A 72,089-nucleotide genomic window follows, 5' to 3' on the forward strand; every position below is an offset into this window, starting at 1 on the left:
TTATATTTGTGGACTAAAGTTTGTTAAACACGCATTCTTCGTGCATTAGGTAGTGCACCTTCTGTCTAAGACTGAATGTCCCAGTTTTTTGTTTCACTGTTGAACAGGTGGTAGGGTGGAACCACCACAGAGGGTGCACACCAGCATTGAGAAATTTGGGTTGTAGTGAATATTGTGTTTAAAATTTGAATTTGAGTGCATCACAGCTGTTTTGAAGTTGATATTTAGCCCTTTCTAAAAGTGGCATTTTCAGAACTTTGACTTAAAATCTGACAGTACTATTAAAGAGGGTTTTAAATTTTTTAGAGACCACATGCAAAATTCCTACCTACTTCCAATCAAACGTTATCACTTATTAACAGTAATAAGGTAACCCAATGTTATCCTATGGAAGAAGTAGGCCTTGCAGTAGTGAAAAACTCGTTTTTCAATACCAGGGCATGAAAAACTTAAAAGTACATGTCCAACTCTTCAAATACATTGCACCCTACCCTATGAGATGTTTAGGGCCTATAACACAGAAACACTCTGGTCTGTAAAGTATTAGAAAAACCAACCTGAACTGAAATGTTCCTTTTTCAGGACAAATTCCCTCACCCACCAGAGGTGGCATGCTTCATCAATTTTTTGCAGCCTTTTTAGGGTTATTTGTCAATGAGATTCTCCTTGCATCATGACAGCAGATCACACTGTGGACCACAACCCCTTCTCTGAGAAGGAGGAACTCTTTGGATGTTTTAAAAGATTTTGTAGAAGCGCTTTGGTGACCTAAAGGGTGGTGATGTTTGCAGAGCGTGCAATAGAGAACAAAAAAAGGGTATGATTAAAACTGACTCCAGCACAGGCGTAGAACTTTATTCTTGCATGCCTGGGTCAGGGTTAAAAAGATAGAAGGGATACTGCAGTATTCAACTGACCTTGCTGACATGTGTTGCTATTTATATATGTTCCTTGCCCAAACATTCCCAGGAACTATGGGATCTTATTTATATAGCCACACCAGACATATGTTTCCTTACGGAGACCTGGTTAAAACCCCATACAGTGCCGGCCATTATGCTGGGGATCCCGGCTGGATACAAGATTCTCAATTTAGATCGCCCGACAAAAATAGGTGGAGGTATTGCAGTGATATATAAATAAGGCCTGAAAGTCTCTCTGCTTGACCAAAGATGCTGTGCTCAAATGGAGATTATGATTTTTAAGATCTGCTCCTCGTCTAAAACACATTGGAAGGGAGCATTGGTCTACCGACCACCTGGAACCTGTTCAGGTTTCTCGCTCACACTTATGGAGCTTTTAGCACCTTATTTTAAAGCCAAGGAGGATTTTATCCTCCTTGGAGATTTTAACATTCACGCTGACCTACCTAAACTCCCTGACACAATCTCTCTGCTCTCCGATCTCTCATTATTGGGACTGAAAATCCAGAATAGTGGCCCAACGCATTTGGGTGGACATACTCTAGACCTCATTCTAACAAACTGTCCTAAAATAAAATGTCACCCGCCAACCCCTGTTACCTGGTCTGACCACTATGTGGTAGAATTCACCATATTAGGCCTTCACTTACCACATCGAAAGCCACTCCCTGCCATATGGCGTAGGAAATGGCGTAATATAACTTTTGAAGGACTTCAGAAGGCTTGGATAGAACCATCTATTTCTGAGAACGACAATGTCGAAATTGGCCTTACAAAGGTCAATAAAGCTCTCTTAGAAGCAGTAGATTCGCTTGCTCCTCTGAAACTGTACAAACAGTATCCTAAAGACAAGCAGGAAACATGGTATTCAGAAGAATTGAGGGAAGAGAAACAGAGATGTAGAAAGTTGGAGAAAGTCTGGAGAAAGACGCATACACCCAGTAGTAAAAAGTTGTATGTGGAGGCCCTAGCTAAATATCACAAAAATATAAAACTGGCTAGGAAAAATAGTCTTGCCTTACAACTTACAGAGGCAGGGAACTCATCCAGAGAGCTTTACAAAATTCTCCAATCATTTGTAAAACCTGTGGCCTACAAAAGCCCTGATGAGTTCACACAAACTTTATGCGATGACATCTCCGCATTCTTCGAAAATAAAATTGAATCTATCTACCAGAAAATAATACAAACCTCAAATTGTATAAACAATGTTGACCCCTCCTCTCCTAGGAAACCAGAGCGTGAAAGCAGTGGATTCACAATCATTCCGGAAGTCAGCTTGACTGAGATCACTGCTCAGTATAGTAATATCAAATCAGGATCTCCAAATGATCTCCTGCCCGCGAAGATGATAGTTTCTCTAGGGAGCCTGCTTTCTCAAAGCTTTTGTACATTAATCAACTCTCCCTTAAGGAAGGACAAGTGCCCAGTGTCTGGAAAAAGGCAATTGTGAACCCTATTCGTAAAAACGCTGCGCTGCCATGGTCAGATCTGAACAACCTCCGCCCGATCTCCCTCTTACCCCATCTGAGTAAGATGACTGAGAAACATGTTAATACCCACCTGTCTAAATACATCGAAGCAGCAGACGGTCTGTACCCTTCTCAATCTGGGTTCAGACCAAATCACAGCACCTAATCAGCTCTCCTCTCAGTGACCGATGCCATCCGGATGACACAGGATAGAGGAGGATCCATGATTCTGGTGCTGTTGGATTTGTCTGCTGCCTTTGACACGGTGTCTCATGCTATTCTTATCAGTCGTCTGAAGAGGGTAGGGATAGGCGGAACTGTGCTAGCATGGCTAGAAAGTTTCATCACTGGCCGCTCACAAAGTGTTCGTTTGGGCTCCCATCTTTCCATCTCTAGGGAGCTCACCAAGGGGGTTCCACAGGGCTCATGCCTAAGCCCCACATTGTTCACTATGTATGTGGCCCCTTTGGGTGAAATTGTGAGAGAATATGGGTTCACACCAATATCATACGCAGATGACACTCAGCTGCTGTTTCCCTTTCAGACACTGATGCCAGCAGTTAAAAACTCTTTTGCTGCTGGGATGAGAGCTGTATCCCATTGGATGACCTCTAATTGCCTGCAATGTAACGTAGGTAAGACGGAGGTCATGCTCTTTGGAGAGGCCTCGCTCCTATGGTCACCTGAGTGGTGACCTCCCGAACTAGGCTCTATCCCCACTCCCTAAGAGGTAGTAAAAAACCTGGGGGTTAGACTTGATCAGTCCCTGGCACTTAAAGATCAGGTCAATCAGGTGACTGGATCCTGCTTTAGGGTCATTGGACTTTTGAGAAGGGTTTTCCCTTATCTAGCGGACTGCCATAGGAAAACTTTAGTCCAGGCATTGGTAATCAGTAGACTGGACTACTGTAATGGGCTGCTTACCTCTACCAATGAGGAACAACTAGGCAGACTACAGGAAGCCCAAAATACAGCGGCCAGACTGACCTTGAATGTTCCATCCAGATCCCCCTCACGCCCTCTATTGAACAAACTACACTGGCTGCCTATTCGCCAGAGGGTGAAGTTCAAGATATGCTGTATACCTCATAAATGCCTGTCCGGTGCTGGTCCCAAGTATCTATCAGAAATTTTCAGACCCTATGAGCCTGGTCGCTCTCTGCGCTCTCAGACCCAATCTTTGCTCCAAGTACCACGGATCAAAAAGGAAAGACAGGGAGGCCGAGCCCTCTCCTACCGAGGCCCCACCCTCTGGAACTCCCTGCCCCTTACCCTTAGGCAAAATCCTAATTTGGCCGCCTTTAGGAAATGTTTAAAGACCCACCTGTTTCTGACCATGTAGATACCTTTCACTGCCTGATGATCCTTCTCTCTGAATATAGCTTTGGTAAGAACACAAGCGCGGAGATACCCCTTCGGGGGTCGAATTCCTGCGCTATACAAGCAAATAAATAAATAAATAAATAAATTGGTCAACATGTTTCTGCCAACTAGACCCTCAAAAGAGCTGTGTTGGCATTCATCAGGACCACTAAATATTGCTTCTACTCAAATAATGTGCTCATTAATGAAAACATACAAAAGCAATACGTTGTCCACAGTGAGTTTCAATACTGGATCCACTGTCTTAGAGCCAGCAATCATCGGGTGTTGTGCCTCAACTCAAGGGCGCCTGGCATAGGGCTCAGGGTGTTCTCTGTCCTGTGGCTCCGGCCCTCCTGTCGCTTGACTCCTCTCCTAGTCTACTGTTGTGCTGCTGGGTAGCCCCTAGCCTCTAGTGCTTCTCCTGCCAGCGTTTGCCTCAGGAGGATTAAGCCTGACAAAAGGTTTATTTTGCCAGGTTGCTATGTCAGTTTAAAACTGCACACACAGGCTACAATGGCAGGCATGAGACATTGTAAAAAGACTACTTAAGTGGGCTGCACAGTAGGTGCCGCAGGCACCAGGTACATGTAATGCCACTTTACTAGTAAATTAAATATGCCAAGTGGGTGCAAGCCAGTTTCACCGTGTTTAAAGGAGAGAGCACACACACTTTATCACTGGTTACCAGTGGTGAAGTGCACAGAATCGAAATAAACAACAAAAAGGGGTTCAGAAAAAAAACAGGGGGGGTGAAGGCAAAATTTTGGCGGTGACCCTGTAGAGAGGGCCTGATCCAACACCATTCAATAAATGTTCGCAAAGCATGCGAAATACGATTTCCCTCTTGAAATTTCTAATACAGTTTTTCTTTCTTATTTCCTAAACAAGACAAAGATTTGGTTGATTTAGAAGTGCATGATGAGAGAAATGTCTCTGCAAAGCTGTGGTATTCCATAACCTATGTCATCTGACTTATGTCATCTGGAATCCTCCCAGGTCACTCAGTAGAGTGTTAGGACTTTAGAATGTTTTCCCTTGACTGTGGTCAGTTACAGCTTCACTGAGGATGAAGACATCTCTTGCTACCTGTGGTTGTATAAGCTGTTCTCCTTTTGAATAAACCCACTTGAACCTACTCTCTGTGTAGTGGCTTTACTACACAATTATTGGCGACGTCGGGAGCAGTGGAGTTTGGGAGACAGCGTTCACTTGCCTATCTGCAGTCCTGTTTTGTGCAAAATTGGACTTTGTCTACTGGAAAGGATCTTCGATCTATTTGTGTGCCGTGGGAACGAACTTTTAATGCAGCTCGTCTTAATCGAGTCCGTGAGTCTCTTCACTTTTTTTTTTTTTATCCTTTGTGCATTCGTTTGTGTTCAACTTTCCACTGCATCCATCGAGCAGTTTCCCTGGCTCGCGCGCATCCATCGAGCAGTTTGCCTAGCTCGCGCGCATTCACCAAGCAGTTACCCTTGTCGACCGCATTCATCGAGCGGTTTTCTACGAGCGTGTTTGGTGCATTTTGTCTACTTTGATGTGCCATTTCTACAAAACTTTGAAAGAAAACAATTCAAGGACTCACCTCGAGATTCCTCTCGAGCTTCAACGAGTCCGTTTCTAATCCCGCATTGCATCCTGGGATAACAACTTCGCGCACGTCATCGCGCACTGCATTCTGGGATGACAACATTGTGCACGTCATCGCGCACCTCTTCACGTTCAAGGCGGCCATCTTAATGTAGTACGAAGCATTTTCTTCGTATTTCTTTCACAATCAAACATCGGTTTGAGTCAAACATCGGTTTGAAGCAATCAAACGCCGTTTGGAAGAAAAGAAAAGGCAAATTAATCCTATTTTACTATTTCCAAATATCAAACGCTTTGCTGCAATTTTATCTTGTGTACATTTACTAAGTTTTTTTTTTATTAGTTGCAAATTTTACCACGGTGATTTGCACACCTTCTTCAAAGAAAAGGAAAACAAAAACTTTACATAGAGATATTCATTTATTTAGTAATTTACACTGTTCTAATTTATGTGTTAATATCAAGCTTTATTTACAGGATGTCAAACATTGCGGCACCACCTCACTTTCTTCAGGTGGCTGGCGATCCTCCAATAGAATGGGATCTTTGGTTTCCCATGTTTATTGCTTACGTGGATGTCTTGGAAAAAGAGGATTGTTCAGCAAAAAGAAAGCTTGCTCTTCTAAGACATTGTCTTGGCGGCGCAGGTATAAAAGAATTTGATAATTTACCACCTTTAGAAGATGCAGGTGATATAGACGTGTTCAACAAAGCTTCTAAACAAATGAAAATTCGTTTTGGTAGAAGGATTAATACTGTGATGGAAAGGTTCAAATTTTACTCTCGTGAACAGAAACCTGATGAAACAATTGAGGATTACGTTGCAGCACTACGTTCTCTTGCTTGTACTTGTTCCTTTGAAACTATATCTTATGAGCAAGTCCTCAGAGACCAAATCATGATGAAAACTAAAAGCAAAAAGATCCAAGAAAGGCTTTGGTTGAGCACTGAAACCACTCTTGCCGCAGTGGTGAACATAGCTAAGGGTATAGAGCATTCTGAAAAATTTGTATCTGAAATAAGGGGGCAAAGTCTGAAAGCTAATGTTCCCGAAGTTGAAGTAGCCGTTGTTAAAACTCATTCTAGTAATTCCACTTCAAACACTTTCAGTTCTAGACCTACCTTTAAGAAAGAATATGTAAGAAACACTAGTGATAATAGGAATTTTACCAAAAGAAGTACTATTGTTTGCTACAGATGTGGTAGTACTAACCACGTTGGGAATTACAAAGGTTGTCCCGCTTGGGATAAGATTTGCATCAAGTGCAAGAAGAAAGGTCATTTTGGGAATGTGTGCAGATCTGGTCAAAGAATTAATTATATCTCTCCTGAAGAAGAGGAAGTTTTAAATAGCCTAAATTGCATACTATCTATTGATGAATGTATTCAAAATAACTTCCCCTCTTGCACTATTTTTATGGACAACAAACCTATTGACATTTTTGTTGACTCGTGTGCTTGGTATAGTATTATTGGTAAAGATATTTTTGAACGTCTTTGGCACAAAAGAGAACTCTTAAGTCCTGACATATATCCTGGTGGGTATACAGGACGGAAAATTGCATTAGAGGGTTTCTTTTGGACCAAATTGTTTTTTAAAAACTGGGATGTCAGAGCAAAAGTTTATGTTGCCACCAAAGGTGTCTCCATTCTGAGTTGGCCTCATCAACGCATTCTAGGGATCAAATTAGATCCAAATGCTGTTCCACCAGTGTATGTTGAAGAGCCCCGAGTTGAAAGGCACATTACTGACTCTCTAATTAACTTAACTTTGAATACATCTAGTGATTCGGACTTCACTAAAGGCATACTCAAGAATTTTCCTGAAATTTTTAATGATAAGCTGGGAAAATATATTAATTTCAAGCACAAAATAGTTCTAATTGATAATGCTGTCCCCGTCAGGCATAAAGTGAGAAATGTTCCTCTAGCTTACAGATCCAAATTAAAAGATATTCTAGACGATTTAGTAAAAAGGAATATAATAGAGCCAATTGAATCTTCCCCTTGGGTTTCGCCCATTGTTATTTCAGTTAAAAGTTCAGGCGAACTTCGTTTATGTGCAGATTTGCGCAGTCTCAATAAGGAAATATGGATAGACAAACATCCTTTGCCTAATATACACGAGTTGATTTCCGCTTTGGCAGGTGCTACTGTATTTTCCTCAATTGATTTGGCTAGTGCCTACCACCAGGTGGAGTTAGATGAAGACTCAAGGAAACTTACTGCTTTTGTCACTCCAGAGGGCATGTTTCAGTACTTACGCATGCCCTTCGGCTTGGCAAGTGCGGCCTCCGTCTTCCAGCGTCTTATGAAGGAATTATTGACAGATTGCAAGGGGGCTATAGCTTTCCAAGACGACATTTTGATTTTTGGAAAAGACTATACTGAACATGATGAGAATTTAGCTTTGGTTTTGGAAAGAGTTCGGTCTAAGGGTCTTACCTTGAAATTTAACAAATGCAAATTCAGGCAAGACAGAGTGGAGTACCTTGGCCATGAAATATCAAGTTACGGAATCAAACCCAAAGTTAATCATGTTCAAAATATTGTCAATGCACCTTCTCCCAACTCAAAAGAACAGTTACTTTCTTTTTTAGGATTGACTGAATTCTATGGCAAATTTGTTAAAAACTATTCTGATATTGTGCATCCTTTGAGGGTTCTGTTAAAAAAAAATGCAAAATTTATTTGGGGCAAAGAGCAAGAAAATTCTTTTGGAATTTTGAAACAAAAAATTGTTGAGGCCCCATTTTTGAAACCTTACTCTGTGGGCAAAGAATGTATTGTTTGTGTTGATGCAAGCAACATTGGGTTAGGGGCTGTTTTAATGCAAAAGGATAATTCTGGTGAGTTTGTTGTCTCGTATGCTTCTCGAGCTCTACGTGACGCTGAGAAAAACTACTCTACTATTGAGCGAGAGTTACTTGCCTGTACGTGGGCTGCTCAGCACTTCAGACAATTTTTGTGGGGGACAAAATTTCTTTTGAAAACTGATCATAAGCCTCTGATCACTATGTTAGCTGCTGGTGGTGGAAGAGTTCTTACTGCTAGGTTAGCGAGACTAGCAGCTAAATTACAGGAATACCGTTGCGAGGTGGTGTACATTCCTGGACGTATGAATGTCCATGCGGATTGTATGTCGCGTTTTCCAGCTAGGGTAGATGTTGGTGACAGTGTTGATTGTGATGTTGCTTATTCTCTTGCGGATGTCAACATTATTTCAGATCAAGAAAGTTCTTTAGTTCTCTCAGAGAAGGACTGGGCAGAAGCTATGGAGAATGACCCTGTCTTGACTCAGGTTAGACAATTCTTGATTAGAGGTTGGCCTGAAGAAAGGAAACTTTCTGGAGAGTTGGGGTCGTTTTATAAAGTTAAGGATGATCTTATGTTATGTCGTGACATTATAGTCAGATCAGACAAAATCATACCTCCTTCTAGTTTGAGAGAAAGTATTTGCACATTGGCACATATAGGGCACATGGGGATGTCTACCACTAAAAGAAGGATCAGGGAACACTACTGGTGGCCTGGTATTGACGCCATGGTAGATAGTTGGGTCAGGAATTGTTCTCCGTGCTCCTTGAGTGACAAATCTGTAAAGAGTATGTCTGTTGATGTCACTCCCATTGAGTACGCCAATGGTCCTTGGCGAAGGTTAGCTATTGATATCATTGGACCTTTCAGTTATCAGTCTGGTAAGGAAATGTTTGCTTTAGTTTTAATTGACTACTTCTCTAAGTGGCCTGAGTTAAAAATTGTCGAGAAAACCTCTTCTGAACATGTAATTGATTTTCTTGATGAGATATTTGCTAGGGAAGGTTTACCGGAGGAACTTATATCAGACAATGGTCCACAATTTATTAGTAATGAGTTTGAGCGTTTTCTCAGAAACTGTGGTATTGTTCACAAAAGAACCTCTAATTATTTCCCGCAAGCCAACGGCCAAGTTGAAAGGTTCAACAGAGTCATCAAAGAATCTTGTCAATTAGCTATTAAAAGTGGCTTGAAATGGAAGAAAGCTCTTCAAGCAACCTTATTGACTTATCGATTATCCCCCAATTCAGTCACTGGTCTGTCTCCTTTCGAATTATTGCGCGGAAGGAAACCAGGCTCTCGGCTTTTTCCTTGGTGGCTAAAAGGTGATTCTCCCTACGAGGTAGACTTTAAGGTCTTGAGGGAGAAAATTGGGAAATACCAGGAAGGTATGGTTCAGCATTCTGCTAAAAAGAAGTACAATAACTGCAGCATAAAAGTTGGTGATCGAGTTCGTGTAAAGATGGGTGGTTTGTTCCACAAAAATGTATCTAGGTGGTCTGATCCTATCAAAGTTATCGAAATCTTTAGCAAGGCTGTCAGAGTCGAAGGGGGGAAAATATGGAATTTAAGAAGGATTTCTCTATGTAAACCCTTAGTTACTCCTCCTCAGAAATCCACTCTTCCAGAGAGGTTTGTTCCTAACAGACTTGTTCCAGACAGGGTTGTCTCAGACAAACCTGTATCAAACTATAATTCCGATGGTTTCTCCGGTATGCATGAAGTTTATGACAACTTAGGAAAGGTGATTGTAAATAATTCTGATGTTGTATTTAACCCTGATGTGCAACCTGTTCCTTGTGTCACTATAGACAACCAATCAAATGTAGAGTGTGAAGACATTCCATTAAGACGTAGTGAGCGAGTGAAATGCGTTCCTTCAAAACTTAAAGATTATATTAGAACTTGATTCCTTTTTGTATTATCTTGTTTCTATTGGGGTTTTATTTTTATTTTTTTTATTTTTTTTATTTTTCTTTTTTTCCTGTTTTTTTTTAAAGGGGGGGAGGTGTGTGGTATTCCATAACCTATGTCATCTGACTTATGTCATCTGGAATCCTCCCAGGTCACTCAGTAGAGTGTTAGGACTTTAGAATGCTTTCCCTTGACTGTGGTCAGTTACAGCTTCACTGAGGATGAAGACATCTCTTGCTACCTGTGGTTGTATAAGCTGTTCTCCTTTTGAATAAACCCACTTGAACCTACTCTCTGTGTAGTGGCTTTACTACAAAAGCCATTGAATTAAGTGCCACAGTTGGAGAGTTGAACTAATTGAAGAACTCAGGAAGTGATATTTTACCACCATAGAGATTGATAAATATGTGCTTCTTACTAGTGTTTTTTTGGGTAGAACTGGAGCAGCATTTCTTGACATATCTAAAGTAATAAGTGATAACAGGACAAAACACAATAACGACCAATAACACAAAGTAATATAACAACACAACAAAGACATAACAGGGCACAGCACAAAAAGATACAACACAACAACCACTGTATGACACAAAAATAACATAAAGCAATAATGCAGCACAACAACACAGCAGCAGAAAAAACACAACACATCATCACCAGAACAAATTGCAACACAACAAATATGCATAAAAATTCTTATCACACATTACCACACCCAGAACCTTTTTATATAATATAGAGGAAAGGGGTATTTGCACCAAGCTCAGCCTTGTTTACCATCAAGGACGTGTAACTTTGTCAGTCAAAAATGTTCTGTGGTCTGACCTGTGAAGTGCTGAGCAGGTGGATCTTATAGACAATTGTGAGATATTCTATTGTTTGAAGTATGTTTTACAAGGAGTGTTCATGAAATGTACAATTTTGTGATTTTAGATGCAAGTGTTTTGCTGCTATTGAGTAATAAAGAAGTTAGAAATGCATAATACTAACCTCAATGTCTTTAGCAGAGTCTAGAACAACATTATTGTGAAAAACTCTAGTGATGTTACTGAGGTGTCACCGCTGGCGTGAACCGCCAGTCTAAAATGTATTTCAGCATTCCTGGGCCCCGTCTGCCCCTAGGAACAAATTTGTGCTTATTCCCATTCGGTGTCTGATCAATGCCAGTTAATACTCAAGAATGAGGGGCAGATTTACAAGCCCCTTGCACTACCTGTGCGTCATTTTTTTGTACACATCGGTGGCGCATTTCACTGCCCCATATTTAAAAGGACATGAAAAGCCACCCTGCATGACTTTTCCAGTCCTTGTAAATACGACCCCTCTACATGCAACACTTTGCGTGAAAGCGACGTTCCATGGGTGTTGCTCTGGATGTTCCCACGCAACACCCATGGAACCAGACACATTTCCAGATTTACGAGGAATTGTAAACCTGGAATTGCGTCGGAATTCTATGCCACCCTAGGGGTGGCGCAGCAAGGCACAACAAGGAGTCGTTGTTTTCCTCTTTCAATGTGTGCTGCATTCTACAGCACGCATTGAAAGAGAAAATAGCCTATAGTGAGTGTTTTTGTGCACAAAGGTGCCCCTTCCTGCACCAAAACAATCTCCCCATGACGCAGGCACCTATGCACCATGGTGCAAGGGTGCCTGCGCCAGTGCATGGAAGCTGTTTGTGCACCAGCGCAGGGGAGAGCTCAGGAATGCACCATATTATTGTAAATATATAGCATTCCTGTGCTTTTAAAGTGCCGCAGCGTGGCACAGCCAAAGGGCTTGCATTGCCGCACTGCGGCACTCTCATGTAAATCTGCCCCTAAATGTTTTTGCACACACAACTTCAACTAAGGCATCACTAACAACCTCATGACAGGAGTTCTGCACATATTAGATTAGCGAGCAATGTGGACATTTCTGCAATGGGAATGAGTGGATGGAAGAAAAATCACACCTTTGCAATTTTCCTCAGAAGAATTTCTGCATGCCAAACCAATTTACAGTGGAAAATGCCAGGTAAATACTGGTACTTGCGGATTCTGGTGCAGAAAGCATTTTTAAAAAAGGCATTGTGGTAAGTAATATTTAATACACCTGGCAATTTCCGAAACCTGGGATATCAACGTTAACCAAATGCAGTAACTTTCATAGCTCTTGAGGGGCATTTGTAATTGGGCCCAAAGGTGCTCAAATATCTTGGGAAATGGGACTCTCGGAGTGTTTGATCCAGTCGGATCACACATATCCATACCTTCCGCATTGTAAGTGCACTAGGAAATGAAGGTGCAAGTGACAAAAAATTGTAGCACAACTTAGCTTTGAAAGTGGATGTCTTACGCCAATCATCAAGTTTCCTGACTTTTAAAGCGAGTCAGTTGCATCACAGGAACAAACAACGAGCAGGGTGAACAGTGTGTTTTAGACTCAGATATCAATCCAAACATTTGCTTTGAATGATTGAAGTTGATGTTTACACTTGATTCATAATACAAATTCCTCGTAAAAGTAGAGAATTTTCTAATATATTCCTCTATTACACATTAAGATGTAGAATTGAATCTTACATTTTCCTTTTATTAGTTTTTTTTATGTTGATTATTCTATAAAATGTTTGTACAATATTTAACATAAAAGAAAGGGTATCTTCCAAGACTTCTTCATGCAGCTGGATAAACTGCTTATATCCCGCCATTACATTTCATATTCATCTCTTTCAATGCACATTTTCCTTTTATAAATGTGCGCTTCATTCATCTTTACTTCCTCATGTATATCACACAATATATTGCATTAGTATACATTGATAGTGTATCAATTGCTAATACATGTAGTAATTTGATTTATAATGTGTACTGTTGTTTAGTAAATGTGCAACAGAATTCATATGCTAATTCCTAAATTTTAAATTATTCTTCACAAGGTCTGTCCTTTTCATAATACTCAGAAAAGAATATTTAAGTACAGACACATATTCGGGGAAAAACATCCCCCTATTTCCTGGAAGCTTCTTTTGAGCTGTGTATTGCAAAAATCCTTTGTGAAGGCCATCAGCTTTCTAAAGCCAGGCCCTCAGGCAGGCATTTTGGTGTTTAGCAAGAAGATGAAAGGGAAGAATGGAACATTTCCCAGCTTTCTTAACGGAAAGTTTCAAGTTTATTAAGAACACGGAAGGGAGGATTAGGCATATCTTTCTTCTTTATTATGAACAGCAGCCATGTTAAACACCATTAACAGCGACAAAGGATCCCAGGGAAACCATGGAGTACTGAAAGAAACAAGTCTGTTCAATCTGGGTCCTCCAGCCACCGTGACTGTCGTTGTCCTTCTTTGTTCCACCTCTTTCTCTGTGGCGTGTTTGACCCCTGGTTGGGATGTCAGCAAGCCTGTACTTTGCAAATGTAAATGTAAATGTAAATGTAGTTGAGCTTATATAGCGCACAGCTACCCGCAGTGGGTGTCCCGGCGCTTGCTTAGGGAACCCGTCCTGATATTCCCCTGTGTAATAGCCCCAGCGGGTATCCACAAGGTGAAAGTCAGGCATCCCGCCGCGAGGGGCCGTTGTGGAGATTAAGCAAGCTATTGCCCAAAGTCGCAGAGTGTGAACCCGTGAGTCGAGAAGTCACCGGAGCGAGAATTATCGAGTCCGTGGAATATTTACCCCAAGACCCGCTGAGGCGGGGAATTGAACCCTGGTCCAGGACCGATCTCAGCTTCCGGGTCTGCCACCTCTAACCTCTGAGCCACACTTCTCCACTTTGCCAGAGGGTTTAGGGTAATAAAGGTAGGCTTTATCTGTGGCTGAAGCCTGTAAAACGTATCAAACAAAAAGAGTTCATGCAAATAAAAAAAGTGTCTTTCATGCAAAATACAAAAAGAAAATCAAATAAATATTTATATAGTATCTAATGTTTTACATTTACCACAAGCCTCTGCTTCTATAGGCCACTACTTTTTGACCAAAGGATCAGTTTAGTTTTTTTTCCACCTCTTCCCACTGTACTGGAAGATTGTATGTGAAACATGAACTATACCACCTGTGTCTGGATACATCTCTCATCTCTGCATCACTGGGCCTATTCCAGTTTACATGCATCCTAAAAATTTCACCTTCATCCATGATAAAAAAAATGAAAGTATTCATTAGGGTAAGCTCTGTAAAAAAACATCCAATAAAAAACTCAATTACCATTTTAGCCAACAAACACAGGCCCCTATTCGCAAAGGTAAATTTACAATTTAAATGTACTCATCAGATAATCTACTACTTCGCCGAGTAGTAACTTTATACTTTTTTAGTATTAACAACTTCCAAGTATAAAGGTACTCGTAGTTGCATGTTTACAGGTTTTCATCCCTGGCGGATCCTTCTACGCTTATGTGTATGGAGGTAAAATTACTACTTGTAATTTTTACACACGTAGGTGATGACCTCTACTGCTGTGGCGGAGGCCTTCCCATAGGAAAAAAAATATTTAAGTTAAAAATATGTTTAAAATATTTTTATGTGAAATTTTAATGTAAAATAATTTTCAATATATTTTTTAAACCTAGAAATGATCAAGTACAATTTTACTGCCCATTAACTTAAATGTGTATTAAAAAATAATCAATTGCAATATATGTATTTAATTTATAAAATTAAAATTCAGATTAAAAAAAACTCCCACCTATAGGAAAAAGTCCTTATTTTCTCAAACATGTATAAAACTGTATTAGAACATATGTGTATAATTGATTTCAATTATCTTTAATGTTTTAAAAACAATTTAAGTTGATTTAATCTTAATTATATATATGTTTAACATTAAGAAATATACATTTATTTTAAAAGTGCAAATAATGTTATTTATTTAACATTAGTTTCACTCAATCAAGTCCCTGGCTTCATTTTGTTTCATGGCAATGTGCTGTAGTACCAGTGAGTGGCAAAGTATCATGCTGGACATACTTCAAGGCTGAATATATTACTGTTTTGGGACCTTTAGGGTCTAGTAATGCTGGAAGTGTAGTTCATGAATAGAAGTGGGTTTACTCTTTTTTGAAGTGGGTTGTATTTGCATGTCCCTCACTAAACCCCTCCTTATCCTCCACTAAACCACTCCAATTTAGGGATAAGTATTCACAATTTTCCATTCACTCCCCTGTCCCTCCTACATTTACTACTAAAACGTTAACCTATTTGTGTTGAGATCTCTGAAGACATGGCAGAGACCTCAATCAATCAATCAATAAAGATATTTATAAAGTGCAACAGCTACTCACTAAGAGTGCCCCACCACTTGAAGACTGCAACAATTCACCCCGTACATGGAATGGAAAGTCTGATCAAATAGCCAGGTTTTCACTGCTTTCTTGAATAGAATTTCCCCCTAATCTTGCAGCAATAGAGAGGAAGGTGATCCATGCCTGAGCCAAAAGAGAAGACAATGTTGCTCCTCCCCACTTTTTTCGTCTGATCCTCGGGACCGCTAATAGATTGGCATTTGACAAGCAGAGTGATCGAGTCGATTGTTAATGCGGTCGCCTCATTGACAGATAGTGAGGACCTGTGCCATTTAAAGCTCTATGATCCAGAACTAAAGCTTTGAACTGGATCCTCTCCTTAATAGGTTACCAATGGAGCCCCATAAAGTGAAAAGAGATTGCCGAACGCCAGGTACAAGATATTAGCATCATCTATTGCAATATGAATCACTGTCCTCTGTTACTGGTAGGAAGGAGTCTTCATTTTTTTGTTAATAATCTTAATAATGCAAAGCATGAACCGACTACTGCAGAGATCTGACAACGTATGAAGAGGTTGGAGTCAATCTTGACCCTTAGATTCTTTGCCAAATTGGTTGGAGGAGGTGGGCATCAGCGCTCCTGTCCCCATCTTGGTGAGGAAATCCCAAACAGCAACATTTCTGTTCTTCCAGTGTCACACTGGAAATTGCTCGCCCACATCCACATAAAGACAGCTATCAAACAATTTTTAAAGGTGGCACAGGTTTTCGGGTATCCTTATCCATAAACAGAAAAAACGAAGTATCGTCTGCATAACATGCAATATGAACCCCAATGGATTCCACTAATGAGACCAGGGGAGCCATATAAATCTTAAAGAGAGTAAGGCTCAGAGCAGAGCCCTGTAATACACTGAATTTAAGTGTTTTCGACTCAGCGGGATGTGGGGCCGGCCAGACTGCTTGACTACGATTCTCTAGAAAGAAACAAAGCCATGCCAAGACCAAATCTGGCGCTGTAACAGGATTGTGTGGGGAAACAGTGCCAAAGGCTGCTAATAAATCCAAAAAGACCCGGGAGGCCTGTTTACCCTTATTCAGCCCCTGAATATGAGTCCCTTGCTCACTTTGCCACTGGAGTCAAGCAAGCCCGGCTGAAGACGGCTGTAATGACAGAAACCGGTCCTGGGAAGCTTGATTCCGGTCCAGGGAAGACATGGCTTGGCAGTTCGGGCTGGACTGTTCCCATGAGGCACAGGGTCAGACTGATTTGCATATGGCCATGTCTGAACTGGGGTGGCGGAATGAGCTAAAGAACGGTGATGGATTAAACCCAGATCAGTTGAATGGGGGTGAGTGTTTGTATTGTCAACGCTCCGTCCATCATCACCTTTGGTTTTTCTTTGTTCGCCCTAAGTTGGCAGGGTATGCTCAGACGTGAGACCCTTGCTCATTTTGCCACTGGAGTCAAGCAAGCCCGGCTGAAGACAGCTGTAATGCCAGAAACCGGTCCTGGGAAGCTTGATTCCGGTCCAGGGAAGACATGGCTTGGCAGTTCGGGCTGGACTGTTCCCATGAGGCACAGGGTCATACTGATTTGCATATGGCCATGTCTGAACTGGGTGGCGGAGTGAGCTAAAGAACGGTGATGGATTAAACCCAGATCAGTTCACTGGGGGTGAGTGTTTGTATTGTCAACGCTCCATCCATCATCACCTTTGGTTTTTCTTTACCCTTATTCAGCACCAATTTGATTGAGTCCACCACTTCAACCAATGTAGTCACTGTGCTGTGTAGAGGTCTGAACTCAGATTGTGAAGGGTTCAAGAGTGTCTGCTGTTCTAAATAATGAGATAGCTGAGAATTAATAAGCTTTTCAAACATCTTAGAGGTAGCGGGGTGTTAAGCGATAGGCCTGAAGTTGGTCAAATGTGCACTCGCCGACATTGGTTTTTTATCAAGGGAACCTTAGCCGATTGGATTGACAAATTACATAGATGATTGAAGATGAGATTAGACTTGACAACAACAGCCAGAATCTGAAGAGGACAAGGGTCATCTGGTGAGCTCAACCTGCATGTCAAAATGGCTTGTTCAGACTCCACCAAGGAAATATGAGAAAATTCACATGGCTTGTCCGTGATCATCTGCAAGGTACCTGTAGATGTAATCTCCATACCAGCTGAGGCCGTGTTTAATTCCAGTTTGGTTATGGTTTTAACAATCTTAGCCTCAAATAAAGTTGTGAGGTCTCTGTATCATGTTGCAGATGCTGTGATAGACTGTGAGAGGGATGTAGGTTAGAGAAAGAACTTAAGAGTTTTGAAGACTTCATGAGGGCTGTTTCCAGCAGAGAATATTCAATCTGAAAAATAGGGTGTCTTATTGAGCCATGACAGTGCTTCAAAGTCAACCATACTTCTCCTTATCACCCAACAAGTAATGCCATCTCCATTGCCTTTCTAGATGTTTTCACAGTTTCCTTACTACTGACAACACAGGAGAAAATCAAGGGGCAGGAAGGTGTCCCAGTTGAGCACTACATTATTTGGGGATCACCTTATTTTCCATATTTTACATACATTTGTGGCTAAAGTGTCAGCCTCCACATGTCCACTTAAGTTGGGTTTGGACTTTGGAACTCATTAACTCATTAACCCTGATGGCACGTCGGGGCGATATGGGACCACATCTTCCCTTAAGTGCCATATCAATGCCCCTAGAGAAATAGATTACAGAATGGTCTTACCATCAGATTGCTTTAACCTCCTGACAGAAATGATAGGAGTGGTGGAGGTAGAAGACTACGCAAGTACATTTGTGAATAGTATTTTGTAGTACGTGAAGAGTAGTCCTGTTGCCCTATTTCAAGTACCACAAAATGCAGTTGGTGAATAGCCCACACCCTGTACCCATACACATATGTATCCTTGCAATGCTATGAATTCCACCTAAGTACAGTGCTTGAAATGGAAATATGAATGTGTAGGTGCTCATTATCTCGTACCCATTAAAGGGAAGATTGGGAGGGTAACTAGACATAATATCGACTCCACAATATCGAATGGACAAAATATCGATTTAAAAATATCGACAATAATAAAATATCGATAACAAAAATATCGTTGGTCAAAATATTGAATAAAATAATGATAAAAAAATATTGAGTACAAAAATATCGACTCAAAAAAATCGAAAAGACAAAATATCGATAAATAGTCAAAGTAAAAAATATCGATAATATGTAGAAAAAAGGTAAAAAAAAAAAATTGTATTATTAGTAATATAAATTGTAGTTAATGTTTAGGAGTGGGATGTTGGGTTTATAGGGGATAAGGGTGGGGAGTAATTTAATAATAATTAATTAATTAATATATGTTTGTAAATATTTTTAATTAATAATTAATTGGTAATTAATTAATATTAATTAGTTAAAGAATTAATATAATTTTGTACATATTTTTTATTATTATTTAATTGGTAATTAATTAATATTAATTAGTTAATTACATTAATTAGAGTAATTTTTTAATATATAATTTTTTGATATTGTTAATTAATTAATTGGGAAAAAATAATATTAATTATTAAATAACATTAATTACAGCTAATGTGCTAATATATTTACTTTATTGTTATTGTTAATTAATAATTAATTGGTAATTAAATAATATTAAATAATTTTGGGTAAAGGAGTATTTTTAGGGTTCAGGGTCAGTTTTGGGTTTTTGGGTAAAGGGGTATTTTTAGGGTTCAGGGTCAGTTTTCAGTTCTTGGGTAAAGGGGTATTTTTAGGGTTCAGGGTCAGTTTTCAGTTTTTGGGTAAAGGGGTATTTTTAGGGTTCAGGGTCAGTTTTCAGTTTTTGGGTAAAGGGGTATTTTTAGGGTTCTGGGTCAGTTTTCAGTTCTTGGGTAAAGGGGTATTTTTAGGGTTCAGGGTCAGTTTTCAGTTTTTGGGTAAAGGGGTATTTTTAGGGTTCAGGGTCAGTTTTCAGTTTTTGGGTAAAGGGGTATTTTTAGGGTTCAGGGTCAGTTTTCAGTTTTTGGGTAAAGGGGTATTTTTAGGGTTCAGGGTCAGTTTTCAGTTTTTGGGTAAAGGGGTATTTTTAGGGTTCAGGGTCAGTTTTCAGTTTTTGGGTAAAGGGGTATTTTTAGGGTTCAGGGTCAGTTTTCAGTTTTTGGGTAAAGGGGTATTTTTAGGGCTCAGGGTCAGTTTTCAGTTTTTGGGTAAAGGGGTATTTTTAGGGTTCAAGGTCAGTTTTCAGTTTTTGGGTAAAGGGGTATTTTTTGAGTTCAGGGTCAGTTTTCAGTTTTTTTTTTGCTAAACTGGAGTTGGAATAGTAATTATTAATTGGTTAGTGTCCAGCACCTTCCCTGATATTAGCTAGACTGGAGTTGGAATAGTAATTAATCATTGGTCAGTGTCCAGCATCTTCCCTGATATTAGCTTGACTGGAGTAGGAATAGTAAATAATTATTGGTCAGTGTCCAGCACCTTCCATGATATTAGCTTGACTGGAGTAGCAATAGTAAATATTAATTGGTCAGTGTCCAGCACATTTGCATATAATTGTACATTACTGTGTTATTATATCACAAAATAATGCAAAATGGATGTTTTCACAAAACTTTATTAAACATTTTTTATTTTTTTATGTGTACTACAATACAATCACAATCACAAATAACATAACATTATTTTAAAATGTAGTATTCGCAGAATAACACATTATCATTTATGTACATGTTGTAAATTATCACACAAAATTATTTAACAACATTTTTTCTGTAAATACATTTTTTTTTCATCATTAACTTTGAGTAACAAGTATTTATATTGAATAACATAAAAAACCAGTTTTTTTCAGCTTCTTCCATTTATATTTAATAATGTTAATATTATATATTAATATTATTAAATATATATTTTTTAAATTTACTTTTTTATAAAGTAACATGACAATTATTATATTTGCTCAAGATATGGAAATACAAAATAAGACATTTTTTGGTACATATTTCAGACAATGTTGTTTTTAAATGAAACATATAAATATATTATGTTGTAAACTTTATAACAGTATAGGGGAAGAATATGTTTAATAATAATATCTGGTAGTGGCAAAAGATTATTTATGCAATTATATACTTTTATAATACTTAGACATTATTATAAAAAAAATTGTAATAATTAATAAAAATAATAACAAATATATTTATTATTATTATTATTAATTAATAAACATAATCATTTATCTCTTATTTTCAGAAAAAACACATTCAGACAAATTAAAATACATTATTTCAGGGCATTGTTTATATATTAAATGGTTATAATTTTTATATTATTAACAATACATAAGTTATATTATTTATTATTATTAATTATTACCATAAACAATTATAATGTTTAGTTAAAAACAAACACAAAGTTATTCCAATAAATGTACACAATAAGAAATTATTTACATATATTATTTCAAGTGTTACATAATTTTTTTAATATTATTAATATATAATAATTACTATATATTAATTAATATTAAATATATTTATATTTTTAAGCAGTTTAAATTATAATGAGTCTAGTGTATTAATTTGTTAAAATAACAATGTGTATGTATTCTATTTTTTTACTATAACATTCTATTTTCTATGATACCTTTTGAAAAATGGTTTAAGGGGACTACTTTTTTACCGCGTAAGGTTATTGCGCTTCATTCAGGACTGGAGAAGCTCGCGGTTGGGAGTTGCTTCGCGTGGAGAGAGGTAAGTTTAATTTTACATACTATTTTAACTGAGTGGTAATGTTTGAGGGTATATTCGAACTGTGTAGTGTTTTTGTGTGTAGGTATGAATTGTTTATGTAGCGTTTAGGTGAAATGTCGTCGTTATAGATGCGTCGTGTATGTTTTAGTTCTAGTGCTATTTTAAGTGTTAGGAAATGTCTTATTACATGGTTAATGTTAATTGTGAGTGTATTTACAAATGTTATGGGCTATTTGTGGGTGGGTTTCGTTATGTATGCTTTTTTACAGGTTCCGGTTCCTCGCATGAAAACTACATGGAAGGAAGCGTGTTTTTTTCCGGAGAAACTAATGTATGACTTATTATGGTTATATTTTGCCATGTATCTCCTATTTTTCGTGTTTGCCAGGAGCGGATTTTAAATTTTTTAAACATTTTTCGGGTTTTTTGAGGGTTTCGTCTTGGATTGATACATTGATATGCGTGACCGTTTTTTAAAAGTTGTGTGTATATCACTTTAAATACTAAAGTGTCCACACTACTGTTTTCTGGTTTTCCTGGAGCGTTTATTTAATTTTTACTTAATTTTCGGGTTTTTGAGGGTTTCCCATATTGGAATTGTCCTACATTGGAATGGATTGTATGGATTGTATTTTGGTTGATTACGTCTTTTTCATCTACAAAAATTGTAAGTATTTAAAGTACTTTTTTTTTTGGGTGGGAAATGTCGATCTTTATGTAATGTGTATGTGTGATGTAATTATAAATATTGCATATTTGTTCAGAAATAATGTCCCAAATTTTGATAAGTTTGTTAAACAAATATGTATTATTTATAATTGTTTAGAAATGTTTATGATTTTTATATTTACCATTATTGTAAAAAGACATTAGTATATTTTGTAGACATTTTTATAGTAGGCTTTTAGCTATTATTGACAGGTATTCTAATCCTCTAGTTGTAGGAAATAGTGTGACTTGACTTTGCAGTAGTCGGAACATTTGTTTAATTTGTTTAGTTAGTTTTGGACCAATTTGGGTCACAGATTGTTCCATTCTTAGTTCTTGATAGCTTTGTTCTTTTTTCAAAGCTTCTAGTAGGTTATGGAATGTGGGTTTGGCTCTGCTTGTGGTAGCTTGGAAAGCATTATGCCACCCTTCTACGCTGTTGTTTGTTTTAGCCTCTTGGTTTAAAGTACTAAGATAGACATTCCACCAAGGGATTTGGAATTTGGGTTGGCGTCGATGTCCAGATCTGTGCAACCTTCCCACCCAAGTATCTTCGAAATAGTCCAGTAATGGGGTTAGTTTATCTTCATTCCTCTTGTAATATGTGCTGTCAATTAATAAATTGTAGTGTTCCGCTACATCGGTAACAGGAACGTAGGCCAGTGCTATCAATTTTTTAATTTGATAGGCAAAGGTGCTATCTGTTGAGTATAGAATACTTAAAGTTGATTTCTGGAGATGTCTCCATATGCTCTGATTGAAATGGTAGTAGCAACCCTGGATTGCTGTGTGGGGAAATGTTTTCAAAATGCTATTAATCATAGCTAATTCGAAATCAATAATTATTTTTTGTGGAAAATAATTATTGATTTCATTTTTGAGAACATTTAATATTTCTGTATAAGTGTTTTGCTGTTTGTTTGGTAGCAAACAGTAAATGAAAGGGATGTTATAGTTATGGTATAAACCGTGGATGGAATATAGATGAAAAAAAGGTTTTGGGCATGGTTTAAATGTTCCATCCATCATCCATTGGGGACACTGTTGGATTTTTCTTAAATTACTTGCAGTTACAAACATTATGATTCTGTTTGTACTGCTTTCATTGTCAAAAAGGATACATTTGTCTTTATTGTGTGTGATGCACATTTCTGGTGAAATAATAATTTCCTCCAAAGTAGTAGGGTTGGCTTGGGTTGTGGTAGTGAGTCTTTTATGCGTGCAATTGTGCGTTTAAGGGAGTCAATAGAGGGTAGTTGACCTGAAGCATGGGCTGGGACTTTTAACAGTTCTTCTTTAAGTATTTGTGTTGTTGGTTTATCACTTTGTGTGCTAGCAGTTTTTATACTTTCAAAAGCATCTCTAATTTCAATTTCTGTGACATTGGGGGGATGATTGTGTTCCCTGGTAAATAACACATTAGTTTCCTCAGTAATAGCCCTCCCATAACATTTGTTGGAGTAATATTTGGTACATTTCCAGAAAACTTTTCTACCACTTTGTCTTTCCTGATTATAGACATAACCCATATAACATAACAGTAATTTATTTTTCTGGGACATAACAAATTCTGCACCTTCTGTCATTTTGTTTTACTTGTTCTAGGAAAGAGTAGAAAGAAACAAAATCAAAAAACATATATTTCACTTTGTGGTGCAAACATAATTAATGATGTATTTATACTTACAGTTACTAAAAGTAGTAATCACAAATGCAGAACTGTATTTTGAAGGATTTTCTTGTATGTATTTCTTTATTTACTGTTGGTATGAAAATATAGAAATACTAAGTTAATGTTTACACATAACAAACGTTTTTCCTAGGAAAATGCAGTTTTCTATTTTGCTTAGTAGTACATTTGATGTACACATTACATATACTTACTTGTTTAAATAGTTGAGTTGTAGTATTTGGTGGAGTACATCAAGGTAGTAAAGTTCAGATCTGTAGAGAAGATAGAATAAATAAATGTAAATTATTATAAATAATATTTGGAACCGTTGGGAAATGGGAAATATTTAAAAGTATACTAACTTCTAAATAAGTAGTTTTGTTTGCTGTAGGTAGAATAGATGTATGATGTATTCAGAATATCTGTAGAGGAAATATAAAATATATAACATGGTGTTAAGAATATAGTTTTCGTTTTTTTCGGAAGTTTTCGACAAATTACTAGTATACTTACATTTTTTACAAGGGTAGTCTTGTCTTTTGGTATAGTTGATGTTGGATGTTTTTATTGGATCTGTAGGGAAGATGTAATATGCAAGATATGTTGTTTAGAAAATAGCATTTTTAATATTGGGTGTTTAATAACAAAAACATATATACTTACATGTTTAATTAGTGTAGTTTTATACATTTGTAGTGTTGAAATAGGAAATTCTCAGAATATCTGTGAATAAAATGTTTAAAATAAAGAATGAATCTTGTGAAATAGTGTTTCAAAACAGCAGTTGGTGTATAACAGAGCATTAATATATACTTACTATCTGATTTTCCAGGTGAAGAAATAGGAGCATGTATTAGGAATTTATTTGGAGTAGTTTCTATCAGAAATGTAGGAGGACATAAAAAATAAATAAGTGCAAGAGTTAGGAGATATAAGTAAAATAGTAGACTACTAATTTAGATTTCTAAATAATGCACTGTAACTTACTTGAATAATTAGCTAGTGAGCTGGATCTTTAAAGATGTTTGTTCAGGAACAAAATCTCCAGAGTGTTGGCATCTTCTTTCTATAGAGCAGTGGCGTCACTAGGGTTGGTGTCACCCGGTGCGGGTAACTCGTGGTGTCACCCCCTCACAACTTACCGGATGGACCATCTCCCCTCTGCCTGCACCATTTCACCCCCGCCTGCACCATCTCTCCCTCTGTCCGCACCATCTCTCCCCTCTGCCTGCACCATCTCTCCCCTCTGCCTGCACCATCTCTCCCCTCTGCCTGCACCATCTCTCCCCTCTGCCTGCACCATCTCCCACTCTGCCTGCACCTTCTCCCACTATGCCTGCACCTTCTCCCACTCTGCCTGCACCTTCTCCCACTCTGCCTGCACCATCTCCCCTCTGCCTGCACCATCTCCCCTCTGCCTGCACCATCTCCCCTCTGCCAGCACCATCTCCCCTCCGCCTGCACCATCTCTTCCTCTGTCTGCACCATCTCCCCTCTGCCTGCACCATCTCACCCCCTGCCTGCACCATCTCTCCTCTCTGCCTGCACCATCTCCCCTCCGCCTGCACCAAATCACCCCCTGCCTGCTGCCTGCTCCATCTCACCCTCTTCCTGCACAATCTCCCCTCTGCCTGCACCATCTCTCCCTCTGTCCGCACCATCTCTCCCCTCTGCCTGCACCGTCTTATCCCTCTGTCTGCACCATCTCTCCTCTGCCTGCACCATCTCCCCTCTGCCTGAACCATCTCCCCCTCTGCCTGCACCATCTCCCCACTGCCTGCACCATCTCCCCACTGCCTGCACCATCTCCCCACTGCCTGCACCATCTCCCCACTGCCTGCACCATCTCTCCCTCTGCCTGCACCATCTCCCCTCCGCCTGCACCATCTCTTCCTCTGTCGGCACCATCTCTTCCTCTGTCGGCACCATCTCTTCCTCTGTCGGCACCATCTCCCCTGCGCCTGCACCATCTCACCCCCTGCCTGCATCATCTCTCCCTCTGCCTGCACCATCTGACCCTCTTCCTGCACCATCTCCCCTCCGCCTGCAACATCTCACCCTCTGCCTGCACCATCTCCCTCTCTGCCTGCACCATCCCTCCCCTTCCGCCTGCACCATCCCTCCCCCTCCGCCTGCAGCCCCCTCCCCCGCCTGCTGGTCTTTTAACCCTTTCCTCGTCGCCTTCTCCACCCAGGGTTCCTCCTGATGATAAAGCAAAGCATAGCTGCCAAGGTTTTAGTTTGCTACGTGTGACATTTTCATATTTTTAGTGTACTTATGAGTGACATTACCACAAATAGGAGGGACACCTTTCACAAGCAAAATCAATGAAGACGAGGGAAACACAAATATAAATAACACCTATATGAGCAATGAAAAACTCGTAAGTTTGCTGCAAAGCACCACAAATGGAAGGGCAATAACGTAGTGCCCTTCACGACTAGGCCGCCCTAACAATCATGTGCGAGGCTCCAACAAACTCTTACCCCAAGCAGAAGAGGTCCACGGCCCAGTCAGCGCGCTGCTACGTTCCAAGCACCAGTGTAGCCGGCGAGGCACCGATGTAGCCAGCGGCCCAGGTGAGTTGCCTTAATGAGCCAAAAAACTTGAGTGGACTTACAGGCGTCGCGTCAGAGAGCCCCGGTCCGCTTATTTATTCCGGGGACAAGGGTGCGAGGCGCGCACGCACGCATGCACAAGAGCCATTGCTAACGTCGCATGATTTAAATAAAGTGCGTTACAGCGAGCCGCGCTACATAACGCACATTTTACCTGCAGTAGTCTGTTGAAAATAAATTTACTTACATTACAGGGGGTGAACGGCAGACGGGAAATGCGGTTTAAGGCCGGGCCGCCCCAAGCTTACATAGTGAGTCCTTCAGGCCTCAACTATCTACTGGACTCCCTCAGCCCGCTGCATTCAAGGCTCAGCTGCAGTACTGTAGCGTGTGCCTAAGCTCCAGCCGCGGTCACGTTGATTCTATGACCGCGGCCTTCACAGTCGCAATTGCCCAGCCAGGCTTCCAGTTCCGAACCTGTAGCCTCATAGCTGCCAAGGTTTCAGATTGCTATGTGTGACATTTTCATAATTGTAGTGCAATTATGAGTGACATTTCAACAAATATGAGTGACACTTTTTGCGAGCAAAAATCAAGCAATGAAAATGAGGGAAACATATAAATATAACAAATTATACAAAAATTATGAAAATGACACATATAGCAATCTGAAACCTTGGCAGCTATCTAATAAAACTTAAAATCTGACCTTAGCATGAACATTTAAAATGGCAGCAGCTTTCATTTTTTACTCTTACCAAGTTTCACGAGTCACAGTGCTGCAGCTGAAAATCTAAAGACTGCTGGGGATGCAGACTGTCTGTCACACTCCTTGGACACAGGCAGCTGCTGGCAATCTGGACACATTTCAGGTAGTGATGACCGTTATATAATCTGCTAAATGGCACCGTTGTCTAGAGAGCCGTGCTGTTGTTGTGCCTTTTAAAGACACACAGCACCTGCTCTCAGACTCACGCTGTGTGGGACACAACCTTCAGAGACCCCCCCCCCCCCCCCCACAACAGGGACTAAAAAGGCAGGAAGTGTCGAGGTCAGGAGGTGACGGGACGACCACCGAACTCCTCCTGTTATTATCTAATTTGGCACAGGGGTGGCAATGAACTCTTAGAGGCAGGCCGGGCGAGCGGGAAATTCTGATTTTAAAAGCAAGTGTGCCATCGATGTGCACTCTGCCTCGAGTCTTCACCCCAGGCTGCTGGCACTCGAGTCGATGGCCGGGACGAGTCAACTCGAGTGCCAGCAGCCTGGGGTGAAGACTGAAGGCAGAGTGCACTGTGCACATCGATGGCACAATTACTTTTAAAATCAGAATTTCCTGCGGCGGGACGAGTCGACTCGACTGCCAACAGCCTGGGGTGAAGACTGGAGGCAGAGTGCACTGCATCGATGGCACACTTACTTTTAAAATCAGAATTTTCTGCTTGCCGCCGCAATCGATCATGCTCTCTTGCACGGTGGGCGGCCATGAGAGACTCGAGTCTGGTGCAGTACTAAGCCTCACTCCCGCCACCGCAGGAAGCGGCAGCGTAACATTACGTAACGTCCTGCAAAGCGAAAACAGCAATTGGGCACGGCCTCTACTGACACAGATCACTATCAGAAAATTAGGCCGCGCCCACGCCGCCTAGGAATACTTTATACAAGCAGGGCAGAGGCAAGGCTGCAGAGCTGTCACTGTGTTACATGCACAGCGTAACCAGATGGTGTCACCCCCATGTGAGGGTGTCACCCGGTGCGGTCCGCACCCCCCGCACCCACCTAGTGACGCCACTGCTATAGAGTTAGCAGCAACAAATGGTAGAATGCATGTATCCCTTTTATAGTATGTGTATTTTGTGTGCTTTGATTTGATTGGTTGTAGGATGAAATGAAGCATTGTATAGGCTAGTTTGAATTTTCTTTTTGGTAATTGGTGTGTTTGTTGATGCGAGAATGGTGGTATGTGGTGATTTACGCATTAAAGCAGGTTAGTTGGTAAATAAAATAGATGTGTAAGTTAAAAAAAATAATGAAAATGTTAGTTAAATGTAAAGAATATTTTTAAAATGATAGAACGCATTTAATAGAATGTATAGCAAATGTAGATAAATAGGAATGTTATAAAAGTAACAGGTATTATATGTGAAAAGTATTTTGTATAGAGCAATGACTTTTATTGACGATTAATATGGTATTTTAGACATGAAAGGGTACAAAAATGAACTCGATATTGTTTTGGAAACGATATTTTAGTACTCTATATTTTCGTAGTCGATATTTTTGTAGTGTTAGGGGTAATTTCATGATAAACGATATATTTGTAGTCGATATTTATTAAGGCGATATTTATGTACTCGATATTCTAAATAGTCGATATTTTTGACTCGATATTTTTGTAGTTGGTGTAATAAGTATAGAAAGTCGATATTTTTGTCGTCGATAATTTTTCAACGATATTTTAGCAAGTCGATAATGTGACCGTCGATAATATTTCAGTGATCCGATTGGGAGGTCCCAGGTTTTATCCCTGTTAATCTGGTGCCTGGAGTTACTGGTATTATTATTATTATTATTATTATAATTGCATTTATTGAGCGCACAGCTACCCGGAGGTTTCCCGGCGCTAAAAACAAACAAAAGGTAAGCTAAGCTGAGAAGGATTGGGCACGCATTTAAAAGTTGAAAAGCCAGGTCTTAATTCCTCTGCGGAATTTCAGATAGCAAATTTCAGATCGCAGGGATTGAGGCATGGAGTTCCATAAAGAAGGTGCGAGTAGCGCAAACGAGCGACCAACCATTTTGGCTCTGTTAAAGCGCGGGATTTTAAACTTGTTTTGCGTGGAAGATCTCAGAGTGCGGGTAGGGACATAGTGCTGTACCAAAGAGGACAAGTATTTCGGGGCTTTGCCTGTTTGGATGTGATGCATTATACAAAGAGCTTTAAATTTCACTCGGCTCTCAATGCGCAGCCAGTGCAGCTTGCGCAGATGGGCGGCGGCCGAGGACCTGGCAGGCAAGTTACAGATAAGACGAACTGCCATGTTCTGAACCACCTGCAATTTCTTAGTGACCTCCTTGCAGGCACCCAGAAGCAGAATGTTCCTGTAGTCCATCCAAGAGGTGACAAGGGCCTGGACTACGGTCCTCAGGGTGTCAGTTGGAAGCATCCACGTGATTTTTCTCAGCCACCTTACGATGGTAGTGCAGGTGGCTGAGACTTTTACCACATGTTGCTTCATTGACAGCTGGTTGTCAAGAAGAACCCCGAGGTTGTGAGCTGTGGCTGAAGGGGTGGGAATAGGGCCCATCTGCTGAGGCCAATGTTGCGGGCCCCAGAGCGATGGATTTGGACCAAATAGAAGCAGATCCGTTTTGTCACCGTTTAATTTTAATTTATGTCTATGCATCCAGTTGGAGATTTGTTCCAGACCAGACTGCAGGGAAGACATGGGGAGATGTTTATTTGTAGATAGAGAGTAGACGATTTGTGTATCGTCAGCGTAAGAATAGATCGTGAGACCTGCTTGCTCAGTCAGGAAAGCTAGAGGTCTCACATAAAGATTAAAGAAAAGGGGGCTGAGGATAGAACCCTGGGGTAGAGTGGACTCTGATAACTTCAGGGTGGAAGAGGTATTAAGTTTTATAGGTGGAACCCTGAGGTTCTCCTGAGAAATGAAGAATTATCAGGGGAATCAGTAATTCCAGGTATGGTTCCCCTTCGTAATTTAAAATTTTCTCTCTGAGTTTGGTCAGATGCTTGGCTGTTTTCAGCAGCTGAAATCTCCAGATGAACACCTCTCATCCAGAGTATTCCCACTTATCTCATGATTTCAATGGCCAGGTCACCACACATAATGATCTCATCGGTATTATCCCTTTCAAATTATAGAGGTTCAGGTACTCAGTACCTGACCCTTTAAAGCAATGCCTAAATGCATTATTCACAAACTCACACATAACATACCAGGTGGCATAACAAATGACATCTTTATTGATATCACATTTGACAGAGTATAAAGGTTTCCATAAAGCTGCCTTTTTACTTTCCTTACAGCATCAGAGTCACTCTTCCACTTGATACTTTCAGTTTTTCCCTTCAGCACCCATTGGGATCACCAGCACTAGCTGCCGTGCAGACCTCAATTACTAGTGCTACATTAAATGACCTTTATTTCCCCACTCCATCATTACAGTTAGGAGGGGTCCCTAAGATCCCAAAATGGAGAAATAACAAGAATTATATATTTAAGGAGAGTAACGTGGCAATGAGTGTTTCATACTGAATCCTGCATGTTTTCCCCTAGTATTTCACAATGAGATGTTGGCCTCTTATGTCAGCTGAAATGCGCATGGTAAATAGAGGAAATATGTGAGCGACTGTACGTGAGCAAGTGAGCGTGTATTTAAGTAAGAGAGACTGAGTATGAGGTTGACTGGGTGAGTTACTGACTTGGGCCCTTTTTTGAGATGCACGGTACTGGTGGGGCAATACATTTATCACTTTCTCTGAGCAAGTGGTAAATGAATGCTTCTGCCACTGAGTCGGGAAAGGAATGTGTTGTAACCTCTCTAGCCATTACTTCCCCGTATCACACCCCTTCCTCTCCTCTGCACTTGGTACGGTCCGCTCTGCCTCTGGGAGCGCAGAATAGAATGTTGATGTGAGAGACTGCCGCCAAGCTGGGAGCACCTGTATGTCCGTACTATAATAAACTTACTTTGGAACTCACGTCGAGTAGTGCATCATTACTACATTCTTTGGCGACGAGGACGTGGAGCTGAGCCAGGGTCAGCTGGTGTCTCTCCCCTGGACAAGTTTATGCTTGGGCGGAGTAAAATCGGGAAAGGAAGACTTACCCGGAGGTGAAGGAAAAGTCGGCACAGCAGTTGGCTGGTAATGAAAGGGAGACTGTGCACGAAGCAGACGTTGTAGAAAGAAGCGGACGACTTGTAGCGAAAGCGTTCCGTTTCTGGCGTTGAAGGGGCGTCTCTTGGCACCGTAATAAGTCTCCTCTGTGGAGCGGAAGGCTGTCTGGCTGTCTGCGTAGAAAGGAATTCAGAGTGTGACAAGACGGAGAGTCTTGCCCCGAGGAACCGTCGAGTCGTTGACAGGAAGTTCCGGTTCTGCCATCGGGGGTGAGAAGTAGGATTCAGAAGCACTATCCCTCCCATCACGATAGGGTGCTAATCGAGTGTCACGCCGGGCACAGGAGGGCAAAGGCGGAGTGCCAAGGCAAGGACGGCGTCAGTGAGCAGAACCTACCCTCTCCTGTCGCAATCTATCAAGCGGCAGACACTCCTCAGTGAAAGTGACGTGCGACGCTCTGCGCACTGTGATACCGGAGCCAGTGGTGCGAAGTTGCAGGAGACAATGAAGTAAGGCATAGTTCTCCATTAGCCGTAGATCTACGTAGGTCCATGTTGTGAGACCTTGAAGCTGCGTGAGGTGAAGTGAGCGGTGCGCGTATTATAGTCGCATTTTAAGTAACACAAAAAGAACTGTTTTGTGGTGAGCGACGTTTGAAAGGAGCTGAGCGTGCATTAAAGTCGCATTTGAAGCATCGCGAAAGGAACTGATTTGAGGTGAGCGGAAAATTATTCGAGGCATGAGTTAATGACAGCGTTGGGAAGATACTTGCCCCTGACTCCCAGAAGTGAAGGAGGTGTGTGGAAAGTCTCGGGGAATCCACTAGGTTTCACGCATTCATTTGGGTGAAGGAGATTAACCGTGGGGGACCCGGGCTGGACTGCATTAATGTGTTGAGCCCCTGAAATTCTGAGAGACGCGTGGAGCGTAATCTTTGGTGCTGAAGCCTCGTGACACTGCATAGAGGTGGTGCATTGCAGCAGTGTGAAAATAAAGGTGGAAAATACAATAATAAAACTAGGGAAACAGTGTGTGTAGCGAGCCACTGTTCCAGTAAATGAAGTTTGAACAGTGTGTAGAATGGTACACCGGAAAACTACCCGCGTGTGGAATTATTGAAATAAAGTGCCAAGGAGTTTGACAGCTGAAGCAAGAGTGAGTTAAACATATTCCTTGGACTTTTGGATTTGAGGTGCAGTGATTGGCGCATCTTTGAAATTGCTATAGTGAAGGAAAGCAAGACCCCGGCCGGATTTCTAGTGGATCTGCACAAGGGATTGAGATGAGCCATTGAAGCTGTCCTTGGGGAAAGGTACGGAGCAGGAATTTAGTCAAAACCCCGACAGCGCATTTGAAACTGACCCGAGGCTGGGCTCCAAGCGATTGAAGCAATTGTAGGAGACGGCATGAGGAAGTGTTGTTCCCAAACACAAAGTTGAATTGGATGGCAAGTAGAGAACAGCCTCTGAGAGTTCAGGCATGTTCGTTGAGGAGTTTGGGATGAAAAGTACCCAAAGGCTGAACCCATGGCGGAAAGCACAGAGTTGGAGCAGGTGCGTGTGAGGAGCTTTTGATACCGTCAGGGCAAACGGGAGCAGGACTGGGTGTCCGCGTCTGAAACTGATCTTTGGCAGCGTGTGTGAGCTGCGTGAGGAGATTCGAGAAGAACAGAGGGTTCAGCAAACCCCTGGTGCAGCATCTGAAATTGATCGGAGTCATCACGTAGTGAGTGTGATGCGTATCTCTTCAGTGCTTTAACGTGAGGGGGAGAAGGTTTGGTGATTACTATAGCCACCTGAAGTGAGTGAAGATAAGTAGCAAGTTAATAACCACCACCCGGTGACAATAAGGTAAAGTGTGAGCTGAGTCGAACGAGGAAGAGTGTAACCTTTGATGTCAGAGGAACATATTCAAAACAAAAGAAGCATTAGATGTTCGTGAATATAGGAGGGAAATTTGGGAGAAACTAACATTTTGTGAAATAACTAAAGGCCTAAAGGACACTTGAAAGAAAAACGGGAACATTTTTACACAGATCGGGAGCAGGTACCAGTAAAATGAATAATAACAGAGAGAAGAGAGACATAAGAAGAACAGACAGAAACGCCGGGGAAGAGACTGTGCAGGAATCTAATGAACACTGGCAGCAGGAAGGGAGTGCCAATCTACAAGTGAACAAAATGCACAGAGAAGAGGGAGATAACGTAATGGTGAGGAACAAGAGCGAAGCAAAGCAGAGGCATACCATCATGATAAGGGGAGCATGTAAGAGCCTCATCGCTGTCTCAGGGTCACAGAGTACTGTGGTAGACAAGAACTTTAGTAAGAGTGAATTATATATAACTCTAGGAAATGAATTAGAAGAAGAAGAAACGGGTGAATACAGCATCGTGAGTGGAGGAGGAGAGATAGTGTGGAGTCAAGTGAAGAAAAGCAATAAGATTTATAATGTGGAAGAAGAGCTAGCTGTACTTAAAGGGGAGGAACGTTGGATATTAAGGACATTGCGAAATTTCAAAAGTTCTGAACCCAGGAGAGGGTTGGCTGTAAACTACAGGAGTCAATTTACCTTGCTGGAGATTGTGAGAGGAAAGACGCCTCCATCTAAGGTCATTGAAGCAGTGACTAAAGGGGTTTGGAAGTACAAGAAGAAAAAAATAGCAGCCTTTGTCAAATTTGAGGAAAAACAGAATGCGTTGTTGGGAAACGTTGTAGGAGACAATGTAAGGAAAGAAATAAGGAAAATGATCAGTGAACAGTATATTCTGGAAGTACCAGAATTAGCCTACGAGGAAATGCGTGCGGTTGAACAATTCACCATGGCTATGGAGGAACTTTGTAAGCTTATCCGAATAAAAGATGAGAAAGCATGGAGCATAACGGCACTGGTTGAACCTAGATCTAGGCCAAGTGGAAAATATGTGGAGGACATGTACCAGGAAGTAGAGGTCGGCCAGGGTATGATCAAGTCTAAGAATAACAAGCAAGGAGAGTACTGGGATTGGGTATTTAGTGTAGAGTCGGAGAAGGAAAGTGAAGATTCTCTCAGAGACTTACCAGGTCAGCGCTCCAAAGGCCAGGAAGGAAGGCATAGGATGCTCACTGAAGGCTGGAAAGAATATGTGTATGAAGACTTTGGGGACACAGCCACGTTCTTAGGTGGAACCTGTTTGAAGAAGTCAGGGGAAAGTCTAGTACCCGAAGAGGCATGTACAGAAGGTGGTTCGAGTGGCTCAGGCACTGAGTGTAACAAGAGAAACTTTGCAGGACCCAATACTTTTGAGGCTGAGGAGAAGAAAGCTGGTCACATAAGCAGGGTTGGAAGCAATGTAACTTGGTTCAGGAAATTTCCGAGGAAAAAAAAAAAAAAAATCCCATGGTGGTTGTCACTCTCAGGGAGGAAGATGCGGTACCAGAGATGGGTGCTAAAGGGGGGGAGCTTAGCCCCGGTTTCAAAAATCACAAATCGTATATCATTGGTTAGTCATTTCATCCATCTCGAGCAAGAGACTGATTGGTGCCGAGGCCCACAGGGTACAACCCAACGGGGTTCTCAGCTACACCATGGAAGAAGGAGGAAGAGGTTATAGCCTAACGGAAGTGGTTTAGCTAAGCGCAGATAAAGACTTTGAGGATTGTAATCTTTTCAGTGACACCTTGGCCATTCCTCGAACAGACTTAAGCGACACAGGGGTAGTTACCTCTTTCCCATCCTGTCAGGAATTCCGGGAGGTCCGACTCTTGAACATTGGGTAGCATGTTGTCTACAGTTCCCTGTAATAATTTGTAGGGGTTGCTGGGTATGGTCGGGCAGTTGGGGTGTTCAGTCCTGACTTCATTTTTTTTTTTGCAATTGTATGACCAGGAGGGGGAAAAGGGGCCCTATAGTCTCTTTACGGTTGCTAGGAATTTAGGGGGGGGGAGTAGGCAGATTAGATAGGGCTCTAGGATCCCCCCACCCTCCACTGGTTTCTCCCTCCTCGTCCTGGTGTAGATAGTTGGCATGTATCAAGGGGGGGGGCTCTCCTCGAGCTGGTGCGGAGGCCTTGAGCGTTCCCCTTCTGGCCGTCCCAGGCGCTGGGGGTTCGCCTTTTCCATCCTTCCCCTTCACATGCTGTGTTTTCTTCCCCTCTTTCCCATTACCCTCCTCTATCACGTCTCCCTGTTTCCGCTGCTTAGTCGGTGATCTCTCTCTCTCTCTTCTTCCCCACCCTCCCTTCCTCTGCTCTCCCCTGTCTCTCTCTGGGGAGCTCAGCCTCCCCTTTTCCATTGTTCCCTTTAGGGGGGAAGGTGTGTTGTAACCTCTCTAGCCATTACTTCCCCGTATCACACCCCTTCCTCTCCTCTGCACTTGGTACGGTCCGCTCTGCCTCTGGGAGCGCAGAATAGAATGTTGATGTGAGAGACTGCCACCAAGCTGGGAGCACCTGTATGTCCGTACTATAATAAACTTACTTTGGAACTCACGTCGAGTAGTGCATCATTACTACAGAATGGCTTGTGGGGCATAGTACAGGGACGGGACAGGTACGTTCGGCTGTAGGAGCATTGTATAACCCAAGGGGATCCCAGCACTTTACAAGGTTTACATATAAATCGTTTGCAGGAGGTATAACATAAGTGGGAAGCAAAAAGTAATACAATAAAAGGCAGGAAGAAGATAAACAGTGTGGATTGCAAACAGGGGTCCTTTACAAGAGATAATGTACAAGTGGGATGGATAAAGTAATACAGTATATAGTAGGGGCGGAGTATACAGAGAGGGTGGAAATAGAGGTCAGATGAGCAGTGTGTTCATCGGTCGTGGTATTTAATAGGTCAAAATAATTTAGGTGGGAAAGTTTCGGTATTTGTTGAGGAGAGTTTTTGAGCTTCGTATGGGTGCCTTTTGTCCCGCTTTTGTGAGTTTATTGGCGAGGGAGGTTGGCTTTCCAGAGTCGAGGGCTTTGTGGGTTTTTTTGCAAGCCGCTTTGAATATACATCTCGCTTCAATTGATAGCCAGTTAATTTTCTTAGGAGTGAGAGTGATGTGGTTGAATCGTCTCTCTCCAGAAAGCAGTTTAGCCGATTTTTTTAGTGTGGGCTTCATTGGCAGAAGGTGGATTTTTGGGGTGCCAATGATTGTTACGTTGCCGTAGTCCAGCTTAGAGAGGACTAGGGATTGGATTATGGTCTACGGGGGATAAATGGTTTGATTTTGTTAATGTGTTTTAGTGTGTATAAGGCACTTTTTGCGGAGGCGTTTAGATGTCCTTTCATGTTCAGGCTTTTGTCCAGAGTAATCCCAAGAGATTTAAAAGAGTTGGATATCGATATTTTACAGTTTCGTTGAGCCAGTTGTTAATAGGGTAGGGATTTCTTTTAGGCCGGATGAGTAGGAGTTTGGTTTATTGGGGTTTAGTTTTAGGTGGCTGTTGGTGAGCAGATGTGTATCAAGGAGAGCGTGTTGTTGAGATGTTGGATTTCTTTGGGTGACAGGATTTTGATATAGATTTGGGTGTCATCTGCATAAATATGGTAGGCAATCCTGGCTTGTTTCAAGATCAGTGCAAAGGATTCCATGTAGAGGTTGAAGACGGCAGGGGATAGTATTGAGCCTTTGTTGTGTAGTTCCTAAAGTACCCATGCAGGACCTGCACATTTGGATAACATAAACTGAGGGATTGGTGCCGGTGGCAGACTGGTTCCTTACTCCCCCACCGAGAAATGTTAGCCTGTTTGCATATATGCTAGCTCACAGTGCCACTAGTGTCTCCTCTTATCGGGGAGAGATTAGTTTCAGGCAGCCTCAGAACATGACAACCCTGATCCCTCAATATCGTGGAAACAATGTACCACTTTCTGCTCAGTCACGCATGCACATTTTATTTTATCTCAGAGATACACATAATAAACAGTCTGGGCGTTTCAATAAAAGGTTTATTTAACAGTTGTTATTCTCATGTAGAATATATGAGCTATAACAACCATTAGACAGTAGCAGAGATATATGATTAGCAGTACTATGAATATAAACGGATAGTACAGTTCTACCATTGTGCAATTAGCATGAATAAATACAAATGCATGATAAAAGTGTGCGTACTCCTACGATGCCTATCTAGATGTACCTAAGTGTACCTAGCATATGAGTAGGTGTGAAAGCCAAGAATCCATCTGGGATTTAGTCGAACCCCATTTCCTTCAGTGTGAGAAATGTCGGAGCCCTTCTTTGTCTCGAGATGGACACCCCGCAGAGGATGTTCAGACCACTGTCAGCTGGAGCGTCTGCATGCAAGATCCTCAGCGTCTCTGGTCAGTGTGTCAACCTGGAAGTTTCGGTTCCCTCAAACTACTGCTAGCAAGAGGTGCTGTATTTATACAGAAAAGTCTATAGAGTCCCTTTGTCCCTTGTTCTTGTATTAGCCATTTTTGGGTATGAGGATGACGTGTGTGATGAACCTTGTTCGTAGATATTAGGAAGGTGGTGTACAGCCCCTGCCTGGTTTCCAAGTAGCCTTATGAATATTCATTCATACTGTGTTATCTGAAGATGAAGTAATAGAACACTATTGTTCCGGGAAAGCCCTCCTTCTGCACCCAGGCCTAGAACTAGGTGAAAGGTTCAGTCCATAAAAGGCGTTCAGTCCTTAAAAGGCTTGTTACTGTTTAATGTAGGGGAGGTGATGTAGGTGAAGCGGTATGATGTTACCTGGACCTATATTAGGTTACCTATATGAAACATAACACCTTAGGGGACTTCTTGGTTGACTAATGTTAATGTCAATGTGGACTTAGTTTGATTAGGTTAGATCTTTCGTTCAGGTATGATGAGAACCATTGTAGGATGGTACCGCTGATGCCTGCACGTTGTGAGAGGGTGTTAAAAATATTTTTGTGGTTGATGTTATCAAAGGCCACTGAGAGGTTTAGGAGACAGGCATCCCCCTCGTCGAGAGTTCTGTGGAGGTCATTAGTGATGGTCAGGATTGCAGTGTCTGTAGTGCAGCCTTTCCTAAATCTGGATTGGAATGTGCCATGTAAGTTAAATTTGTCAATGTGGTTGTTTAATTGCGAGAGAACACATTCTTCATTGGTTTTAGGAACGAGAGGGGGGTTGGTAATAGGTCAGCAATTATTGAGGTTGTTGGGGGTTGGCATCAGGCTTCTGGATATGAGGGGTTGAATTTGCCAAGTTTAAGAGAGGCTGTCATGGAGCCGCTGGATAGGGAACAGCTAATGAAATTAGTCCAGGTTGGAGCGATGTTGTGTCTAAGATTTTTTACAAGAGAGGAGGGGAGAGGGTCAGAGAGTAGGGAGGTCAGCTTCATGCATGACAATATTTCACAGACTTTCTTTTCAGAGATATTTTCAGATTTTGACCAAAATGCATTGTTTTTTGGATGAAGATGATTGATGGTGGTGTTCTTATATTCTGAGGTGGCGGAACTTAAGAGATAGTTGAGTTTGTGAGGGATAAGCGTGAGCCACTATTGCAGGTGGGTCGCCTTTAGTAGTCAGAGAAGAGGAGAGGGGGACTAACGAGAGTTCATTGTTTGTTATTTTATCTGAGAAGAATTTAGCGAACTCTTCACATTGTTTGGTGGGGACATCTCTAGGATGTTAAGGGAGCCCTGAAGAGAATGGCCTGGCATTCAACCCTTCAACAAAAGTTATTCACAAAAAAATGCAACACATCAATGCACAAGAACGAGCAAAAAAAGGGGTAAAACATCAAGAGAAACAAAGAGATATAGGCTATTTCCACAGGTTACAAAGGATATATAAATATGATTCATTGAAAAAAATCTTATATAATAAATAGAAATAGGTGTGCAAACTTTCTTTTTGATGATTGATAATTATAATATGTTTAAACTGTGTGGCACACATTTAGTTTGCATATAATCATTCTATGTATTTTTGACTCATAAGTTTGCCCTATGCAGATTAGTGAGTGGATACATGAGTTTATCATTGAGTGACTATATGAATAGGTGAATGAGTGGATTCATGATTACATGAGTTTTGTGTGTGGGAGGGTCACTGAGAGACTTAGAGGGGGTGAGTATGTGAGCTACTGAGTGACAAGTAGTGCCCTTAAATGTTCAAAAACTGCCACCAAGTGCCCTAATATTCCTTCTAAGATAGTATCTCATGAAACCAGTGCTTGCAAATGTCCCCACATTTGTCAAAAAGGCCCGAGCATATGTTATAAGTGTTCATTATATGCCCAATCAGTACCATTATATCCCAATTAAATGACACCTTCCGGCCCAGGGCACACAGGATTTACCATAACATAGTTTGAAAGTGAAAACAGTGCCTAAAATAGGCATCATATTCCCAAAGAGACCCATCAGTTATCCTTATTGTATGGCTTGAAGTTAATATCTGCAACTGTCTGCAATCTATGAGTGCTGGGATAGTGTCTCACTGTGCCACTGGATTCAAGCTAACCAGGTTGAAGAAGGGTGACATATCCTGAAACTAGTCCCAGGATGCTTGTTTCCTGTCCAGGGAGGACCTGGCCTGGCAGTTCATTCTGGATTGTTCCCAAGGGGCACAGGGTCAAGACTGATTTGCATATGGCTGGGTCCAAACTGGGGTTGTGTAGTGTGCAAAAGAACGATGGATTTAACCCAGATCTTTTTACTTGGGGAGATTGTTTGCGTTGTCAGCATTCTGTCCATCATTTGTTTGCTTGAAACTCACACAACAACGGATATCCAAAGAGATTCTATTCCTCACCAGTCACCACATGTAACCATAGGCTTTCACTGCATGTGGCCATTATTTCCAGTAGAAGTCACCTCTAATGTAGCTGCGTGTGCTCCTTGTAGCCGTCTCTGACCTATTTCACGGTGATGCGTCCAATAGCACGCGCAGGATGACAGTGGTCCATTGTGCAGTCTAGTCGTCGCACTGACGCAACCGGTGGGAATAAATGAAGTGTTGAAAAGACGTCAAACTATGAGGTGCTCGCTGGCGCCAACTGCGATTGTGCTAAAATCCTTATGCCCATCTTCGAAACTCGTAAGGTTCTCAAAAATAACAGTACCTGTGTGAGCACTTCTTCACTCCCTTATTCATGTCGTGAATCGTCTCTCCAGACTCATCTCTTGACCTCCTTCGTAGTATCATACCGCTAGGTGACACTTGACCACCCATGCTCTGTGTGCATCCTAGGGCTGTCCTTCAGCTTTAACTCGTCTCCAAAATGTGGTGAATGAAAGCACTGGTCACACACAGCAGATATTGCAGTAGATGAATACGCTTTAATAGGATACAGCCTGGTGTCAGTCCATCCCGAAGTCCCAGCATCAACTAGCACCCAAGGATCTCACTTTGACTTACCTTCTAATAAGAAGCCATAGTAACAGAACACATGCAAATAAAGGAATGAAGTTGAATCATAACATATAGCTGCTAAGGCTACCACCAAGTGCACACTCTGCTCTTATGCACTGTGAGCCCCAATCATTTGCACACTGCACACCGGGCACGACCTGTAGTACAATCTTAGATTGCATCTAACCCTGATGGGCTTTGGCTGGCCTCTTTGGGTAGCATGAAGAAGCAGGTAAAACAGCTGAAACCTCACAAGTACATTTTTTACATAATGTCAGATAGGGAGGAGTTTGCATAGCTTATGTCATATGTGTTCTGAAAATTAAAGCAGTGTGCTGCAATGAGGCAATCTGCATTTTTGAATTCCAGGTGCCAAATTATGGAATGGATTGACAGTCCAGGGCATGAGTTGTAGAGTGTGCATCCGAGAAAGAATTTGCAACTGAAAGGGTCACTCCATCCTTCACTTCAGTTGAATCCACCCTCCCTTGAAGGTGAAGCAGTGACTTGCCGCAGGAGATGCAACTCTTAAAAGGGCAAGAAATGTGGGCCACTTCCTATGTGGCATACAGCTAGTGTGCACATAGGACTCTCTTCGCCCACGCGCTCACATCTTTAATATGAGAACTAGAAAAATGGATAGGTGGATTGCTTGAATTAATCTCAGACACTGAGGTTGCAATCGAGTCCACATTTTTTAGTTGCCTATCGTGTCAGCTCGGACAGGAACCAGCTATATGCAAATCACCCTTGGTCCTGGCGGCTCCAACAAGAGCAGTCCAGTCTGAACTACCAGGGCAGGTTCCCTCTGAATGGGAACACAACCAACCGCAGACCGGTGTGCACCTGTAATATGGCTCAGGTGCACTGTCAGAAACATTTCCTTATTTGTATGAGCCACAGGCCCTACAATTCATGTAATGCATTAACGTTGCTTGGATGTGAAGTGTCTACTCATTCAATGGTGGTTATAAGTTATTATAGAATTGGCCACTCAAACATCTGTGTCCTCCACGGTAATAAGGAAATGTCCTGGGAGCACAAAAACAAGCCACAAGACCTGATGCATTTGTGAGGAACCTACGTAATCCAGCCCTGATCTGTTACCTGACCTAGCACAGTGTTCTCTTTCATGCCTTATGAGTACAGAAATAATGTTTATTATTTCTTTCTTTTTCTTCAGCTAAAGGACGTATGGGCTGATTTAGAGTGCAGGGTGCACTGTTTCAATCCGCAGGGCTGGTGGTGTTCCCACCTCCACCATAGCAGTGTTGAAAAATCTACCACCTTAGGAGTTCTCTGCCAGAGTGGATGATGTACCTTTGAGAAGTCTGAAGTCCCTCACATTAGGGAGCGATCCGTCATTGGTTTGGTGCTCGCTCCCCTTGTGACCCCCTGTGTGATTTAAGTGCCCTTAAGAAGTGCCTGCCTCAACCATAGAAGGTTGGAAACTTCTGGCAAAAATGTCAACAATGACAGATGTTGGATGGTTGAATTTACATCACTAACTTTTGGTAATGGATGCAACCCTACATGTGTCGACCACTGCAATATGTAATTGTAATTATAATTGTATTTATGTAGCACCAAGTACCCCTGACACAGCGTTGAAACACTTTGCGTCAAGCAGTACGCTACTCTGGAACCCACAATGAAAGTTAAAGTTAGATAATACAATGGGGCTGAGATCTTAGAGAAAACAGTAGACACATTATTACAGTCCCGAAAGTAGTAAGTGCATTCTGTGAATACCAAATAGTAGTAAGTTTAGGATTTAGTCTTAATTTCATTCTGTGAATCGCGGCGAAGGACCTGGCCGTGGTTTTTTGTTTTTGTGATTTCAGCGGGATGAGTAGTAGGGAGTTTGAGCTTCTGAGGTTCCTGGTCTGACCGGCTTTTTTGAGTTTGGCAGACAGATATTCGGGTTTGCCGGTGTGCAAGACTTTGTGTGTGAGGCAGGCTGTTCTGAAGCTCGCCCGCATTTTGACTGGGAGCCACTGAAGTTCTCTAAGTGCAGGTGAAATGTGATCACATTTCTTGATTCCTGTGACCATTCTGGCTGCCACGTTGAGAGTTGTTTTTAGGGGAGCAAGATGTTATTTAGCTATTCCTGAGAGGACTCCAATCCCATAGTCTAGTCTTGACAACACCAATGATTGGGTGGCTTGTTTTAGATCTTTGGGCGGGATGAAAGGTTTTATTTTCTTCAGTAGCTTCAGGTTAAGGAAGGTGCTCTTAGCTGAGTTCTTAATGTGTTTGGTCATGTCTAGTTTCGGGCCTAGCGGGATAACTAGTGGTTTAAAAGAGTCGGCCAAGGTGCGGTTCCAGTTGAGCGCATCAATAGCTTTTAGCCATTTAGCAATTTGGGGGTTCTCTTCTTTGTTCGATATGAGGAGTAATTTATTTTGTCAGGATTCAGTTTCAAGTGGTTACTTGACAGCCAGTGTTGGACTTTTCTCAGTATATCATTGAGTCTTTGAATATGTTTGATGGAGGAGGTTTCCAAGTAAGTCTGAGTATCGTCAGCATATAGGTGGAAGGGAATGTTAGCTTTTTTGAGTAGGGTGGTGAGGGATTCCATGTAAATGTTGAAAAGTTGTGGGGAGAGCACTGAATCTTGAGAGATTCCCCTACTGACTGGGGAAGGTCAGATGCAAAGTTTTTGATTTTGATTCTCTGAGTGCGGCCAGTGATTAAAGAGCTATAGCTAAGCTGTACTGTCACCTATTTGCTTTTTATTGCTATATTTTGGTGTTGAACTAGTGCTAATGAGGTGCAACCAATGTCCAGTCAGTGTTACCAAGTTTAAAAAGGACGAAATAATAAATACTATTAAAAGATGTGCCAAATTATGCTCCATAATTAGATTTTTCTTGCCACATAATTTACTCAACCCTGCTGCCTATTTGGCTCTTTCCTGCTGCATAATTCCAGTGGCCCTGCTCATACACGGCTGACAACCTGCCATTGACAGACTTGTCACCCCAAAAATGTACATGGTGTGAGCCTTTATCAGACTTGAGGGGTGAAGTGCTGTGCGTTATTTGGAGCCTCCCTTCCACACCTATCCAAGCTGGGTCACAACGTTAAAAGTTGTTCTGCTAGCAGGCAGTTTGTCTGCTTCTGTCTGGACCAGATTAAGTGTTCCTCTTGGACAGAGTCTCATGCGTCCTTGATATCCCTTCACTGCTTCTCCCCCAAGGGCACCCGGACAACACTTGCTTAAGGTGGGTGAGTCTTTTGGCTTTGGCATTATGACACTACTAATAATTCAAGAACACATGGATAGAGCGCTGCTGCCATCGTGGCATTGTAAGATGGGCTCTAAAATGGCAAAACTTTGATATATTTGAAAGATGATACATTTTAGAGTATTAAAGTTAATCCAGTTGTAGATTACATTCAATATATTTGTATTCTTTTTCGCTCAGTTGCACATGACCGCTCGCCATGGCAAATAACTCATAAAGGGCCATATGTATCAAAAAGTCATTTTGCGATTCTCAAATAGCGTTTTTTTTGCGAATCGCTATTTGAGAATCGCAAAATTCAATGTATGTAAGATTTGCAATACATTTTGCGAATCCTACATATTCCTTAATTGCGAATCTTAAATTGCGATTCGCAATTAAGAAATACCTCCCCATTCATTCCTATGGGCCTAGAGGCCCAAAGGAATGAATGGGAAGACATTCTCAATTTGCAATTAGCACAGGAATCACAAATTACCACCGACTTGAAGTTGGTGGTAATTTGTGATTTCGTAAGGCCAAATTGCACTTTTTTGGTGCTTCTTACATTGCATTTAAGGAATCGCCCCCCTCCTCCCCCGGGGGTGGGGAGGTTGGGGGTGCCGCCAAGCTCTTTGACGGGGCCGGTTTTCGGACGATTGTGTTACTGGGCTGATTTTGCAGCTATGCGGCCCTGTAACAAAAACAGCCCCCAGGGGCCCAAAACCGCCCCCCACCCTTGCGGCCCACTGGGGGATTGCCCGATGCCTGCTACAGCCAGTCCGGCCCTGCCAAGCAGTGGGGGTACCAGCGTTTCTGCGTCACTTATCCCGGGTGGCACTTCAAACCCATTGACTAGTAGATTTAGAATGACACTTTATTTCAAAAAGTGACACACAATACTCTCCCCACTAGCTGTCTTCATGTTACGATTATTTTTATGAATAACAAACACTGGCCACGCACAGAGAAGATTTGAATCACCTGCTTGAAAACAGAGATCTACTTTCAAAAGAAACGCACGCAGCGATCTCACAGATCATTAGGCACACTTTTCAAGCCTTTTTCATTTTGTCTGCAGCGCCCATTAACTGCGAAACAATATAAAGTGATCTTCATGTTATATAGCGTCTTCCAGTTTATATGTCACCCGGCGGCCGTGCAAATGAACGGTATGTGCATGGCGGCCACCATGGTATTAATAATTTTAAAAAACATAAACGTGGCGCCTGCTCTTTAGTTCTCACCTAGGCACTGTGCATGTGCTGCCCTAGGAGATTACCTTTTGTAATTGGTCTACCCTTTACAAGCATTCGTGCTTGTGCTGGCATCCACCTTGCGGGAGTGAGCAGCGCCGCGCAGGTGTCATCTGTTGGCAATTAGAGTGGCTGCGCGCGCATGTTCCTTCTGCTCCTAGCGGTTCAGATTGACATACATTTTAAAATTTCTTTTGCATTGGCCTTGGGTTTTGCATTGTCATTGTGTCGCAGCTGGTGGCATACTTGTGCTTCTGACATCTTTTTCGCCATTAACTTTTTTAGGCAAAAAGTTTGATTTTTTTATTTTAGCCTTTCTGACCGGCATTTATGTTTTTGCCTCTGCACTGCTTTCATCCTTATCATTGCTTCGCAATTGTCGCGACGCTTGTGAGAACTTTTTTGGGACAGAAACTGTTTTTGTCAAACTTTGGTTTTTAGCGTTTCACATTGGCATTTTTTAATTTCGCATCAGAAATGCTTTTCTCCTGGGCATTGTATCGCTCGCTAAATGCTTATTATAGGCACCACATTTATCCGTTTGCAAAAAGTTCTTTCAACAACACTGACCAGCGCCGTCTGGATATAAATGCTGTTGTGGTGTCTAAAATGTAATCGTTAATCATTTTAGAGCACTTTCAGATGGACACTGCCTCTCTAACAATGTAATTCGTGGGAAGTGCTTTAAAAACACCATCCAGTTACCAGCACTACTATTGCATATGCAAAATATTGAGTTTTGTAAAGAGGCTCAAGTCACACGGTTACTAACTGTACAGTTGCACTTTGATAAGGCACTGGCCATATGTATCAACACATTTCCCCATAGACACAGAATGGGTAAAACCCTTTGATACATATGGCCCTAAACTACACTTATTACTTATTGCTACACTGTAGCCAATGGTTTATAGCGCGCACACAGTAACTCTCGTACTGTACGGTGTTATTGTCCTCCGATTATGAGCACATTTCTTATTACCTTACAGCTCTTTCAACTCACAGCTCTCATCCATACTGAACAGCAGCCAGATTATTCAACAACATATCTAAAACACAGTGCCAAAGCCGATAGCTCTCCACAGGTGAGACCTATTGACTTGCCAAGGCTTCTTAAGTATGAAAGCGGGAAGCAAAATGGACCATCCAGAGCGCAGTTTGCCAGGCTGGAAGTGACTGCCAGCATATAAAGAAATATTTGCAATGCAATGGGTTTCACATTTAAATGCGAGACCTATGGCTTGGCATCCATTGTCCCGGGCTGCTTGAAAAGTGAAAGAGAGCATGGCGTGCTGAGTGTTAGCAAAGCATCTTGTGGAGCCAGAGAGAAAAAGGACCTGTAAAAAAAATGGTGCTTGGCACACTGAATGTAAGCAAAGCACGTCATACTTACAGGAAAAGAAACTCAATGAAGAAAAGAGTGCTTACGAGACTAAATAACATGTACCGTGTAACAACCGAATTGAAGGGGCGAGTAGCCATGGAAGGTTACAAAAGAAGAAAAGGCGGTACTAAGGAGGGACTAACAAACCAATGACTTAATCAGAAGCCTGCATTTACAAAGGACAAACACAGAAGCCAATGACAAATGTGGGCAGAGAGTGGGCGGGGCTTCTCTTCCATAATGTACTGCAGTAGATCGCCAGAGTAGTGCGTGCACACTGGCTCAGGCTCAACCAAAAAAGGTTTATGAGGGACTTAACGTAGTATGGAGTAAATAGGGTGTATTCTTCTGTGAAGAATTTAAGGAGGATCACATGCAAAAATCAGAAATGGTGGGGGTAAACTAAGAGATCAGGTTATTGGGTCGGTAGTTCATCCTTCAGTGGAAAAGTCATCACTCAAATAGAGACATTCAGGTTGTTCACTAAATTATATGGTCCCATGAAGTATATATATGTAATGTGGGGTTTGGTTGCATCTCACCAAGAAGTACCATGTACAGGACTTGTTATTGTATCAGTTCTGTGTACATCTTCCTCAAGGAAGATTCCAGTATAGTTATGCTTTAATATAAACAGACAGTGGTCCAAGACCTATTATTTTAAACATGGAAAAAATCACTAATATTCCACAGCAGGCGGCATTAGATTGCATTGAAGCAGTTCTGAATCGGAGACCAGCTCCACATAGGGTTCCGACTGACTTCATCCTTAAACTTTTGACTATAGCTATGACTCAAAATTTCTTCTTCTTTCAAGGTCAGTTCTATGTACAAACCAAGGGGGTGGCTATGGGCGCGAGCTTTGCGCCGAACCTAGCCATCATCTTTATGAACGAATTCGAACATTTGTTTGTGCTGAGCCAACAGAACCCTTATAGGGAACATATCCAACTTTGGGCCAGGTACATCGATGATGTCCTTCTTATTTGGAATGGGGAAAAATCATCGCTAACTGAATTTCATAAGTGGCTCAATCAACAAATGACCGATATTCAGTTCACTTTGGAGTGTGACAACCACATGATTAATTTTTTGGATATACAAATCAGGTCAGAACAGGGAACCCTGTACACTACGCTGTATAGGAAGAGTAGTGAGCGTAACACTCTGCTCAGGTATTCAAGCCACCATCCTCGGAACCTCAGGGATAACCTCCCTTTTGGGCAATTCCTGAGGCTCCGCAGGAACTGCACCAAGAAGGAGGACTTCTTTGACGAATCGTCACTCCTGATAGCCAGACTTACTGAGAGAGGTTACCCCTTACGCTTACTTAAAAAAGCACGTAAGCGAGCCTGGCATAACCATAGAGATCAATTGCTCGTGATACATGACAAGGTTAACAGGGAAGAAAGATTAGTCTGTGTCACTACGTTCAACACTAAGAGCAACCAAATCAAGAAGGTCATTAACCGACATTGGCATCTAGTGCAAGATGAGGTGGGAGGTCTTCCAACACCCTTACATGCCTTCAGAAAAGGGAAGAGTATCAGGGACCACCTAGTTAAATCACTCCTCCCTTTGACAACAACCCCTTCACAAACTACACTTTGGGGTCTACCACCAGTACAGGGACACAAAAAATGTGGGAATTGTAAAGCTTGCCCTTTGACCATCGAATGCACGAGCTTCTCGCATAATGATCAGACACACACACTGCAGACACATAGCAATTGCAATACCACAGGGGTAATTTATGCGATTCTGTGCCCCTGTGGGTTTATGTATGTGGGACAGACTATACAACGTGTCAAATGTAGGATTCTTCAACATGTGAGTCGGATAAGATGCAAAACAGTGGGAGCTCCACTGGTAGAACATTTCACCACATTCCAACACCCACCGGATAGTATCAGGTGGTGGGTTGTGGAAAAGGTACATGTAAACCCACGAGGCGGTGAACTGCAGAGCATTCTGAGTAGAAGAGAGTGCCGGTGGATTTACCTTCTAAACACGGCACATAAGGGGCTGAACGAGCTAGAGGAGATCAATAGACAGGTTGCTATTCTCTGATGTCGGTCCCCCCCTGTCACACTGAACAATTGACTGTAAATGAAATACTGTAATTATGTTTTGTTTTATCTGTCTCACTTTGTAAATATGCACTACATTGTTCGACTGTATGCAACACTTTGTCATTTTCTGTCTGCTCATTCTATGTTGTAAATATGATGCAAGACAACCTGAGTACTGCCTATGTGAATAAGGTTGTTTTTTTAAAAAAAATTCTGTATCTGCCATCCCAACCTAAGATGGCCGCCCTTCTCTACTCAAGCAGAGTCAATCATGCAGTGTTAGAGGGTCAAATACACGCCCTATGGGGCAATCAATGAATCTATCGGGGAATATGCGTAATTTAAATCGATTCTCATGCCCCCGCCATTTTTATAACGACGTCAAACCAATGTGCCCAACTGTCATCATAATTCACGCTAGAACGGTTAAATGCTTTTACATGCTTCCCAATATTGAATTTGGGGTCTATGAGCAACATACACAGAGCCACCACATGAAACGGGTGAGTCCGCCCTTTATTTCTATCCTACACGAGACGATCGGACTATACTTAACGAGGTTGCCAGGCAACGCTCTGGCTTACTCGCCGAGCATTGCCGTCGAGTTCCTTGAGAGACGCGCTTCCTCCTCAGACGATCGCGGACCCAACTGGGGTAAGCCTGTTTAGGTGATCGTGCCCTATGCGTCATGTGTTTTGATCGTATGTAGACGCCTATACTAACACGGAGCTCTCTTTTCAGAGGCCCGTAATTGACATAGGATATCTCGACCCGACCTTTCGGGACTCAGCCCCCACGGAGGCTCTGATTCTACTAACACAATCCTCCGACCCTTCTACCTGAGACACAAACATTAAGGTAAACGGAATCTTTTGGTCGCATGCTTGTGTGCACATCTGCCATTTATTTTGGAAGCCCCTTTCACTACTTGGCTCTATATGTTGCAGGCTTATTGATTAACCCTTGAGGAAGTGCCTGATCTTGACAAACACCCAATACCTAGGATTGGGACTGTTAATCCAGACATGTAGTGCCACATGTCCACCCTTCGGATAGAAAATCGTAACAAGACAACAAAGGTAAATTATCCAACAATATATTCCGCCTATATTTAAGACTAGGTCAACACATGTTTTTTAAAAATAGGCTCCACTTTGATTTTCCAGACCAATTGGACAACTGCCCTGAAATCTTAAGGACTGAGTATATGTGGAGTGGGAACCATGACCATTTTCTCCTAGAAGGGTAAGCGTCTTTGAAATTCTGCCCCTGTTTTTAAGCTACTAGGCAACAGCCCAAAACCCTAATGGGTTTTTTATATGTTTCTCATAGGGTCACCAAAAGGGATCCCTATTGTCCCGTCCCCACCTGTCCTGAAGAAGACTCGCATGGCCCAGGAAAAAACGACCGCATGGCCGCTAGTCGAGTCGAAACGTCGACATTTCATTTAACCAACCTGGACCACTAACTGCATTCCCCTTGCTGTTATAGTGCAGACATATTTCGCCATCTGTTGTCTAGTAAAAAACTAAGAATCTATGTTGATTAATTGAAGTGGTCAGGTTATATGGTACCAGCCATCTCTGGCTGATGTTTCTTGTGAATTGCCTGGAATATTTTTTCTTAAATCTGTGTGATTCTTTTCCGTTCACTTTGTCACGCTCACTTGCCTTTAACACCCTTTTTTGTTCTACTGCACGTTTTGAATACGGGACATTGCATAAAAAATAAAAAAGAAAAAAGTACATAACATTGTGTATTCTATTTTGACAATAGATTGAAATATTGTAATTTGTGTTTCCAATCCCTGACAATAGATTAAAAATATTGTGCTTACATCTTTAGTCTGTCGCTGTTGCCTATTCTCTATCTCTCTTCATCAATTGATCCGGGCGGTTAAAATAACACACGCCCCCTGACTTATTTAACTGTGATTTTTTCCATGTTTAAAATAATAGGTCTTGGACCACTGTCTGTTTATACTAATACGTTACCCAGGTCCAGTACCGTTTTGGGTTACCCCATTTCTTTAATAGTTATGCTTTAAAGCGCTATTTGCGAACAAGGTCACGGTTAGCATATGAAAGGCTCCAGGCTTCTGTTATTATACCCAGACCAGTTTCTCCTTAGGATAAGAAATCACCAATTTGAGGGTTTAACCATATTTTCTTCTAATGTCTTGTGAATTAATAGAACTTGCGGAGGTGGCACTGTTTTAATGAGTGCCCTTTGTGGATAAATGGCTAATATTATTTTATGACGTATGATTGCATGAATGAAAGGTTCCTGAGAGCACATTGTGGGGGAACCCTCCATAGGTATCTTGCAGTATATGTCAGATACATCCATTTACAACAGCTAATTTCATGCGAAGGCAACGGGCTCAGCATTGAATCCTTCAGACCAGTGGAGCCATCCAAACTTGTGATAATCCTCACAGATAGGACCACAGACCACCTCCGTATCAGCTGATGAGTGGGCACCCACTCCCCGCTACACTTCTGGCTGGCAGTGGGTTTGTGTGAGTGGAATGTACTAGCTATACCATGATACTTGTGCCATAAAATCAGAACCACAAACCATTAAAATCAAAATACACTCATTGCACTGCAAATCCCAAGGGCGGGTGATCAATATAAGTCTGGGGCTCCAAGCGTTAAAAGCCTAAATAAAAAATCCTAAAATGTCACCCCTTTGATGTTATAAAAGCCAATGGCACTCCATACATGAGAAACTGTCCAATCAAGCAACGAGTAAAGTTCAAGAAACTTTGTAATGTGCATATAACTTTTCAAGAGCAAGAGAAGTCTGAAACCTCCAAGGTGTTATAAACCATCCTGAACTTTGCGCTCTGTCAATCAGCGTCCACTAATGTTTTCCAGCATGCAAAGGATGCACGTGGGAGGGCGCGGCTTGCCATTGCTTCCACCAGCTTATGAAACTTTCTTCCTTTGGAGAACAGAACACAGGAACGTTACCAGTGTTTTCGCAAGAGACTAAAGACCGACTTCTTTTTCTGGGAAGCCTTGCAAGCCTGCATGTCCAGATTTTCCACATTTTTGTGAGAATCTATGTGGGTTTTTATCGGTGTTTTAATGCTCTTCCGCCTTAGCACCAAGAAGCATCTTGGTGTTTAAGCGCTGTACTAATGAAATCAATCAATCAACCACTCATTCAATCAATACATTGCATTAGACACCTAGAAATGGCTGAATGACGTTTCAATGCATGCTTTTACCACACATGCCTTTACAACACACGTATTACAACGCAAGTCGTTACAACGACTTGCTTTGGGGGGCGCTGGATAGTGGAATAGTTTAATTTTCTATTCCAACTCCAGTCCCCGTGGATAGTAGGGAAGGTGTTTGATAGAAAATTAAACTATTCCCTATCCAACAGCGCCCTCCAGCGAAAGTCGTTGTAACGACTTTCGTTGTAATTCCTGCGTTGTAATGGTAGTGAGTGGTAAAAGTTTCGTTGTGAACCATGTTCCCCCCTAGAAATACACTGACACTTTACGATCTAAAATATAGTAGTTGCATTTGTAGGCGACGAGTCTGTTTAGAGTCCAGCGGTGCAGGGGAGTGACGAAGGATGGACAGGGCAAAGGGTCATGGGGTGGGCACCAAGCGTGTAACAGGGTAAGAAGCACAAGAAGCGAAGGAAGTGGGGTCCTAGAGACAGAGGAGCGAGCATCGAGTGGGGAATTGGATGTAGGAGGAAACTAAAATGAAAGGGTTACAGAGACAAAGATGAGGCACCGAAGTCAAGCAGGACACAGACAGATGGGTGTGAGGAAGGGAGGCAGGAAGGACCAGAGGTAATCAGCAGGTAAGGAAAAGCTCATTGGACGGGAGTACCACAGATCAAGCCTGGACAACTGAGACGGAGGGGAGATGACATAATAAGTAAGCAGCAAAGAGGTGGAGAAGAGCAGAGGGAGCCCTGCTGAAAGAAGGGCCTACAAGGGTCTGAAAATGCGAAAGAAATGACTCCAAGGAAAGAGACTTGAATCAGACATTTCGCTGCACCAATAGACACAGGCCTACAAGGCAAGGGCCGCTCTCTTAACACTCGTGCACGCATGATACCCCAAAGATCCCCACATAGCATCACAACGAATGCCACTCATGTGCCCTGCACGCCGCTTTCATGTGCCACCTATCTGAAAATGAGCTCCAGCTTCCATTTTTAATGTCTCGTTTACTCAGTCATTTTCGTTTTCTTGGGCTAGATGTAGGTAACTCTAATTTACCGACTCATAAATACCGAATTTTACTGATTCAGTATTTATGAATCGGTAAATTAGAAGGAGGGAGATGTAGCTAAGTTTTAATTTTGAATTACCGAATCGTTAACATTCGGTATTTACCAATTCGGTAAATACCGAATTGGTATTGCCCATTGAATCCTATGGGCCTTGAAGCCCATAGGAATCAATGGGCAATACTGATTCGGTAATTTACCAAATCGGTAAATACCGAATCCTGCAAGGGTGCAGGGGGTGTCACTTTGACACCCTCTAGCACCACAAGTACAGGCTTGTGTTACATGTGGCACACATACATGCCCTAAGGGCATGTCTGTGTGTCACATTGCGCAGGTGTGCATGCACAGATGTGCATGCACACCTGAATTCGGTATTCTACCACCCAATAGGATTAGGTGGTAAAATACCGACTCTTAAGGGCTTGTGGCACTCTTAGGAGTGTCACCTACATATGGATTTACCAAATCGGTAAATATACTGATTCGGTATTTTACCGATTCTGTAAATTTACCGATTCGGTAAATTTACAGACTCAGTAAAATATAGGCCCCCTACATCAGAAAACCCTAATACCGGTCGGTAACGGCCGAATTCGGCCGTTACCGACCGGTATTAGGGTACCTACATCTGGCCCCACGTCTCCTCGCTAGTCATTGAAAGTCCAAAAGTCAGGACAAATGAAGATGTTTTTGATTGGCTAGAGCTTTGAGTCATCTCTTTGCTAGTCTATCAGTACCTTGCATCTTTAGAATGGTAAACGTTGTGACGGTGCAGAGAAAGGGAGCGCCATCCATTTTAAGGACAAGCACATGCAATTGTGCGGAATGGGTATGGACAAACTCTCCTTTCTCTTTGCCTAATGGTATAGAATTCTTTTTTAGTTTTCCATTGTATTGTTCTTTATACAAGGGGTTTTCCAAAGTCGGTCATGGAGAGCCAGATCCATGCCAGATTTTTTGCATATCAACATTTAGATAAATTTAGTTATCTTAGAAATATGGCATGGATCCGGCCCTCCAGGACCAACTTTGGAGAATCCTGCTTTATACCAACAAAGTTTCTTACAAGAGTAAAAAAAATGATATATACTTAGTTTGTAGCTTAACCTTGAAAGTCGGGTTTCATAATCATTGAACAAAGGGCCTGAATTAGAGTGTGCCATATGGAAAAGCCATCACCGAGTTGACAGAAATCCACCTATCTGCCTAATTACAAATGGACCTAACACACTTGTGATAAGGCGGACAGGATATCCGTTACGTTTATGATGGGCGAACCTTGACCTGTTCTCAGGCCAGGTCCGCTCCCCCACCGCGCCAGCGTTCCCTGCTGGTGCTCTGCCTGCTGCCCTCGCCGCTGCTGCTGTTGGAAGTTCGAGGCCCTCCTCCACCCGCAGGCTACCGCCTGCGCCTCATCCCTGGTGGCCCAGTGGTGGGCGGTAAGTATCAAGTCTGAACTCTTCCTCTGTCCATCTCTCTCTCTCCCGATTTCCCTCCTCCTGCTTGTCTGCTGCCCTTAATTGTATTCTGCCTTTAGCCTCTGCTCGTTTTATTTTTCATAGGCCTTTCTGCCTTTAGCCTGCCTGTTTTTCCTCTCACTCTCTGTTGTTCACTGGTGTTGGTTTTTTTTCAGTGCCCTTCTCCGCCCGCCCGCCCCCCGCTCTGCTTTCCCGCTGCTGCCTTCCCTGAGGCCCCACCCCCATCCTCTCCCATTCGCCACCCGCCTCCCAACTGCTGCTCCTCCCTCCCTCCACCCTTCTTAATGCAGGCCACTGCACGGCCGCGCCACTGGCGCGCCCGAGGTGTGCCAGAGGCAAGCCCATCTGCGCCGGTCTGCGCCTGGACCGCGCCTAGCACCAGGACCCCTGGCCCCCGACGATGCCAGCCCACACTACGGACTTACGACACCGCCACCCTCAACGCGCTTAAACCCGGCCGGAACCCCGCCTGCTACCGAGCCACCCAGAAACGCACCCGCGGACCCTTCACCTGCCAAGCCTGCAATTTCACCTGCTTCCGGACCAGCACCGCTCCTGAAAGGCCAGGCAGCAGCAACAACCACCTTAAGTGCATCCTGCTCAACACCCGCTCCGTCCACAGACACGCTGCCGAACTCTGGAACCTGCTCGACACAACATCACCAGACGTCGCCTTCCTCACGGAAACCTGGATGAACGCCTCCTCAGCCCCCGACATCGCCATAGCCATCCCGGACGGATACAAGATCACCCGGAGGGATTGCGTCAACCAGACCGGAGGAGGCATCGCCATCGTCCACAGGAACACCATCTGCATCACGACCAACTCCGACGACACCCTCACAGCCGCCGAGCAACTCCACTTCCAGATACACATTGACCCTAAGACCACCCTCAGAGGCACTCTCATCTACAGACCCTCGGGACTAGGCACACAATTCAGCGAAGCCATCGCAGACTTCATCAGCCCGCACGCCCTCACCTCCTCTGACTACATCCTTCTAGGGGACCTCAACTTCCACTTGGAAAACAACAATGACAACAACACCACCACCCTGCTGGACAACCTCCTCAACCTCGGACTCAAGCAACTGGTAAACACCCCCACCCACTACGCCGGCCACACGCTTGACCCGTCTTCTCCTCCAGCAAGCACATCTCCTTCAGCCACTCCACCAGACTTCATTGGAATGATCACATCTGCGTCCACTTCAACTTCAGGAGAAGCACGACCCACCACCACCCGCAACAGGCTCCCTGCAGGAGCTGGAACAAGATCACCGCCGACCAGATCACCACCTCGGTCAGCCAGAACCCTCCCGCCAGCGCAACGGACCCCAACGAAGAATCCCGCAACTTCACACAGTGGCTCACCAACTGCACCGATGACCTCTCTCCTCTGAAGAACCCACCCAGCAGACCCGGCAGCAAGAAAGCCTCGTGGTTGACCAACGAACTCAAAACATCCAAGAAAAACTGCCGCACCCTCGAAAAAGCCTGGCGCCATGACCAGACTACAGAAAACATGACAGCCCTCAAGAACGCCACCCGCATACAGCACCTGCTGATCCGCACAACCAAAAGAACAACATTCAAAGAACGACTGGACAACACCCACAACAGCAAGGAACTCTTCAGCATCGTCAAAGAGCTCTCCAACCCCAGCGCCGGAAACATCGACATCACACCCTCGCAAGACCTCTGCGACTCACTCGCCTCATTCTTCCACCGCAAGATCGCTGACATACACAATAGCTTCGGCGCACAGACCACACACCCAACCACCGAACCAACGCCCCCCACCACCACCCTCTGCAACTGGACCCCGGTCAACACCGAGGCCACCACCCGCACGATGAACACCATCCACTCCGGATCCCCTACCAACCCTTGCCCCCACCACGTCTTCAACAAGGCCGACTCCATCATTGCACCCCAACTCCGGGACATCATCAACATCTCCTTCACCACTGCCACCTTCCCGGAGAGCTGGAAGCATGCCGAGCTCAGCGCCTTCCTGAAGAAACCGACAGTGGACCCCACCGATCTCAAGAACTTCGGCCCCATCTCGCTCCTCCCTTTTCCTGCCAAAGTCATCGAGAAGACCGTCAACAAACAGCTTGCCGCCTTCCTCGAGACGAACGGATCACTCGACCCCCCACAGTTCGGTTTCCGAGCCAACCACAGCACCGAGACCGCCCTCATCGCAGCCACCGATGACATCAGATCCCTGCTCGACAATGGGCAAACAGCTGCCCTCATCCTCCTGGACCTCTCTGCAGCGTTCGATACAGTTTGCCACCGCACACTAATACAGCGCCTCAGCAACACCGGAATGTAAGAGAAGGCACTGGAGTGGATCATCTCATTCCTCGCCGGAAGAACCCAGAGAGTCCGCCTCCCCCGTTCCGATCCGCAGCCAAGTCATCTGCGGCGTACCTCAAGGCTCCTCGCTCAGCCCCACCCTCTTCAACGTCTACATGAGCCCCCTCGCGGCCATCGCACGCCAACACAACCTTAACATAATTTTCTACACCGACGACACCCAGCTGATCCTCTCCCTCACCAACGACCCCACCACCGCCAGAGCCAGCCTACATGAAGGAATGAAAGACGTTGTTGAGTGGATGTAGAACAGCTGCCTGAAACTGAACTCAGACAGGACGGAAGTCCTCATCCTGAGATCATCCCCCTCCACCTGGGACGACTCCTGGTGGCCCCCTGTCCTGGGCACCACCCCCAACCCAGCGGACCACGCACAAAACCTGGGCTTCATCCTGGGCTCCCCTCTCGATGACCAAACAAGTCAATGCCGTCTCGTCATCCTGTTTCAACACCCTGCGCATGCTCCGAAAGATCTTTCGATGGATCCCCACCGAAACCAGGAAGACGGTGAACCCAGGCCCTCGCCACCAGCCGACTGGACTACGGGAACACCCTCTACGCGGGAACCACAGCCAAACTACAGAAAAGACTGCAGCGCATACAGAATGCCTCCGCGCGACTCGTCCTGGACGTTCCCCCCACAACCACATTTCCGCCCACCTGAGATACCTGCACTGGCTCCCCGTCAGCAAGAGGATCACGTTCAGACTCCTCACCCACGCACACAAGGCTCTCCATGACCTGGGCCCCAAGTACCTCAACAACCGCCTCACTTTCTACACGCCCACCCGCCAGCTGCGATTGACCAGCCTCGCCCTCGCCACCGTACCACGCATTCGCAGAGCCACCGCCGGAGGAATATCCTTCTCCTACCTGGCGGCCAAGACATGGAACTCCCTCCACATCCACCTATGGCTGACCCAGGACCATCTCTCCTTCGGGAAGCAACTCAAGACCTGGCTTTTCAAGCAGTAGCGGACCCCTCCCCCCCAGCGCCTTGAGACCCTAGCGAGTGAGTAGCGCGCTATGTAAATTGACTGATTGATTGATTGATTAATTGGGTTACCTGCCTGTCAAACTGTAAATCACACACTACATTTGGAGTATATCAACATTCTCTACTTTGACGCAATCTTTCCTATAAACAGAGGGAATACCGTCCTAATAATTAGACAGAAAGGGAAAGCTTGATATTGGAGTTCTGGTGTTTATCATGGCTAACCAGGTACTGCAATTAAGGTGGGAAAACTAAATGATCCCTGAGAAGCTATTTTGAATCTTGTCTTATCTATGATAACACATCGAGAGAGTCCTCTTTTCCAGGCAGAATTTACTACAGTCAAGTCAAGTCAAGTTGGTATTTATATAGCGCGCTACATACCCAGAGGGTCTCAAGGCGCTTGAGGAAGGGTGGGGAATTACTTGTCGAATATCCAAGTTTTAAGTAGCTTTCTGAATGCTAGGTGGTTCTGGGTGAGGCGAAGGTGAATGGGAAGTGAGTTCCAGGTTTTAGCCGCCAGGTATGAGAAGGATCTTCCTCCCATAGTGGATTTGTTAATGCGAGGGACAGCAGCAAAGGCTTGGTTGGAAGAGCGTAGCTGGCGGGAGGGGGTGTAGAATGAAAGTCGTGTGTTGAGGCATTCGGGTCCAAGTTCAGAAAGAGCTTTGTGTGCGTGGGTTAGGAGGCGGAATGTTATCCTCTTATTGACGGGAAGCCAGTGAAGGTTTTTCAGGTGATCAGAGATGTGATCTTTACGCTGGATGTCTAGTATGAGTCTGGCTGCTGCATTCTGGATGCGTTGGAGTTTTTTCTGGAGTTTTGCGGTGGTTCCGGCGTATAGGGTGTTGCTGTAGTCCAGGCGGCTAGTAACCAATGCGTGGGTGACCGTTTTTCTGGTTTCGGCGGGGATCCAGCGAAATGTTTTTTTGAGCATTCGAAGAATGTTGAAACAGGAGGATGAAACGGCGTTGACTTGTCTGGTCATCGAGAGTGAGGAATCCAGGATGACGCCCAGGTTACGAGCGTGGTCGGTCGGGACGGGTGCTTTCCCAAGGGCCTCTGGCCACCAAGAGTCGTCCCAGGCGGAGGGGGAGGTACCTAAGATAAGGACTTCTGTTTTGTCTGAGTTCAGTTTCAGACGGCTGTGTTTCATCCACTCAGCTACTTCTTTCATTCCTTCATGTAGGTTGGTTTTGGCGGTGTTGGGGTCTTTGGTGAGCGAGAGGATAAGTTGAGTGTCATCTGCGTAGGAGATGATGTTGAGGTTGTGTTGGCGTGCGATGGTCGCGAGGGGGCTCATGTATACGTTGAAGAGGGTAGGGCTGAGTGAAGATCCTTGTGGTACGCCACAGATGAATTCAGTGGCCTCTGACTTGAATGGTAGGAGGCGGACTCTCTGGGTTCTTCCGGCAAGGAACGAGGTGATCCATTCCAGTGCTTTTCCTTGGATTCCGATGTTTCTGAGGCGTTGTAGGAGGGTGCTATGGCAAACTGTGTCGAAGGCTGCGGAGAGGTCGAGGAGGATGAGAGCAACTGTGTCTCCATTGTCTAGTAGAGTTCGAATGTCGTCTGTGGCTGCGATGAGGGCGGTCTCAGTGCTGTGTTTGGCTCGGAAGCCGGACTGTGAGGAGTCGAGGGATTTGTTGGTTTCGAGGAAGGCGGCGAGCTGGTTGTTGACAGCTTTCTCGATGACTTTGGCCGGGAATGGAAGGAGCGAGATGGGGCGGTAGTTTTTGAGTTCGGTGGGGTCAGCTGTGGGTTTTTTCAGAAGGGCACTGAGTTCTGCGTGTTTCCAGCTTTCAGGGAAGGAGGCGGAGTTGAAGGAGCAGTTGATGACGTCTCGGAGGTGTGGTGCTATGATGAAGTCTGCTTTGTTGAAAATGTGGTGAGGACATGGGTCGGTAAGTGATCCAGAGTGGATGGAGTTCATCAGGCGGATGGTGTCCTCAGTGGAGATTGGGTTCCAGTCATTAAGGGTGTTCAAGGGGGGTGAAGGTCCAGCCGAAGTTTGAGTGGGTTGGACTCCGGGTTGGTTGTCGAAGCTGTTGTGGATGTCTGCGATTTTCCTGTGGAAGAACGAGGATTAATCCATGCCGTGGAACAGACTCTGCTACAGAAATGCTCTGCTGCATGTCCACAAATACCATCTTGAACCGACAGAGAACTGTTTAATGCAGCAGCTACGCTGGTCGTCAACAAGCCCCATCAGGGAATCTCCTACCCCCACTCCATGGAGAAGTGTGGCTCAATGGTTAGAGCGGCAGACCTTGATGCAGAGGTCTGGCCTGGACCAGGGTTCAATTCCAGCCTCGGCGGGTCTTGGTCACAAATTCCCTGGACCTTATAATTCTCGCCTCGGTGCCTATCCTAATCTTGGGTCCCACTCTGCAACTCTGGGCAATAGCTTGCTTAATCTCCACAACAGCCCCAACAGTGCTAGAATGCCTGGCTTCACCTTGGGGGTGCCCAGGAGTGTGCACTTCACAGGGTAAAGGCCAGGAAGGGTTCCACAGCGGTATGTGCACAGCGCCTTGAGACCCCTTCAGGGGTGATTCGTGCGCTATATAAAAGCACTACATTTATTTACTCCTTGCTTGCATGCTGGGCGCTGTCTTTGTTTATGGCCCAAAAGTTTTGTTTAAGCTACTTAAAAACATTAAGTTGTCTCACAAAAGCATTTGTGGTTACAGGAAGTAGTATACTGCAGGAGTACTCTTTTACGCACTCTTACATGCATTTGTGAATTTTCCCTGAAATGTTCAACTCCCTATTAGTGAAAATGCAAAGTGGGCAAAGCCCTTTCCATGAGTTCCAAGTGTATATTCATATTCCCTTAATATTTCCACCTTAGAGGACAATCCACAAAGGCAGCATCGCCACTCTGAGAATTGATCCAGCACCACTGGCTTCAGCTCTTCCACTGCTACTGATCCACAATATTAAAGGTGTATTGTTGACATGCAATTTTATACATAGCAATAACAACTATTAACATATTGTTGAGATAAGTAGATGTGAAGGTAAGAATAGTAAATCTATACTACCATACGCATGCGCACCTTGACAATAAGATGTTATTCAGCAATTGTTTAAATGGATGTATGTGCAGGTAAATATTGTTGACCTTGATGTTTGAAACTAATGTTGGGCATAATAAATATTTGTTCCTGTACTAAGTGCTTCACAACACAGTTTGTGCCACATCTAAGCACTGTTCAAAACAGGTGTTATTAATACCTTACTCTTGGTATTCAGCATGCCAATCTCAGAAGGATTTAGCCTAAGTTGTTCCTCCAAACCCAAACTCTTGAGATAAAAGGCACACAACAGATTTGAGTGCCCAGCCTTTCCAAGACCAAATATGCAGTCAGAAGTTAATTTACTATTCTAGCTCCTCTTTGGGTAAAGTCTACTTTCAGATGTGCTTGGCCTAACCTGGACAAGTGGGAAAACTATAAATTTGGCCACATGAATGTACATGAGACTTCACACAAGGGATTAAACCAAAGACAAGACCCTACCAAGGATACACCATAAAAGGTGAAGCGTTTCCGCAGCACCCCACATAGGGATAGTAAGCGCCATATGAATATTACCATATGCTACACTCTTACATCTTGTCGGCTTTGAAAAATAAGTAGCATCAATAAACGGAATAGCAGCACAAACAGGCCATAAGCAGTAGAAAAGATAACATTAGATAATATTAGAGGAATATAAGAGGAAGCAGAATGTCATTGCCCATCTAAACACATCCTCCGCCCCCATGCAGTTACTCCTTCTTGTTCTGTTCAGTCTTCAGGTGCAGATCTGGGGGAGGGCAGCCCAGCTCAATGTGGCATCAGTGATGGGCTGATGCAGTCGGATACTTGTTTATGAAAGCTGCCTTTAATAGGTTTCCAGGCTGGCTTAACTGAAAGAGGAACCCCTGTACCCTGGCAATGCTGCCAAGCCACAAGGCCTGGCACGACCCAACCTCAAGCTTCTAAACATTTCTACGCTTTAGAAGAACACACATGTTCTGTTAATGTTACCCCCGTATTACTGTGTGGTTTTGTGTTTTTGGCACATGGAGACCCTTGTGCAAGTTCCCTAACTGGAATTGACAAGAATTGCCCACAAGTCCTATTATGATAGTTTATGACCATGCGTTTCAATACTTTGTCAACAATCACTTTATTTAAAGACTGTAACAGACTAGGGCACGAATTGCCAAGTTTCCTAAATGTTATGGCCCCCATGAAGGTCGGGTTCAGTGTGAAGATGTAGGGCCATAGAGGTTTTTGGCCCGATTCGTAATGGGCCTATGCACATGTGGCGGAGGGACCGCAGCTGTGATGGGGGCCTGCACAGGTGGCAGGACCTCTGTACTGCAATTACCCATTTCAGAGGTCCCGCCACGATTGCGGGACCCTTGCCACAACTGCAGTCTTCTAACTCGAGTGCAGAGGCCCTTTGTGAATCGGGCCCCTAGTATTTTGCACCAGGGAACGAAAAGAATCGACCATCAAGTTCGGCTTTCAAGACCTGGGTTTTTCATATTAGACGAGCCAAAGAAAACGAATGGCCTGATGTACAAAACGTTTTTACGGTTGCAAACAATGATTCAGGCTGTTTAAGACCATAAAAACATATTTTATTCAGTTCAATAAACTTTATTCGGTTAAAAACAAATAACCATAAAAGTAGCAGACATAAAACAAAATACAATGATTACAATAATTACAATAATTACAGCTCATAATTGTGAGTACAGTGAGGTAGATCAATAGGAAATCTAAACCGTTTCAGTTATCATTTGTTTCCTTAGTTTAAAAACACTTTTTAAATAGTTTAAAACCACAGTAACAGTTAAAACCGTATCCATTTTCTGGACTTCTAAAAAAGCTGGGCGGCATCTGGTTAAATTCATTTCTTTTAAAAAAGGGACAATAATTTTTCTACAGGAGGCACTATAAAATCTGCAGAAGAAAAGGATATGGATATCTGATTGTTGTGACATACCATCACACAAACAAGTGGGCAATATATGATTCCATGAGTTCATGCTTGGAAAAGACCCTAATCTAAAAAATATACAGAATCTAAAACGAGTTAAAAGAAACGATCGTAGTTTGTCATGGGCAGGGATAAATAAGGCTGTACAGAATTAGTCTCACAGAGAGTAAGAAGGTGGGAGTGTAGTGAAAGTTTCAAAATTTCGACTGTCTTCCTCTTAACCACAAGATGGTCCAGGCAAATGGTTTTTAGTGTACTCCTAGAAATGCTGTCCATTGAAGATGGGTCCGAATAATAGGAATAGCATCCAATCTCGGTCAGGAAACACTTTGCATATCCCAGCCATTCTGCTCTGTCCACGTGATCCAAACTGAGGGTGTCCTGTAACAGGGCCCGATTCATAACGCATTCATTTGTAGTCCATACCCTATGCCACAGTAGGATAGGTTGAATTTTGATAATGTCCGTTATGTAAGGTTGGCCAAGTTCAGCGTGACAGTTAAATGTGGCAGCACACTGTGGAACTGCAAGGACTCCCCTCAAAAATGTATTCTCCACCACCTGGATTTGATCTACATTTGCGTACCCCCACAAACCTGAGCCATACATAGCCACAGACAAGCATGTTGCTTTATATATAGTTAGCATTTCTTTTATCGGCTTCCTGCCCAATTTTCTGACAAAATTCTTTAGGGCCATGATCGTTTTCATAAATAAAAGGGTTCTAGCCTTAATTGCGCTTGTCCAAGAACCTGACTCATGGAATAAAATGCCCAAATAGGAAAAGGTTGGGGTGTTATCCAGTGGCACATTGTTTAAAAACATCCGCTTCATCGGTTTACCTGATTTTGGACCACAGTTCATTGTGAAAGTCTTACTACAGTTTACTAGTAAATCTAGGCTCAGCATGAATTTCTCAAAACTAACTACTAGTTTTTGCAGAGCCCGCGGAGTGCGTGCCATAAGCACGGCATCATCCGCATACATGAGCGCAGGGATTGCCCTCCTCCCCACCCTGGGCATATCCCTGCACTCCTGCAGCAGGTGATGCTCGAGCCCATTGATGTAAAGGAGAAATAAAAAAGGTGCCAATACGCAACCTTGCCGCACTCCGCGGCCCACACTGAATTGTCTGGAGCATTCGCCCCCCCTACCGTATCGAACAGAAGCTGTGGCTCCACTGTAAAGTTCCCTCAGGAAACAGATGATGTTATTGTCCACTCCCAAACCTTTCATTATTGCCCACAATTTAGAGTGTGATACGCAGTCGAACGCTGATGAAAGGTCCGCAAAAGTAAAATACAAGCATTCCGATTTTATCCTTATATATTTGTGCTGCAGTAGCATTAAATTTAGGCCTTGCTCGATTGTGCCAATCCCTTTTTGAAAACCAAATTGCAAATCACTCATGATTTCATTTTCCTCAGCCCAGCTTTGGAGTCTTGCCAACACAATACGTCCCAGAATTTTTATTGATGAGTCAAGAAGGGAGATTGGTCTGTAACAGGCACAACTGTTTCTGTCCCCCTTCTTGTAAATCGGGACGATGACAGAGGTAAACCAGGATTCTTTCAGGCCCCTTGAAAGAGCTGCATTAAAAAGTTGTACCAACATTGGTCCCCAGATTTCAGTATTGGCTTTAAATAGGTCTGCAGGAATCCCATCAGGCCCAGCTGCCTTACCGCCTTTGGTGGATCTCAAGGCAAGAAGTACCTCATCAAGTGTTACAACCAAGTTATAACTTTGTTGTAAGTCCAAACTAATATGAGGACCTCTACTATGGATATCTTCCTGTGCCTTATAAAGATTGGAGAAATGATCTACCCATTTATCCTCATTTATTGCGATCTCGATTCGCGCCGTGTGGGTTTCGTATGGGAAAGGGGTATTAATTACTTTCCAAAATGCGGCGGGATCTTTAGTTTTTGAGGCCTCGCAAAGGGAATCTATTACCTCCTTATTTAGCGCAGTTTTCCTTACTTTCAGGGCCTGATTATATGCGGACCTGCATGCTCTTATTTCACCTATATCCCTGGGGCATCTGTGAACTGCCTGTTTTAGATTTTTCAACGCCCTGGTACATGCATTATCAAACCAACTCTTGGGTCCCTTACCTCTACGTTTTGCCTCCACCCTTAGGCTACTTTTTATGTTTGTGGCTATTATACCAAAGTGCTCAATTATTTGATCATTATTGGAGTTGTCACCCAGACAGATCCTAAAACTATTTGAGCACGCCTCGTACCCATTTTGTCTCCCAAGGACAACATCAACCGCTGTCTCAACTAGAGGCGCGGCCGTCGATGGGTCTGGGAACAAATCTACTACCTTAAGGCATTGTGGCAGATGGTCACTTATGGGCAGTTGGATATTTGTAACCCCCAACACTCTATGATTGAGATTACTGGAGGAGATAATAAAATCAATGGTTGACGCTAAGCCTCTACCAACAAAGGTCGGGGTGAAGGGTGTGGGTTTTAGGGCTGATTCGTTAGCAAACCCTAGATCAAACATAAATAATAATTCGTTAAGCAGGTCTCCCATCAGAGTATGATCGAAATGAGTCAAATACGTATCTCTCTCTGTCATTAGGCCACATAGGCCCTGACTCCCTTTAGTACATAGTGAGCAATTAAAATCCCCCCCCCATAAAATTACCAATTTTCTATCATTTTTATCTACCTCTAACTGAACCTCCTCCTTGAGCTGTTTCATCACAACCACAATTTCTTCCCTCGGGACATTATTGTAAAAGTTAATAATCAACACCCCGGCTCCTTTAAAATTCCTTAGAGTTATAAGCTGAAAATAACTAGAAGAGCTTGTTTAATTTTAAGTTGGTTTGAAACAAACGTAGTCAAACCACCCTTTGCTCTACCAAAATGACCTCCAACAGCTGGGGTAAAGAAGGTTCTATAACCATTTACATGGATTGAGTCCTGAGTCCATGTTTCTTGCAAGGCCACTATATCCTGACCATTTATTACAGACTCCCAGGCTGGGTTAGTGATTTTTTGCCTCAACCCTGCTATATTCCAAAACAGCAGTGCACATGGGTCACTCTTTGCCTGAATCGGGCCATCTCCTATCTGTTCCCCACTCCCATTTTTAACAGCTGCGATAGATTGCATCTGCTCCAGAATATCACTGTCGCATGGTGTCAATCTATCGGAAGTGAAGGTCTTGTGTAAAGTGGGCAATTCTTGAGATAGCTCGCTGGAGGCCTCAATACTATTAGGGAGAACCCCATCCATATTTTATTATTTACAACGCCTATTTTAGGAGTCAGAAAATTACTGCTGATTCTTAAAATGGGTTGGAGCTATTTAGAACAGGTGTGCTGTAGACGTTGTTTACAAATAGTGATTTTTTATAAGATGTATCAGTATCTTGCGACTAAAATCCAGTTGCAAAACATTGCAAATTAATGGCCTAATGTACAAAAAAATTGTTTGGTAATGGGGGTCTCTAGTTGGCAAAGGTAGGTACCTTTGTCCAAGTAGGAACCTTTCTTCCTAGTTAGGTTAAGGGGGATACACTTCTAAAATAACCCCTGCTCACCCCTTGGTAGCTTGGCATGAGCAGACAGGCTTTTCTTAGAGGCAGTGTGTAAAGCATGTGAACACATACAGTAATACAGTGAAAATACTACAAATGAACACCGGTTTTGAAAAATAAGTAATCTTTATCCAAACCAAACAAGACCAAATGACTTTCATATTGAAGAAATAGTTCAGTTCAAAGCAAATTGCGGACACAATGCTTTTCACACAAAGTACATTGGATGCGTCTCGCACACAAACAAAAAGAGCAGCATGGAAGGTGATGCGACGGTTCCTTATATTCAGGGAAGGTGATAAATTGTTTCCTTGCTGCGTCCCCCAACAATGTGCAAGACCTGGCGCCTCAATGCGATGCGATGATCTGGGACGATGCATGGGTTCTTGCAACCACACAGCAGGGCTTGCATCGGAATCGGTGCAGTGATCTCGGACTTCAGAGATCAGTACACTTGATGCGGCATGCAGCGATTTCTTGAGCCGCCGGCAGGCGCTGCTATGATTTCTTTGGTGATGCATCGGAAACAGTTACCATGCATCACGCTTCTTGTTTTTGCGTTGCTTTTCCAGCTCTAACCAGCCAGAACAACCTCCAGAGGCCTAGAATAGCTACAGGCACCACTTGGCAGGTCAGAGTTCCCAGCAACAGCCGGGGTTGGTAGTGGGAGTACCTACCGGGTGGTGACGTATGGAGGGGGAGGGACAGGTTGGGGGGTAGTAAACTATGGATTACGGAGGTTTACAGGTAAGTAAACATATAAATAAATAAAACAAATTTTGTTGCGCGCACTGCATCGCATTTTGGGATACCTGAGGTCGCCGGTCAAGGCGACCACTGCCAACTCTTCAGCTCTCAAACATGCTATTTATTTCTTCTTTAATGTAAACTTTTGGTTGTTTTAAATGCACCCGGTTTCCTTTATGGAAAACAAGTTGAATTTAAAAGAAAATGTTTACTTTATTTAAATGCAATCACAGACATGATGGTCTACTGACACCAGCAAGCCACCATCCCTGTGATGGCATTTAATCTGGATAAGTCAAAATTTGTAACCTACCTCATTTAGAATCATTAGGCAGGTCAGATTGTCACTTACTCTAGATGGAAATTTTGGAAAGTCGTCTGACTAGTACCTAAAAGGGTTTTCGAAAATTCCAACTGGTCGCAAAAACACTGGTCTCAATTGCGACCAGAATTTTGCAACCAGTATTTTGTGCACAAGGCCCAATGTGACTTGTTCATGATAAAAGGCGCCATTTACCTTAAACAATACACAGTTAGACCACATGCCAACCATGATTTATTAATTACAATAGCACTCAATCCTCTACCTTAGAAAAACTAATTGGCTCTGTCTTTATTCAATGATTCACAGTCCTTCACCAGCACCTCTAGTCACATTATTCAAAACGCTAGTTTACTAAACACCTAACCCTCCTCCCTTGCAGTGATCGGCTGTGCCTCTATTGTACCCCCCCCAGTCTCTATAGCCCCCATCCATCTGCAGACCAAACCATCCTCAAACCCAATCTGCTTGATGATGTGCTCACTGTCTGTGCCTGCCAGCTACCACTGCAGTAGTGAACTAGAGGCTTAAGATTTCAGACTCAAGAACTCCTTTAGACTGGGAAAGAAACAACACCCCTCTCACAAAATTGATAGGTTTACTGACCGCCACATTTTTGGTTCCCCATCCTCATTCAGAGGAGAAGAAACTGCTTTGTTTCCCACAGAAGTGTCCCAGCCAGCTGTTGAAAATAACGAGCAGGCGGGCCAGCTGCCAGAGAACCACTGAGTCAACACCTATTTAAAGCAGCCCTTCTGAATCAACAACATTATTTCCCGCGGGTTGGTACAAAACTCCTTGCACATCTGGGAGACAGCAGTTTTGTTTTTCAGAACCAGTCTCCTACTTTGGCATGATGGGTCAGCCTGCACTGCAGTTTCATTGAAAGTGCTCCTGCTATGTTGGCAGGAAAGCAGTTGGTAAAAATTCCACACCCACATGGCAGCAAACTTTAAATCAGGTGGGCTGGACGGTGCGTGGCTGAGAGAGCCCTGTCTCCACTGCAATAGCTGCTTGGCGACCATCAATCATGGGACTTAATGAGGCCCTTGCTCTCGACTTCAAAGATGTGGACAAAGAAGTTCAAGATCAACAATCCAGAAGCATCATCACTGAAAACTATTTCAGACAAATTAAAAGCAACACCAGCTTTGTCGATATTCTGCAACATCACGATTGCCGTAGGTCAGAAGCTGGTGGTGACTTCCAGTGCAGACCTACTGTCAAACGTCAAACATCAATAAAACGACGGGGCATATTATCGAGAAAGGCGATAAAATTATCGCCGCTTTAGCGACAGGAAACTGCCGCTAAAGCGGTGATAATGGCCTTGATAATATTATTATTATTATTACATTTTTATATAGCGCCAGAATCGACCCCCGATGGGGTATCTCCGCGCTTGCCTTGGGAACCCGTCCTGGTTTTTCCCTGTGAGATAGCCCCTACAGGGCATCCCCAAGGTGAAAGCCAGGCATCCCGCCGCGGGTGGGCCGTTGTGGATATGCCCTTGTGAATTCCCATGGCAGCCCAGGTTAACACCAGAACTTGGGCTGCTACGGGAATTCACAAGGACATACTATCAAGGCCATTATCGCCGCTTTAGCGGCTGTTTCCTGCCGCTAAAGCGGTGATAATTTTATCGCCTTTCTTGATAATATGCCCCCACATTTCTGAAACTGAGTGAAGATACTCTTGCTTCGCTTTGTTTACAAGCAATCATTGTCTGCCTAGGACCCGTTGATTCTTTGCAACCTCTACCAGACATCTGCTGAAGACCGCTGATGCTAGTGAGACATTGGTGGTTTCACAACTTGTAAGGCTTTTCCATCTTCCCAAACCCCCTATGGAAGCAGTTCCCTGGAGACTAATTCTGATGAACTACTAAATGTCAAGACAAACTGTACTCTTGAATTTCAATCTGTGCATATTACCTTTTACACACTGCTCTGAGAAGACCAAAAGCAGGAAAAACAAAAAACACAAAAAAAACTAAAATTGTAACCAGTAAGTGCCAAGGGAGGTTAGAGTAAGTGTGTCTACCTGTGAGATAAATAGAAAAAGAAGCAGATCAACAATGCTTGCCCTTCACTGTCATCTAAAAAGTGTAAAAACTGAGAAAAATAACTTGTGGTTAAAATTTTAAAGACACAGAAGTGGACACACACACACCAACACACACGTACAGTCACACGAACACACAATACCACATGGCTTCAAATGATTTACAAGTGATCGTGACATTAAATGGCATTAGCACATTTTACCTTAAATGCCATCAAAGCTGAAGTACAAAAAGTTCAGAGACTAAAACAAGGACATCTTAAGCATGACAGCAGCTTCATTTTTTATTCAATTGAATATGCTTGGGACAAGAATAATCGAGAAAGCTGTCCTTGTTACTTTATTCAAATTGCAGCCAGCTAGTGCTCATTTACACTACAAGGAATCTGAACTGACAGACAAAGGGAATGAAGGACGAAGAGGACACATTTTTAGGAGGTGTTCCTTCATCTGCACGGATTTCGAAATAGAACGGGGGGGGACGTGATTCAAGTGGAAAGAGAATGACTGAACGCAAAAAATCAAACAAATCAGAGTGATCTTGCTGATGCAAAGAGTCTCATACATTATGCATTGCGGTAATAGGGCATGAAGTTGTATTTTGCAGGGTCATTCTGACTTCGGTGCAGCATCTTTATTCAATTTCTTTGTTATTTATGCTTTGATGGTTGGACCCTACACCATTCCGGCAGAGCAAGGTCTACACCATGGGCTCTTAACCTTCTGACTTCTGTGGACCACAAGTGGAACCATCACTGGATTCCGGGGACCCCCACTAAACGCAATTTTAACAACTTATACCTCTGCACAATACACAACAATATCGAAACAAGTAGAAATATGGAAATTGAGCTTTTTAAATGTGGCTTTTAGTTATAAAAGATGAAGCGATATGCTAGAATCTAGCATACCGCGTTGTCTTTTTTTTTGGTCCTATTGCGTGCTCTCTTGTTGTCTGCCCATACCACTGCTTCGATCAAGGCCAATAATCGACCGAGCTACATTCTGTTTGCTGTACTTATGCTGCTCACAAATCAAGCTAAGGATAATTTTACACACACACACACACACACACACATATATATATATATATGCATTGAAAAAAACACAGGTTTCAGGGACATTATAGTTAGGCTGACATTTCACTCACACAAAAGCAGAGAAGTTAAGCCGGTATAGTTAGCTGGACTAACTATAACTCGCGGCCCGCAATGCACTGCTGATGACGTCACATATTACATCACTCATGGCCTTGTCAGTGACATCACTGATGATATCTCAAATGACATCACTGATGACATCATCCTGTGAATGTGAGTGTTTCTGAAAAATTTAAGAATGTTGTATATACATATCGGCTAAGCTGTAGAAGAATAAGTGGGTGTATGAGTGTTTGTATGGGTAATTTGTTCAATACGTGACCGACTGTATGACTGAGTGAATAAATGTGTCTTAGTGAATGTTTGAATGAGTAACTACTCTGTGAGAATGTCTGTATCAGTTTGTCAGTTGATCTATAAGTAGTTGCATGGGTTGGTTAGTAGGTACATGAGTGTGCATATGGGTTATTCATTGCTTGTTTAACTACCTGTATAGGTACCTGAGTATCTGTGTGGGTAGGTGAGAGGCTCTGTGACTCCATGCATGGATGTATGTGTGGGTGAATCCCTGTATGTATGGGTTCATGAGTGCATCTGTGAGGGACGGTATGGCTGAGTGAGTGTGTGTATGGCTGTGTTAGTGAGAGTATGGATGTCTCAGTGGTATATAAGTGAGTAACCAAATATGTGAAAGGCAGTTTATGTGAGTGTTGCAGTATGTAAGTGACTTTATGTGTGAGTGACTGAGTGTCAGAGTGGCTGTATTGATAAGTGTGTGCTTGTGCCAGTGACAGTATAAGACATCCAGTATGTGTTAGTAGCTGTATAAATAAGTCAGGTGGTGTGTGTATATCCTATAGATGAGTAAATGGCAGTATGATTGATTCTTTGGGTGACTGACTAGGTGTGTGAGAAATTCTATGGATGAGTGGTGGTGTGTGAGTGTCTGTATGGATGTATGAGTGCATATATCAGTGCTTGTTTTGGTGAGTGACTGTGTGTATGAATGACTCATATAGGTGAATTAGTGGATATGATTGTAGACCTATGAATCAGTGAGTGGGTTTGAACTAAGTAGTATTGGTGTGTCTATGGTTGCAAAAATGCTAGTCTGTATTTAAGAGTGGATGTAAGAAAGGTTATATTAGAGTGTGAGGACGAGCATGAAATATTAAGTGGATGATGTCATCAGAGATATCATTTGAGATTTCATCAGTGATGTCATCAGTGATGTCACTGACCATGTCATCAGTGATGTAATATTTGACGTCTTAGCAGTACATTGCGGGGGCGCAAGATATAGTTAGTCTAGCTAACTATAATGGCGGAATTTCTATGCTTTTGTATGAGTGAAATGTCAGCCTAACTATAACATCCCTGAAACCTGTTTTTTTCAGGGAATTTCTAAGGTTTTTTAAGTGCTAATTCGAACTAAAACATCCCTGAAACCTCAGGTTTTTTCAGTGAATTTCTAAGGTTTTGTAAATGCTAATTTCTAAATATTCCTACATAGGTAGGGCATGTGCAGAAAGAGGAAGACAGGTGCAGAAAGAAGCAAGAGAAGTGCAGGATGAGGCAACAGAAGTCCAGAAAGAGGAAGAAAGGTGCAGAAAGAAGTAAGTGAAGTACAGAAATAACCAACAGAGGTGCAGAAAGAGGCCTACTTTAACTGTATGAAAAATTCCTTATGGGGTAACCCAGTATCCCTCAGAACCTGGGCAATACAATAATAGTTTCAACAATGGCTCCGTCGGGTATGACCACAATTGCTTTAAATCATGTATTTATCTTTAACTAAAGTTTAGGCATAACACTTCTACTTATTATGCTGCCTCTGTTAGGCCATAAAAGTGCAAAACCAAACACTGAAGGGGGTCAGTACGATATTTTAATCATTGAATTATTTTTCATTCATTGTTTTGTTTGTTCTTATAAACTGACACCTTTGAATATGCATTAAAAGTTACAAAATACGGCGCAACAATTCAGTTTAGTGAGCATAGTGTGAAATAAATG

Source organism: Lissotriton vulgaris, chromosome 9, assembly GCF_964263255.1.
Source record: "Lissotriton vulgaris chromosome 9, aLisVul1.2, whole genome shotgun sequence".
Taxonomy (NCBI): domain Eukaryota; kingdom Metazoa; phylum Chordata; class Amphibia; order Caudata; family Salamandridae; genus Lissotriton; species Lissotriton vulgaris.